Genomic DNA, 72,089 nt, shown 5'->3' with positions numbered 1-72,089 from the left:
AATCCTAAGAAATAATTTTAAGACTTAATTAGAGGTTTACTGAGGCACAAATGACATTAAAAATGCCAAAGAAAATTCAGGAGAATTTATTTATCGATACAGACCAAAAATAACCCGATAAGTCCAATGAAGGGCAGTATGGTCAAAACACCATCAGTGATGAATTTTGATCTGAATGTCAAGTGAAATGAGAGAAAATAAAATATTAAAAATCAGTTTAAATATGAATTATTAAATGGAAAAAGGGAAAAGAAAAGAAAAGAAACAAAATTAAAATGTAAATGAATTATTGCATAAGCATGACAACATGCATGACATCATTAAAATTAAAAAGCCAATTAAAATTAGACAACTTATATATGGATAAGAGATAAGATAATTGAAGAAAGGGAAAAAGTGGTCATCTTCCTCTCCATTTCAAGTGGCCGAACTCCATGAGAAACCTTCCACCATTTTTTTTTTCTTCTCGGTAAGCTTAAATTTCCATGCTTTCTTCACCTCAAAACCCTAGTTTGTCTTAACTAAAGTTAACCCTCACACCAAGAGGAAGCTTTTGATTTTCTTAAAGTGAAGAAATTCTAAGGTTTTGCACAAGTCCAAGAAGTGCCACTTAAAGGTTAGTGCTTAAACAAATCTCTTTCTTCTTTAATTAGCTTAGGCATGCTAACTTAAGTGTAAATGTTAAGAAATTAAAAGAAAACAACGGGTATGTAAATAACCAAATTTCGGCAGCCATGAAAAGAGTGGGAATTTGATGATTTTGATAGAATTAAATTGTTTATTAGAGTTATTAATGAGCTTATGTGATAGACAAATTGATTGGATATAAGTTTGATATGTGTTTACATGAATTTGAGAAATGTTAAATTAGGGTTTTGACCTAACTTTGAGAATTTTGTGTTGTGACTTGAAATTGATGATGTTGAGACCATTTGTTGACTAATTGAAGTGCCATAAATATGAATTGAAGTTTGGAAGTTTGGTGGAATTGAAAATTGGAAGTGTTGTTTCATGTGCAGGAATTCTGGACCTATGAGTCCAGCAAGATTAAACAGCCATAGGTAGAGTTATGTTGCTTCAGTTGGTGTAAGGACAATTGAAGATGAAACTTAGGACAATTTATCACATTTTTCTTGAAGAGAACATGCCCAATAACTGTCCCTAACCTGGCCAAAAATTGGCTTGAATCCGGGTAACCCTATTCAGGACTTGGAAAAATGACCAAATGAACAGTAAATGTTCAAATGGCCATAACTCACACTAGGAAGGTCAGAATGACCTAAATTTTATATCATTGGAAAGATTAGACATAGGACTACAACTTTCATTGAGAACACCAAGCCTAGAAATGCCTCTAACTGAATGAAATTGTTGACTCAAGTTAGGATACCAAACTGACCTGCACCATTCTGCCCAGAATTTCCTGGACTAAAGCTCACCTGACCAGTTTTGGCAAAATGGCCATAACTTGGTCTATAAAAATCCAAATCCAATGAAACCAGTGATAAATTTCCACAAGACATAGATCTACAACATTGATGATTTGACCAAAATCCAGAAACCTAGGGAACAAGGTCAATTGACTAGGTTAATTCAGTGTGTGAATTCTGGAAATTTCCTAAGTGACCATTTGACCCCAGAACACTCATTTAGTCATATCTACCACTAGAAAAACTCTAATTAGGATGAGCCATACTAATCTGGAACCCTAAGAAATAGGGCTCTAACTTTGTTTTAGACATGGTCTTCAAACTATGAACATAAGAACCCTAAAATGGAGGTCAAATCTATTGACCTGAACATGGACCCTGAAGATATAGGGTACATGAGTTTAGGCTAGTGATTTGGCTATAATTAATTCTACAAAACTTGAAAAATTGTAATAAAAATCTCAGAGTGACTATAAAACATAGGGTAACAACTTCTATGAAGAACCTTAGGCCTAAAAATGATTATAACATGACCAATTAATTAGACAAAGATAGACTCTAGAAACTGCAAAATTCTGGACCTTGAGAAAGGTTCATAAAATAACTTAGCATATGATATGAAATAAAATAGAAATACTTTGTTAAGCATAAAAATGACATGAATTAATGAAACTATAGGTATGAAATAACATTATTTTGCCCAAAGTACACCTAGACTCATTTATATAGCTTGGATCTATTGGTATACCAATTAGGGACTACATATTGCAGTACTGCCCACAGGGATAATCATTGACAGATAACATATGTCTAAGATGATTATTCTACTGGTTTTATGTCTGCCCAATGGCCATAGTACCAATTTTCATTATTACTGGCTTATGCCTGCCCGCTGGCCTTGTGCCTGATATGACCGTTGTATACTGGGTAGACATACGGATGTCTGACTAGTATACTCCCTTGTATTCAGACTTTATAGTCTGTCATAGGTTACTTGGGCACAGTTATGAGAAATAAAAATTTAAACTTAAACAAGTACATGAGAAACCATTAATATGAAGTATATAAGACCGAATATGAATTACATAAATAGAAAAATCTCGATTAACTTAATTGCTTTCAAAGTTTTATAAACATGTAAAAGACTCTAAATTCATATAATTGTATATTTCTTTATAATGATATACGTAGGATAATTATTTCAATTATTTCGATATTTTTATTTCAATTTATAAACTACTAAGTAATATGCTTAGCGCGTTGGTTCTTACCATGCGTAGGTACTGGAGAGCAGCAGCAGCAATAGAGCTTAGACTAGACTTGGACTAGATCTGCTATAGTGTGGGTTGTCATCTCATCAGATATTTTTGGTAGGGCTCATGTACATATTAGATTTTACATTTTGGTGTTGTATGTAATTAAATGATGTAAATAATTTTGGATTGTATATAAATTGTAAATTATTGTATATGTAAACTTTATATGAATGAAATGTAATTTATTTTCTTGAAATTGATATGAGCATGAGAAGTGATATGATGAATAAATAGATGAAATGGATATATATTATTTTAACAGGTAACATGAAATCCACCATGCACTAATAGAACAGAGGAGACTCTATCTGGGTCTCCATAAAAATGAAATGAGATAAAAAAAATTTTCTACAAGTGTGATAATAAAATTAAATGGATATTAAATTAATATTGTAAACAATAAGACAAGATAGGATGCTCCGGCACCGAATGTAGCACGCCTTCCTCGGCTACACTGTAGACGGGAGAGGGTTGTTATATTTATTGTCAACACATCCAGCTAGATCTGAATCTAAATATCCAATCACTTCTAAATGATTAGATATCCTGTAAGTGAGTACGAAATCTTTAGTTTATTGTAGGTACCATAAAACTTTATTTACAGCTTTCTAGTTATCAATGCCAGTATAAAGAATTGTACAGGTTTAAGCATACATCAAATTGTCCACAATTGAAGCATAAGGAATTGATTTCATTTCTTTACATTCCACATCATTCTTTGAACATTGATTGAGACTGAATTTATCCCCTTTTTGTATGGGAACAATTCCTGCTGAACATTTATGCATATTAAATCTCTCTAGAATTCTATCAATATAGGCTTTCTAAGACAATCCCAACAGTCATTGTGATCTATTACAAAATATTTCTATTCTAATTACAAAGGATGCCTCTCCCATATCTTTCATTTCAAAATTTATTGAGAGAAAATCTTTAGTCTCACGTAATATGCCCAAATCATTTGCAGCAAACATGATATATCAACATACAGAATTAAGAAAATAAACATACTCCCACTGATCTTAAGATAAATATACATCGATTAATGACCTTTTTCTTTAAATCAAAAGACTTTATGGTATCATTGAACCTAATATACCATTGGTGGGAAGCTTACTTAAGTATGTATATTGATTTCTTAAGTTTACACACCATATGGCCTTTTCCTTCAATTGAGAAATCTTTAGGTTGGTCCATATAAACTTCCTCTTCAAGTTCTTCATTTAGAAAGGCTGTTTTTACATCTATTTGGTGTAACTCTAAGTCATAATGAGCCACCAATGCTATGATAATTCTTAACGAGTCTTTCTTTGAGACTGGTGAAAATGTTTCTTTATAGTAAACACCATCCTTTTTAGTATAACCCTTGGTAATAAGTCTTGCTTTATATCGTTTGATTTTGCCATTCAAGTCACGCTTGGTCTTAAAGACCCATTTACACCCAACTCGTTTAGATCCTTTAGGCAATTCGATAAGATCCCATACTTTGTTTTGTTCCATAGATTTTAACTCATCTTTCATGGCATCTAACCACTTATCAGACTCATTACTTTCTATAGCTTGTGAAAAGGAAACTGGATCTTTATTAATTCCTTTGTCAAAATCTAACTTTTACAAGTAAATCACGTAATCATTAGCAATTGCTGATCTCCTTTCTCTTTAAGATCTTCTTAATGGCATTTCTTATGGTTTACCTTCATTAGCTCTTTATTGGTTAGCTTCTTTAGGATGTGTTTCATCATTATGTTGTGTAGCATTGTTAGGTCCTTCAACAACTGCTGGAACAATATGTGGAGCAGGAGTGGATATTGAAACTTTAATAGGCACATGAAAATCAACTTTATTTTCTTGTATATCCACATCCTGTCTCTCAACACTCCCACTAACTTTACCATTCTCAAGGAATCTTTCATTATCAGTTTCCACAATTCTTGGACTATGCTTTGGAACATAAAACTTATATCCTTTAGATTTCTCTAGATAACTAATAAAGTATTCACTTATCGTTTGAGAATCTAATTTCTTTTCATGTGGATTATAAATTCTTGCTTCTGCTTGGCAATCCCAAACATACAGGTGCCTTAAACTAGGTTTTCTTCTAGTCCACAATTCATAAGGTGTCTTTGAGACTGCCTTGCTAGGAACCCTATTTAACAAGTATACAGTGGTTTTAAGTGCATATATCCATAAAGATATAGGTAAAGAAGAGTTACTCATCAAACTTCAAACCATATCTATTAAAGTTTGATTTCAACTTTTTGCCACCTCATTTTATTAAGGAGCACTTGGCGTAGTATATTATGCACATATGCCAAACTTTCTGAGAACTTTACAAATGGACTAGGACATTGTCCCATTTCAATGTGTTTCCCATAGTATTCACTACTTCTATCTGGCCTTATTATTTTCACTTTTCTATCTAATTGCCTCTCAACCTCATTTCTGTACACTTCAAATGCATTTATTGATTGAGATTTTTTATTAAGCAAATAAATATGTTCATAACATGAAAAATCATTAATAAAGGTAATAAAATACTTTTATCTACTAATAGATGGGGTATCAAAAAGCCCACCTATATCAGTGTGTATAATTTCAAGAAGCTTACTACTTCTTGCGGCTTTTTTCTTATTGTGTTTGGTTTGCTTTCTCTTAATGCAATCCACACACATCAATATCAATAATATCTAAACTCGGTAGAATCTCATTCTTTATTGACCTTTCTAATCTTTCTTTGGATATGTGACCCAAACGTTTATGCCACAAGAAAACAGAATTGTCATTCAGTCTACTAGACTTAATTCCAATATTGCTAAAAGTGACAAGCAAGGATTCAGCAAAATTATCACTAAGGTTTCAGTATATATAGATCATCATTAAGAATTCCAAAAATAATAATAGAATTATCATTATTATTAAATAAACTAAAACATCCATGCCCAAACTTAACATTGAACCCAAATTCATCAAGTTTTAAAATAAAAATGACATTCCTAGAAATTGAAAGCACATAGAAGGTTTTTAATAGGTCTAGTTGATAACCATTATCTTAGACCAAATGGTAAGTCTCTATGCCTTCAATTAGAGCTTTCAATGGCTCCCCATAAATAGGAAGTCTTAATAGGGTTTTCTGTTTGGACCATAAGGAATTCTTTCATCACATTGGAGACATAAATAGTAGCATCAAAATCAAGCCATCAAATATTATTAGGAACTTCAAATAAGTTTGATTTGAAACATACATAAGCATAAAGATTACCTTTCTTTTCAAATTAAGCTTTATTTTTTAGGCAATTTTTTTAATAGTGTCATACTACCATTTATTCCTTTTCTTAGCTTAAGTAACATTTGAATATCCTTTCTTTTTCTTCTTAAACTTGTTGGCCTTTGGTTTAAGTCCTTTACCAGCTCCTTGACCCATAATGTTGATAGAATGAGTCCCTTGATTCTTTAGTCTCGTTTCCTCCTGAACTAGCTTACTGGCCAATTCATTAACATTCCACTTATCCTTAATAGTGTTATAATTGATTTGAAATGGCCCATATTCAAGAGGTAGTGAGTTCAGAATGAACTGCACCAAGAAGGAATCATCCACCGCCATCCCTATGGTCTTTAGCCTTGCTGCAATATCACTCATCTCTATAATGTGCTCATGCATACTCTTCGACCCATTGTACTTCATGGTCGTGAGTTGTGCCATTAGAGTACCAGCGAGTGACTTGTCTGTAGAACGAAACCATTTTTCCACAAAATTAAGGTATTCTTTTGTATTTTTAGTTTGTGGAATTGTTGTCTTGATGTTGTTAGCAATAGTCATTCGCAAAAATATAAGGCTTAATCTATTTGACCGTTCCCATTGCTTATGGTAGAACTTCTGTAACACACCCGTTTGCATAGCCTGGTAGATTTCACTGTTCCGGTGACCGGTGTCTGTCCGGACAATTAAGGGGATTAGAACCATACTTAAGACAACTAGAGAAACCATAAACACCAATAATTAGTAATTGCCAATTAGTTAAGTATAAATAAGAAAAACAGAACATAAGAAGTTAAACGAGCCGAGAGTCACGGCGATGGATGACCTCTTCGGGAATGACTGCGAAGTCATTTTAAACTCAAATTTCGAACCGTAAAATGTGACGCCGCGGTCCTTAGGACCCTTATGAACATAGTAAAAAAGAGAAAATCACGAAAAGGAACTGTTAAGCCAGTCAAATAATTAGGTCAGGGAGCCGGAAGAAATATTAGATTATTTGCAAACCGAGATGAACCGGCGAGGGGTAATTTGGTCAATTGACCCCTAGAGCTGACTCCTGACCTAACTGTCAAATAAAATCGGAGAAAAAAAAATTTCGGAATCGAGAATTAAATTAAAGAACTAATAGAAAAATAAAAAAAAAAAAAGAAAGAGGAAAATGAAAAAGTAAAAAGGGTGATGACATCATGCATGACCTCATGCATGATGTCATAAAAGAATTAATTAAATTATTTATTAAATGGGATTTTGTGGTCTTCCATCAACTAAAATAAATAAAAAAAAGAAATGAAAAAAATTCAATTTTGGTCTTCTTTTTGCTATTGTGCCGCCCACCTTTCCCTCACCTCTCCATTGAAGAACTCCATTAAAGCTTGAGTTAAGCTTTCTTCCAACTACTTCAATCCACTTTGACCTCAAAATAAACCATAAAAACTTGTTAGTTCAACTTGAAGAAGCTTTAGAAGAAGGAAAGAAAGGGAATAAGGGAGTGAAATTGAAGAATTGAAATTCAAGTGGAGGTAAGCAATTTACTTTGAAAATTTTAGTTTCTTATTTATGTGTTTAGCTCAAGTAACTTAGATATTAACTTAAAATTAAAAGAAAAAGATTGTGAGGGACCAAACTGAAATTTTGACCTGTTGAACGGAGTATGAATTGCATGAATTTAATGAGTTTGAATGAGTTTAAAAGCTTTGATTAGTTGAATGGTTAAGGTTAAGTGCACTAATTGTGATTAAATGCATGAGATGGATGAGTTAGGGTTTGAATGTTAGGGTTTGTGAACCAAATTTTGGAGAAATGCATAAATGATGACTTTGACCTATTGTGAGCTGAAAAATGGTCAATAATGACTAAAGGAGATGTGTGGGAATTATTGGAATAGAGGTCAAATTCGTAAGGTAACTTTGAAGGACTAAAACGGAAATTTTACAAGTCCAATTGATATGGAACCAATTGGGGATGAAAATAGACATAAAATGGCACAATTTTCATTGAGGAACCATGCCCAAAAACTGACCAAAACCTAGTGAACCAATTGACCAAAGTTGGATAAGTGCAGGCTGCCACTGCACAAACTGACCAAATGAACAATATTAGTTCATTTGGTCATAACTCGAGTTAGGCAGGTCAAAATGACCTGAAATTTTACCAGTAATTAGATAAGATATAGATCTAAAACTTTCATGAAGAACACCAACCCAAATTAGGCTATTAACCTAATCAAATTATTGGGCAAAGTTGAGTTACTGAACCTGTAAAACTGCAGATTTCCATTTGAACAGTAAAGTTCCAATGGTTATAACTCTCTCTAGAAAACTCCGATTTAGGCGATTCTTGAACCGATGGAAACTAAGACATAGTAGAACATTTCGTATGAAGGAAATTAGACCAAATTATGGACTTAACTTGATCAAATTACTGAACGAAGTAGGATCAAAAATCTGCCAGAACCAAAATAGCGATTTGAGCGATTGCGTGAGCGATGGTAATTGTATTTTGGCTATAACTTGAGCTACAAAACTCCAATTGGGGTGATCCAAAAATGAGAATACACTTAAGACAATAAGGAAAATTTTCTATGAAGGAAGGTTTGCCAAATTCTAATAGTAGATTGACCAATGGAATAGTGCAACTAAGAGCACCAAAACTAAAATTTGACAATTTTGCAAAAAGGACTTAAGCTTTGAGAAAATGACCAAAACCAACAAGTTTGGTGACCAAAGTGTGGTATGTGGGTGAAGTTGGAGTTTCCATACCTATTAAGCCTTAAAAAGTCAACAATTTGACTTGAATAGTGTAATGAATAGTAACCCGAAACACAAAAACTTCGAGAACGTCGAAATTAGTACATTAAAGCTAGGTAAAAATGAAGTGAAATTTATTTTTGGATTTATGCTAAGTTATGGTACTGAAACACTGTGAAACTGTGTGTTTCAGCTGAAAAAGACTTGGAAACTCAAAGAGACTGAGTCAAGGCTTCAAGGCGACTCCAGTCAGGTTTGTGCACAATAATAATTGTTTAAATATTTTAAATCTCAAAAATTTGACTTCTTTGATTAATTATGTATTGTGTTGCCATTTTATAATCGTAAATGTGACTTTGGAAAGTGATCAGATTTCTCATAAATTGTTTGCATAAATTGTTTTGAATGGATTTTATGTTCACACTTAGCATGACAGTACCACATTATTCCTCCTCCATTTATGGGGTTGAGATCGTTTATTTTCCTCCCTCTCTGGCTTGCCAGTTGAGGTTGTAGATCGGATGAGTACTCATTAGCTAGCTAGCCACCTCCCTCATTGATTTCGATTAATGGGGTTGAGATTGCTTTGTCGTGGTGTACAACGCGGCATTGATCGAAAATTTTGTGTCATGGCTTAAGTTGTGTATGACTTTGGCAACACTGTGTTTATGAAATTGTTTGACTAAACTGTGTTTAATAGATTATTTGAAAAAATTGTGTTATTATGAACTTTGATATTTGTGAAATATGATTGACAAATATTTAAATTGTGTTTGACAATGAATGATTTATTTATTGTATTTTAAATTTTTATTGTGCACCACTGAGTATTTTTATACTCAGCGATAGCTTATTTATTTATCATGAGATAAGAGCAAGAGAAAGCAAAGAGTGAGTCATTAAATCGAGGACTACTCGACCATTTTATGCAGGTATTATTTTATACCCTTGTAGATAATCTTGATGTAAATATAAAAATGTTGTATGTATCAATGTAGTTGAGCATTGTAAATAAATTGTAATAATATTATTTTGGATTCTCTTACAGAAATTTAATATTTGTACATATGAATTTTCTGCTTTATGCTTTGTGAATGGAGATATTAAATATTTTGAGATGAGAAATCTTGATTTGTATTGTGAAATTATTTTGAATTGCATTGAATTGAGATGATTGAGTTATTGAAGGTTGGGAGTTGTGAAATATTTTTGGAAGTGTTTTTTTAGGTATTTGAAGAACTGTTTTCTCAAGTTTCAAATGGAACTCTGTCAAAATTTTTATAAAATTTGCGGCAAAATTTAAAAGGACAAAAATTTTTACTAGTCTTTAAGCTTTGAATAAATGGTTTTTAATTCTCACTAAAATGCTCATCACTTCCAAAATGTAAGAAAATCATTTTAAAATCCCTTGTAGGGTACTTAATGAGTTATCGGTAGGTGAAGTTCGGTAGTTCATTAAGTATTCTACGAGATCATGTTATGCCTTACGGAGGGGTAAGGTGTGACATGTTTTAGTGGTATCAGAGCATGGTTTTTCAATAAATTTTGACTATGTGTATGAACATTTTATTGATAAGTACAACTGCTCAAGTGTCTTTAATTGATACATATGACGTATTTACATCATGAATATGCACTAACGGAGGTCAACCTCCTTGTGTTTGATCTCAGGAAGTAGAAAATTTGAGAAAACGGAATGGAAGGAGGAGATCATTCTGAAGAACAATCTGTTGAGGCTGAGGTTCAAGGGAAAGCCCCAGCACTCCAGAACGTGAGTGGGTCAGCCACTCCAGCTCCTGCTCTAGCACCGCAGTTTTCTGCTCAATTTGTACAGCAGATGGCTACGTTCTTCCAGCAAATGGCGGGTAATGTGCCACCCCAAGCTCAAATGCCAGTACCTGTAGCACAACCACAGCCCTCAGCTCAGCAATATGAAAAACTGATGAAATTTGGGGCCACTGAGTTTGAAGGCACTGTGGATCCACTGGAGGCAGAACAGTGGTTGGAAAGAATGGAACGAGTTCTGAAAGCTGCGATTATGCGGAAGAGATGAAGTTCGAGTATTCAGTTTCCTTGTTACAAGGGGATGCATATGGATGGTGGAAGACCATCCCCCACAGCCTGGTTGAGCCACCTGTGCTGACATGGACAGACTTCCTGAGGGAATTCAGGCAGAAATGGGTTCCTGATGCATATGTAGATAAGAAATTGCAAGAATTCCTGAGTTTGAAGCAAGGGGACCGAACCATAGCAGAGTATGAGAGAGACTTCTCAAGGCTAAGCCACTATGCTGGAAGCTTAGTCTCTACCCCCAGAGACAGATGCAAGAGGTTTGAGTCCGGGCTAAGGCCAAGTCTGAGGATGCAAGTTGTGGGTTTCAGACATCAGAATTTCGCTGAATTGATCTCACAGGCCCTGGAACTGGAAAGGATAGAATCAGAAGGGGCAGTGAAGAAGGGTCCTCAAAAGAAAACTGAAAAGACTACGGGGCAAGCATCTAAAAGTGGTTCTAGGAAGAGGAAACAGTTTGGGGGATCTAGCTCAGTAAATGCAGAGGCATTTTTACGGCCAAAGACCACCCGGTGCAGTCGGTAGGCAACAAGCTTCTCGAGGATCTCTATCGATGCAGCGATGTGAAACTTGTGGGAAAACTCATTGCGGGGTTTGTTTCAAAGCTACTGGCGCATGTTTTAACTGTGGAGGGAGCGGACATTTCGCGAAGGATTGCACTAGTCCGCGCGGCCTGGATCTTTGGCTACATCGGAAGGATCAGCCCAAGTCTCTGCACCTAGAGGGTCACCGTCAGTTGCTAGAGGTAGAGGCAGAGGTAGGGGTCCTGGTAGCACTCACGGTAGTCGAGCACATTAACCGGCCCGGTATCGATGGCGCACGATCGAGTGTATACTATGCGTTAGAGGAGGAAGTCAAACATCGGATGTTGTAGTGGTAATTTTTCCATCCTTGACCAAGATGTGTATGTGTTATTTGATCCGGCTCCACACATTCGTATGTTAGTGCTAGTGTGATGTGTTCTCTTGCTATTCGGTGTGTACCAATGGACTATGATGTGCTAGTAACTAGTCCATTAGGCGGGAGGTCGAGTAAATAGGCTATATAGGGATTGTCCTTTGGTGATCCAAGGACACACTTTTTTGTCTGATTTAATTGAAATGCCCTTCAGAGATTATGACATTATCTTGGACATGGATTGGTTAGCCAGGCATCATGCGATGATTGACTGTAGACTGAAGACAGTCACTTTTGGTCTTCCTCAGTATAGTGATGTAGTAATACATGGGGAGAGACAGTTGTTACTTTCGAACATCATTTCAGCTGCACTGGCTAGAAAAATGATTAGAAAAGGGTGTGAGGCGTACTTGGCACATGTGATATACACCCAAGTGGGAGTCCAAAGATCAAGGACATTCCTCAGTATGTGACTTTCCTGATGTATTTCTGAAGAATTGCGGGATTACCTCGAGAAGAGAAGTGCGATTTGAAATTGATGTTATGCACAGTGTGGACCCAATCTCCATAACACCATACAGAATGGCACTGCATAACTAAAAGAATTGAAAAATCTGATTGCAAGAGCTCCTTGAAAAGGGCTTTATCCGCCCTAGTGTGTCACCTTGGGGAGCGCCCGGTATTGTTTGTAAAGAAGAAAGATGGCACTCTCGGTTATGCATTGACTATCGGCGATTGAATAAGGTAACAATAAAGAAACGGATACCCATTGCCCCAATGATGATTTGTTTGATCGGTTGAGTGCAGTATTCTCCAAAATTGACTGAGATCGAGTTATTATCGGTGAAAGTACAAGAGCAGAGTATTCCTAAAACTGCCTTCAGAACCCGCTATGGCCATTATGAGTTCTTGGTCATGCCATTCGGGTTAACTAATGCTCCGACTGCTTTTATGGATCTGATGAACACTATCTTTAAACCATACCTCGACCAGTTTGTTGTGGTATTTATTGATGATATATTGGTCTATTCGAGGAATGCAGAAGAGCATGATAGACATCTGCGGATTGTACTACAGACCTTGAGGGAGAAACAGCTATACGCCAAATTGTCGAAATGTGAATTTTGGCTGAAGGACATATCCTTTTTGGGGCACATAGTATCAGCAGAGGGTATTAAGGTAGATCCTAGCAAGATTGAAGCTGTTCTTAATTGGAAGCCACCCAAAAATGTCACAGATTCAGATTTTAGGGTTAGCTGGATACTACCGTCGATTTGTGAAGGGATTCTCTATGTTGGCATCTCCATTGACCAAGCTACTTAGAAAGGATGTGAAATTTCAGTGGACGGACAAGTGCTAGCAAAGTTTTGATGAATTGAAGAGATGTTTGACTGAGGCTCCAGTCTTGACTTTACCTACACCGGGTAAAGAATATACAGTTTACAGCGATGCTTCTCACAATGGGTTAGGTTGTGTGTTGATGCAAGATCGAAATGTCATTGCCTATGCATCACGCCAGCTAAAACCACATGAGAGGAATTATACGACACATGATCTGGCGCTTGCAGCTATCGTGTTTGCTTTTAAGATCTGGAGACATTATTTGTATGGGGAGAAGTGTTACATCTATACAGATCATAAGAGTTTGAAGTATTTGGGCACCCAGAAAGAGCTTACTTTGAGACAGAGGAGATGGTTAGAGTTGATAAAAGACTATGATTGCCTGATAGACTATCAGCCAGGGAAAGCTAATGTTGTGGCTGACGCCCTAAGTCGCAAGACTATGGCAAGTCTACAGGTTACTCCTTTATCTTTGGTACATGAGTTGAGATCATTACGTGCTAGTTTAGAGATTAATGATGAGGGGCCGACAGCAGTTACATGGCATGTACAGCCAGTGTTAATTGATCAGATCAGAATGGCTGCTCAGAATGATGAAAAGTATCAGAAGCTGTTGGAAGAAGTCAGACAGGGCAAGAAACCAGAGTTCTCAATCAGAGATGATGGTCTATTGCTACACCAGGGTAGAATATGTGTTCCTAATGATGTTGATTTGAGGCAGATCATTTTGAAGGAAGCACATGACTCTCCTTTTGCCATGCACCCTGGTGGTACAAAAATGTATAGAGGGCTAAAGGAGCATTACTGGTGGATGGGTTTAAAAAGAGATGTGGCAGAGTTTGTATCCAAATGCCTAAGTTGTCAGCAAGTAAAGGCAGAGCATCAAGTACCAACTGGGTTGTTACATCCACTGTCAATGCCAGAATGGAAATGGGAAAGAATAACTATGGATTTTGTGATGGGACTTCCGAGAACACAGAAGAGTCATGATGCAGTATGGGTCATTGTCGATAGACTAACTAAGTCTGCTCATTTTCTGCCAGTCCGAATGGACTACAGTCTAGACAGATTGGCCAGGTTGTACATTGATGAGATTGTGAGACTTCATGGAGTGCCAGTATCCATTGTATTAGACAGAGATCCTAGGTTCACTTCTAGATTAGGGTAGTCTTGAGAGCCCTAGGAACTAGATTGAACTTCAAGATCGCATTCCACCCACGCAGACGGATGGCCATGCGAGAGGGTAATTCAGATCTTGGAGGACATGCTACGGGCTTGTGTGATTGACTTTGAGGGTAGTTGGGATACACACTTGCCTTTGATTGAGTTTGCTTACAATAATAGCTACCAATCAAGCATTGGGATGCCTCCATATGAAGCTTTGTATGGCAGAAAATGTAAAACCCCATTGTGTTGGGATGACGTGGGTGAAAGAAAAATGATTGGACCCAAAATAGTTCAACAGACTGAAGAGAAGATCAGGGTAATCAGAGATCGACTTAAAGTTGTATCAGACCGTCAGAAGTCCTATATTGATTTGAAAAGAAGGGATATTCAGTATGCAGTGGGTGAGAAAGTTTTCCTCAAGGTTTCTCCTTGAAAGAGGATTATGAGATTCGGCAGGAAGGGGAAACTAAGTCCTCGTTTTATCGAGCCATATGAGATATTGGAAAGAGTGGGTCCTTTGGCATATCGTTTGGCACTACCTCCAGAGTTGGAGAAGATACATAATGTCTTCCATGTGTCTATGTTGAGGAGGTATCGATCAGACCCATCTCATGTACTACCAGTAGAAGAAATTGAAGTAGATCCACACCTCTCATATGAAGAAAAACCCATAAAGATTCTGGCTTATGAGGTGAAGCAGCTACGAAACAAGCAGATACCATTGGTAAAAGTGCTGTGGAACCATCATTCAGGCCAAGAAGCTACTTGGGAACGAGAGGAGGACATGAGGAGACAACACCCGCAGCTGTTCTGAGATTGATACCAGGTAAAATTTCGAGACGAAATTTATTTTAAGGAGGGGAGAATTGTAACACCCCTGTTTGCATAGCCTGGTAAATTTCACTGTTCCGGTAACCGGTGTCGGTCCGAACAATTAAGGGGATTAGAACCATACTTAAGACAACTAGAGAAACCATAAACACCAATAATTAGTGATTGCCAATTAGTTAAGTATAAATAAGAAAAACAGAACATAAGAAGTTAAACGAGCCGAGAGTCACGGCGATGGGTGACCTCCTCGGGAACGACTGCAAAGTCGTTTTAAACTCAAATTTCAAACCGTAAAATGTGACGCCGCGGTCCTTAAGACCCTTATGAACACAGTGGAAAAGAGAAAATCATGAAAAGAAACTGTTAAGCCAGTCAAATAATTAGGTCAGAGAGCTGGAAGAAATATTGGATTATTTGCAAATCGGGATGAACCGGCGAGGGGCAATTTGGTCAATTGACCCCGAGAGCTGACTCCTGACCTAACTGTCAAAAGAAAAAGGAAAATGAAAAAGTAAAAAGGGTGATGACATCATGCATGACCTCATGCATGATGTCATAAAAGAATTAATTAAATTATTTATTAAATGGGATTTTGTGGTCTTCCATCAACTAAAATAAATAAAAAAAAGAAATGAAAAAATTCAATTTTGGTCTTCTTTTTCCTATTGTGCCGCCCACCTTTCCCTCACCTCTCCATTGAAGAACTCCATTAAAGCTTGAGTTAAGCTTTCTTCCAACTACTTCAATCCACTTTGACCTCAAAATAAACCATAAAAACTTGTTAGTTCAACTTGAAGAAGCTTTAGAAGAAGAAAAGAAAGGGAATAAGGGAGTGAAATTGAAGAATTGAAATTCAAGTGGAGGTAAGCAATTTACTTTGAAAATTTTAGTTTCTTATTTATGTGTTTAGCTCAAGTAACTTAGATATTAACTTAAAATTAAAAGAAAAAGATTGTGAGGGACCAAACTGAAATTTTGACCTGTTGAAGGGAGTATGAATTGCATGAATTGAATGATTTTGAATGAGTTTAAAAGCTTTGATTAGTTGAATGGTTAAGGTTAAGTGCACTAATTGTGATTAAATGCATGAGATGGATGAGTTAGGGTTTGAATGTTAGGGTTTGTGAACCAAAATTTGGAGAAATGCATAAATGATGACTTTGACCTATTGTGAGCTGAAAAATGGTCAATAATGACCAAAGGAGATGTGTGGGAATTATTGGAATGGAGGTCAAATTCGTAGGGTAAATGGTCATGCTGCTGGCAGCATGACCAAGCCAACTTTGAAGGACCAAAACAGAAATTTTACAAGTCCAATTGATATGGCACCAATTGGGGATGAAAATAGACATAAAATAGCACAATTTTCATTGAGGAACCATGCCCAAAAACTGAGCAAAACCTAGTGAACCAATTGACCAAAGTTGGATAAGTCCAGGCTGCCACTGCACAAACTGACCAAATGAACAGTATTAGTTCATTTGGTCATAACTCGAGTTAGGCAGGTCAAAATGACCTGAAATTTTACCAGTAATTAGATAAGATATAGATCTAAAACTTTCATGAAGAACACCAACCCAAATTAGGCCATTAACCTAATCAAATTATTGGGCAAAGTTGAGTTACTGAACCTGCAAAACTGCAGATTTCCATTTGAACAGTAAAGTTCCAATGGTTATAACTCTCTCTAGAAAACTCCGATTTAGGCGATTCTTGAACCGATGGAAACCTAAGACATAGTATAACATTTCGTATGAAGGAAATTAGACCAAATTATGGACTTAACTTGATCAAATTACTGAACGAAGTAGGATAAAAAATCTACCAGAACCAAAATAGCAGTATGAACAGTGCACGTGAACAGTAATTGTATTTTGGCTATAACTTGAGCTACAAAACTCCAATTGGGGTGATCCAAAAATGAGAATACACTTAAGACAATAAGGAACATTTTCTATGAAGGAAGGTTTGCCAAATTCTAACAGTAGATTGACCAATGGAATAGTGCAACTAAGAGCACCAAAACTAAAATTTGACAATTTTGCAAAAAGGACTTAAGCTTTGAGAAAATGACCAAAACCAACAAGTTTGGTGACCAAAGTGTGGTATGTGGGTGAAGTTGGAGTTCCCATACCTATTAAGCCTTAAAAAGTCAACAATTTGACTTGAATAGTGTAATAAATAGTAACCCGAAACACAAAAACTTCGAGAACGTCGAAATTAGTACATTAAAGCTAGGTAAAAATAAAGTGAAATTTATTTTTGGATTTATGCTAAGTTATGGTACTGAAACACTGTGAAACTGTGTGTTTCAGCTGAAAAAGACTTGGAAACTCAAAGAGACTGAGTCAAGGCTTCAAGGCGACTACAGTTGGGTTTGTGCACAATAATAATTGTTTAAATATTTTAAATCTCAAAAATTTGACTTCTTTGATTAATTATGTATTGTGTTGCCATTTTATAATCGTAAATGTGACTTTGGAAAGTGATCAGATTTCTCATAAATTGTTTGCATAAATTGTTTTGAATGGATTTTATGTTCACACTTAGCATGATGATTACCACATTATTCCTCCTCCATTTATGGGGTTGAGATCGTTTATTTTCCTCCCTCTCTGGCTTGCCAGTTGAGGTTGTAGATCGGATGAGTACTCATTAGCTAGCTAGCCACCTCCCTCATTGATTTCAATTAATAGGGTTGAGATTGCTTTGTCGTGGTGTACAACGCGGCATTGATAGAAAATTTTGTGTCATGGCTTAAGTTGTGTATGACTTTGGCAACACTGTGTTTATGAAATTGTTTGACTAAACTGTGTTTAATAGATTATTTGACAAAAATGGTGTTATTATGAACTTTGATATTTGTGAAATATGATTGACAAATATTTAAATTGTGTTTGACAATGAATGATTTATTTATTGTATTTTAAATTTTTATTGTGCACCACTGAGTATTTTTATACTCAGCGATAGCTTATTTCGCTGTCGCAGATAAGAGCAAGGAGAAAGCAGAGTGAGTCATTAAATCGAGGACTACTCGACCATTTTATGTACGGGTATTATTTTATACCCTTGTAGATAATCTTGATGTAAATATAAAAATGTTGTATGTATCAATGTAGTTGAGCAGTTGTAAATAAATTGTAATAATATTATTTTGGATTCTCTTCTGTAAATTTAATATTTGTACATATGAATTTTCTGCTTTATGCTTTGTGAATGGAGATATTAAATATTTTGAAATGAGAAATCTTGATTTGTATTGTGAAATTATTATGAAGTGCATTGAATTGAGATGATTGAGTTATTGAAGGTTGGGAGTTGTGAAATATTTTTGGAAGTGTTTTTTTAGGTATTTGAAGAACTGTTTTCTCCAGTTTCAAACGGAACTCTGTCAAAATTTTTATAAAATTTGAGGCAAATTTTAAATGGACAAAAATTTTTACTAGTCTTTAAGCTTTGAATAAATGGTTTTTAATTCTCACTAAAATGCTCATCACTTCTAAAATGTAAGAAAATCATTTTAAAATCCCTTGTAGGGTACTTAATGAGTTATCGGTAGGTGAAGTTCGGTAGTTCATTAAGTATTCTACGGGATCATGTTATGCCTTACGGAGGGGTAAGGTGTGACAACTTCTCATTCTTCACTACTTGTATCTATAATAGCAGTTGGTTTGTCTTCCAATAATGCTAAGTCAAGTTTCAAGACACCTAAATGGAACTTGACTTGCTCACACCATTCAGAGAAGTTTAGCCCATTCAATACAATAACAGATGAAGCTTGCGAATGAAGAGTAATAGCTGTAAAATATTTTATACATACTCAAATTAAAATAGATTCAGACAATTCAAATAATTAGAGTATACTACAGTTCTCCTTTGGGTAGATACTATAACATACTTTCCTAAATTAAATGCTTTTAAACTTGATTGGACAATAATTAACTTACATCAAATATATATGTTATCTTTGGACATCCAATATATATTTGATAAATATTATTGTCCTCATAATTCTCACTATCACAGAATAATTGATTTATTTTTGAGTAAAATCCTTAAATTCTAATGACTAATGGGTATCAATTAATTCATTTTTCATCATAGGCATCTATTGGTTTGGATAATTGACAAGTTTTATATGCAGGTAAACATCATTCATAGTTCGGCCACTTTGGTGACTAACAAACTATTAATTTTATTTTATTTTAATTTGGTCACTTTGGTGACTAACAAACTAAAACAAATATCATAAGGCATGCATATAAATTATGTATCTTAATAAACCTAATATTTATTTATTCATTAGGTTTAATTATAAATCTTAATTAGATCAGGTAGAAAATATATATTTTTTTTAATTCCTTTCTTTTGAGAAAACATGATCTCAAACTTAAATCTCTTCATAACACAATTTTTTTTTTATCGTGTTAATAATACTCATGCCCAAAACTTAATTGGGTAAAATTTTAATAATAACATTATTATAATTATTTTAATCATTAACAATAATCTTAAAACTTTCACGATCTACATTTTAATTCTATCCATATCTAATAACAAGTAAGAACTTCAACATTATGTTCATCATCATAAATTTAATAGAAAAATTTAATTGTTCAAAACCTAAGACTCTGATACTACATGTAAAATAATTCTTAATAGATTATAACAATCATAAACATAATGTGAATCATAAAAGTAAGATTCAACTATTACCCTAATAATAGATCTTGAATGAATAAATTCTCACAGATCTAGAAAGCGTACCTGATGCGGAGTTTTACTTGAGTCATGGCAATAATTGAGAGAGACCCTTTGATTCAATAAATTGATTTCTCCCTCTTGACCCTTCTTGATTTACACACAAGACTTTAGCGATGAAAGACTTTATTGAGATAACCCTGATATCTTTGACTTTATGAAAGAAAATGTGTGTAACCTTATGGGTAGAGAGAGGACCAACTTATCTAATTAAAGTAAATCATAATTCTAATTGTACAAGAATACTTGATGGACGTATCAGATTAAATATTATATATATATATATATATATATATATATATATATATATATATATATATATATATATATTTAATCTGATACGTCCATCAAGTATTCTTGTACAATTAGAATTATGATTTACTTTAATTAGAGTAATCCTTGTACAATTATCATTTATATTAATTAAAACAAATATCAATTAATATTGGGCCATAGTAAAAGAATTAATTTTGATCCATATATAATATTAATTACTGGACAAAATCTTACAAAAGCTTGATGATTCAGAGTTAGAGCTTGAGAATAAATAAGTTATATATCTGAGCTCATAAGTTTGCTAAACAAGTAAATACAAATCAAGCTCACAAGATTGATAAAACAATAAGGTGAATACGAGTTGAACTCGAGTTTAATAAAAATTAAATAAGTTGAAATCGAATTCAAATTTAAGCATAATATGAAAATCTTTGAGACTCGATTTAATTTATTTTATTTATACATTTGGACTGCTTAAATAAATTTGTTTTTTAATTTTCTTTTTCAAGTATTATACTCATTTTTGTGCTATAGTATTTCGTTTTCTTTAGAATTTGATCTTGAATACTTTGATTTTCAAAATATATATATATGTGAAAATTCAACTTGGCAGCAAGAATTTTTTTTTTTTGGGGGGTTAATTGATTTTTAGATGAATTTCATAACTTTATAATTTTAAAAAATCAAACTTTTAATCTCTCACAATACAAAATAGGTTCGATATCAACAGAATCATTTGTAATCTGTCTAGAAATTACCGAGCTCAATATGATTCAATTCTGAGTTTGTTTCTTCTTTCCATTTTGAAGCCATCAAGGTTAGTTTTTATGTAGTGTACGTATTTAATTTATACCATTATTCTCCCAATATCTCTCCCCACCCCCTCCATCTTGGTCAGGTTATCAGATTGAGGATTTCATGCGCTGGATTCAACATCTTGAAAAAGGGGAGTATTAATTATGCAGATTACTGAACTTTTAATTTGTGCTTTACAGATTGTTGACAGTGATGGTAGACCCTTAATAGACTATATGTATGGGGCTATTCAATCATAGAGCTAGACAAGAAACGATATGGAGACTTCATTTCAACTGTGCTGTTCTATTTTGTGGTGCGTGCTTCTGTTTTGTGCTGCCTTGTCCCGTTTTCTAAAGCCTTGTTCTTGGAGATTTTTTTTTTCAGTTCTGTTAGTATCATTTTGATGCTGGTTTACTGGTTTGTATTGATTGTTGCTGTTTATATACTTTGATATTTGTTTTTGTCAAGTATTTTCACTTACCTTTTCTTGCTCTAGGTTGAGTTTTCAGGGCAGGCTTATCGGTCAGGATTTAGTTAAACATTTTAAACTAAGTTTTTCCTGACTCATTTTAATTTAATAAAATTACCTGCTTATAAAAAAATTAAAAAAAAAAAAAAGAGTTGATCCTTTCATGAAAGTCATTAAAGCTCGATGGGATAGTCAGTTGCATAAAAATCTTCACGTTGCTAGATATTGATTAAAGAACCCTTGCTATTAATAAAAATGGAAGAACATAGATAAACTATTTCAGTACTATTGGATGTTACAGCAAAGTATTCAAATGGAAATTCAAGTTTGATACGAAACTTAACAAATGAGATAAAGTTATTTAGAAACGTAGAATGAGACTTTGGGCATGTGTCTGCGATAGATAGCCATAATCTTGTGCCTTTTAGTTCAAGTTTTATAGTTTTCTTTATACTTATATCTTTTATAGGTTGCACTTTCTTTATCTTTTGAATATATGAATGGTGATTGCATTGCGGAAATAATGCACCAAATTTTCAAAAGTTAGTAATTAAAGTCAAAAGTGTAGTGCTTCAGATTGTGAGGGGAATCGAAGTATCTTTGAACATTTATATTCTAAATAAGCACTAAAAGCTAAACATAATATAAGGCGTTTCACAAAAAATAACTTATATATGAAAAATATTTTTTATTTTTTATAAAAATATTTTTAATTATTTAGTTATAATATTAAATTAATAATATAATTTATTTATATATGTATAATGTGTTCATATTTTAATAAAATTACCAAAGTTTAGAAAATGAAAAATGATTTCATCTTTTGAGAAGTGAAAGTCATTTTCTTTAAAAATGACTTAGTTTTTCCTTGACCAAAAAAATATTTTTCATTAATTAATTTTTCTGAATGTTCCAAACATCAAAAAATATAAAAAATATTTTTCGTAAGAAAAACAGAGTCTAAATCTTCGGTATATATATTCAGCTTCTAATGATTCTGTAAGTTTCTTACATTCTTTGTATGGAACTCTCTCTTTTTGGTTTATACCTTCAAATAATATTTGATAAGAATAAATTATATGCAAAAAATTGTTATAAAGGCCAAAACTATATATAACCCTATTAATTTCGAAAAGTTTAATGCTAATGGAACTTGGACTTTAGAAGAAAGAGCCATCAAATTTAACAAGTGAAGAACTAGAGACTTTATATGTCATGAATTGGCTTCCTCCAATATTCAAAACAATCAAATTATTGTTAATTATTTTTTTTTTATAATTTATTTCAATTAAGACTTAAATTTGAAATCTCATTATCATACAGATAATTTCAATACCACTGAACTAAAGTTTATTGATAATTATTTATTTTATTTTTCACTAATTTAATGAGAGACTTTTTTATGGTTAATCCAATATAGTTTAGTATAAATACTTGCTTTTAGTACGGTAATGCATCAATTTCAGATGACGTAAACATGTAAGATTTTGAGGTTGATGATGATGAAAATGGTGAAAATGAGAGTGAAGCTAGCCCAAGAGACTATAAGTCCAAGAGACTTTCGGCCCACACATGGAAGCTAGCCAACAAAATCTAACCTAAACTGAAGCCCCTGCTCACCTAAGGCATTTTGGCCCAATATTTTAGAAGAGGACTTTGAAACATATTAGGTTTTGATAAGTGCATAATTTATTAATTTTACTCTCATTACATTTAGTGTTTTTAATATATTTTTATATTTAATTCAGTTGATTAAGTATAGTTATTTATTAGGCATATGTTTAGAGAGTTATTGAAATAATTGTGTTAAATGAAGAAATTTGACTCTTGCTGTATTTTTCAGGGTTTTAGTGAAATTCCAGAGCAATATAGTGTGAAAAAAAGCTTAGAAAGGTCGAAGGATTGAGAAGTGTGGTTGATACAAAGTACACGGGCCGTGTAACTTGACCCGTGTAAATCTTGGAGACCCGTGTAACATTCTGCCAAAAGAAATCCAGAGAATCGAGGAAGAAACAAAGTACACAGGCCGTACAACTTGACCCATGTAAATCCTGGAGACCCGTGTAACTTTCTTTGCCCATGCGAAACAAACCCACTCAGCTCTAGTAGGTTACACAGCCCAGATACACGGGCTGTGTATCCGTCGACAGTCAATTTCCTAATTTCGCTCCAGTTGCAGTTTTTGACAGAAATTCTAAAACAAAACCTAACCCTAGATCATTTATTATAAATAGAAGAGACAACAGCCGCACAAAAAAAAAAAATAGAGAGCCGCTCTCGACATCAGAAAGACTTTCATTCTCCATTCACGCTTTAGATTTCTTTTCTTTATTTTTCTGTAAGCCATGAACATGAGTGGCTAAGTTTTTAATTCAATTCAAGCGATTCAAGTTCTTTTGCTAGATTTGTGAGACTAGGTTCTTAATTAATTTATGTCTTTTTGAATATTTATTATTTTCTGATTTATTTGTCTTTGATCTATTGAATGATTTGCTACAAATGCCTATTAGTTGATTGTTTGATGAGATCAATTGCTAGTTCATCTACATAATCCGTAATTGTTGTGTAAAATTAAACATAAGTAGCAATTAGGTTTTATTGATTATGATCCCAGTTTTCAATAATAACCTAAAAAAACAATAGGATGGATTAAATGATTTATGCTTCATAAATTGTTGTTTAGCTTAATTACTTCCTTTTCTTAAAGCAGTTATTAATTTGATGAGGATTACTTAATACCAACTCAGTTAATAATTAGAGTCTATAAGAGTACTGGGCCCGAATTGATGAGTATAGGGAAGTAAGGAGTTTACCTCGCTGTTTGGTAAATCTACGTTAAGTATTCAATAAGAGATAATTGTATTTCTTTTGTCTATGATCAAATCAATGCATTGGAATGAGAATCACCTTAGACTGAAGTTTGTTTAAATTGAGATTTTCGTATTTAGTTCTTGAATTTCTGATTTCTTCTGATTTTGTGTTACAAAACCCCCCCAACCTTTGTTTCTTTTCCATTACACAAGCGTACGAAATTTAATAATTCAGTCTCTAGGGTTTGACCTGGATTCATCACTTACTGCAGAAAATATTTCATACTTGGTGATTTCAGTTAATTTAATTTCTTGTGGATTCGACACCCATCAAGAATTTTGGCACCATTACCGGGGACTGAAATTTATTTGAATTTGTGTTTTCGGTGTTAGGATAATTTGTTATTAATTCTGTTTGTGCTATTTTTAGGTTTTTGAAAAAAGAAAAAAATTTTTACGGTGTTATTATTCATTAAGAATTTTGGTTGAATTTGGAGAGCGGCCCATACCTATTTTGAAGGAAACGACGCTCTGATCAAGACCAATCAATCCATAGGATTCTTTGGCCCCAGCCTCTTGAGGCCAAATTCAATTGTTTTCTAGGGTTTTGAAGCATTTTTCTGTTTTTACTTTGATTTCTTTTGTTTATGACAAGAACTTCTCAATTTGGTGAGTTGTTCTTTGATCCAAAAGTAGAAAAAATAGCTAAGCAGTTGAGAAAATTGGCTAAGCAAGCTAAGCAGATTTCGAGTACATCTGAAGGAGTCCAATCTCCAAGGGAGTTAAGTTCGAATTCGGATTTAGATTCAAATTCCGAAAACAAAACCATGGCTGCTAGAACTCTGAAAGAGTTGGCTGCTCCTGATCTAAACCAACAGCCTTTGTGTATTCAATACCCTGTTTTAAATGTTGCTTTTGAGTTGAAATCTGGACTAATCCATGTGTTGCCTAAGTTTCATGGTCTTGCAGGTAAGGATCCACATAAGCATTTAAAAGAATTTCATGTTGTGTGTTCCAGCATGAAACCTCAAGGAGTTTCAAAGGATCAGATCAAGCTTCGGGCTTTCCCTTTTTCACTGGAGGGCACAGCTAAGGATTGGCTGTATTACCTTCCTTCCAGATCTGTCAACTCATGGAATGGAATGAAGCAGATATTTCTAGAGAAGTATTTTCTTGCTTCTCGTGCTGCCAATATAAGAAAAGAAATTTGTAGCATCCGGTAGTACAAAATTTAATAATTCAGTCTCTAGGGTTCGACCTGGATTTAAAATATTTCATACTTGGTTATTTCAGTTAATTTAATTTCTGGTGGATTCGACACCCATCAGATTCACAATCAAGTGGAAAACGAACCATGTTACTAAGCCCAAAATATAAAGATAAGAACTCAAGAAGACCCAAACTAAGCCCAACTTGTTGCATTGTACATTGTCTTTTACGTTCATGGCAAAGAATTATTGAGGAGAAAAGGTCTTATAAATGTACATTCATGATTTGTGAGGTCAGGTTCTTAATTAATTTATGTCTTTTTGAATATCTATTGTTTTCTTATTTATTTGTCTTTGATCTATTGAATGATTTGCTAAAAAGTCCTATTAGTTGATTGTTTGATGAGATCAATTGCTAGTTCATCTTCATAATCCGTAATTGTTGTGTAAGATTGAACATAAGTAGCAATTAGGTTTTATTGATTATGATTCCAGTTTTCGATAATAACCTAAGAAAACAATAGGGTGGATTAAATGATTTATGCTTCATAAATTGTTGTTGAGCTTAACTACTTCCTTTTCTTAAAGCAGTTATTAATTTGATGAAGATTGCTTAATACCAACTCATTTAATAATTAGAATAAATAAGAGTGCTGGGCTCGAATTGATGAGTATAGGGAAGTAAGGGGTTTACCTCGCTGTTTGGTAAATCTACGTTAAGTATTCAATAAGAGATAATTGTATTTCTTTTGTCTATAATCAAATCAATGCATTGGAATGAGAATTATCTTGGACTGAAGTTTGTTTAAATTGAGATTTTCGTATTTAGTTCATGAATTTCTGATTTCTTCTGATTTTGTATTACAAACCCTCCCCCCCCCCCCCCCCAACCTTTGTTTCTTTTCCATTACACAAGCGCACAAAATTTAATAATTCAGTCTCTAGGGTTCGACCTGGATTTAAAATATTTCATACTTGGTTATTTCAGTTAATTTAATTTCTGGTGGATTCGACACCCATCAGATTCACAATCAAGTGGAAAACGAACCATGTTACTAAGCCCAAAATATAAAGATAAGAACTCAAGAAGACCCAAACTAAGCCCAACTTGTTGCATTGTACATTGTCTTTTACGTTCATGGCAAAGAATTATTGAGGAGAAAAGGTCTTATAAATGTACATTCATGATTTTCTTTTGGTGCTACCGTTATTTCTTGAGTTTCACAAACCTTGTATATGCATAATTCACTTATAATAAAAACGAGTTTTATGAGCGAGATTCTATTAAAAGACTATACTTGATCATTAGTTCAGAATTCACCTGCAATTTTATTGGAGTTAGAAAGGAATTTTCCCTTTCTCAAGAGGCTTGTTCTGGAATGAGTAACAACTAGTGCTCTTTTCTTTAGCCTCGTAGCCAATCCCTGATTAAGCTTGGAATTTTAAATTTCCAAAACCCAAAACCAACTTGGTACGTAGCTTTTTTTAATTTATTTAATGAAAGTTAAATACAACCAGTAAATTTAATGGAGGCCTAATTTAGTTCATGAATTTCTGATTTCTTCTGATTTTGTATTACAAACCCCCCCCCCCAACCTTTGTTTCTTTTCCATTACACAAGCGCACAAAATTTAATAATTCAGTCTCTAGGGTTCGACCTGGATTTAAAATATTTCATACTTGGTTATTTCAGTTAATTTAATTTCTGGTGGATTCGACACCCATCAGATTCACAATCAAGTGGAAAACGAACCATGTTACTAAGCCCAAAATATAAAGATAAGAACTCAAGAAGACCCAAACTAAGCCCAACTTGTTGCATTGTACATTGTCTTTTACGTTCATGGCAAAGAATTATTGAGGAGAAAAGGTCTTATAAATGTACATTCATGATTTGTGAGGTCAGGTTCTTAATTAATTTATGTCTTTTTGAATATCTATTGTTTTCTTATTTATTTGTCTTTGATCTATTGAATGATTTGCTAAAAAGTCCTATTAGTTGATTGTTTGATGAGATCAATTGCTAGTTCATCTTCATAATCCGTAATTGTTGTGTAAGATTGAACATAAGTAGCAATTAGGTTTTATTGATTATGATTCCAGTTTTCGATAATAACCTAAGAAAACAATAGGGTGGATTAAATGATTTATGCTTCATAAATTGTTGTTCAGCTTAACTACTTCCTTTTCTTAAAGCAGTTATTAATTTGATGAAGATTGCTTAATACCAACTCATTTAATAATTAGAGTAAATAAGAGTGCTGGGCTCGAATTGATGAGTATAGGGAAGTAAGGGGTTTACCTCGCTGTTTGGTAAATCTACGTTAAGTATTCAATAAGAGATAATTGTATTTCTTTTGTCTATAATCAAATCAATGCATTGGAATGAGAATTATCTTGGACTGAAGTTTGTTTAAATTGAGATTTTCGTATTTAGTTCATGAATTTCTGATTTCTTCTGATTTTGTATTACAAACCCCCCCCCCTACCTTTGTTTCTTTTCCATTACACAAGCGCACAAAATTTAATAATTCAGTCTCTAGGGTTCGACCTGGATTTAAAATATTTCATACTTGGTTATTTCAGTTAATTTAATTTCCGGTGGATTCGACACCCATCAGATTCACAATCAAGTGGAAAACGAACCATGTTACTAAGCCCAAAATATAAAGATAAGAACTCAAGAAGACCCAAACTAAGCCCAACTTGTTGCATTGTACATTGTCTTTTACGTTCATGGCAAAGAATTATTGAGGAGAAAAGGTCTTATAAATGTACATTCATGATTTGCTTTTGGTGCTACCGTTCATTCTTTGAGTTTCACAAACCTTGTATATGCATAATTCACTTATAATAAAGAACAGTTTTTATGAGCAGCATTCTATTAAAAGACTATACTTGATCATTAGTTCAGGAATTCACCTGCAATTTTATTGGAGTTAGAAAAAGGAATTTTCCCTTTCTGGCGAGGCTTGTTCCTGGAATGAGTAACAACTAGTGCTCTTTTCTTTAGCCTCGGGTAGCCAATCCCTGATTAAGCTTGGAATTTTAAATTTCCAAAACCCAAAACCAACTTGGTACGTAGCTTTTTTTAATTTATTTAATGAAAGTTAAATACAACCAGTAAATTTAATGGAGGCCTAATTTAGTTCATGAATTTCTGATTTCTTCTGATTTTGTATTACAAACCCCCCCCCCCAACCTTTGTTTCTTTTCCATTACACAAGCGCACAAAATTTAATAATTCAGTCTCTAGGGTTCGACCTGGATTTAAAATATTTCATACTTGGTTATTTCAGTTAATTTAATTTCTGGTGGATTCGACACCCATCAGATTCACAATCAAGTGGAAAACGAACCATGTTACTAAGCCCAAAATATAAAGATAAGAACTCAAGAAGACCCAAACTAAGCCCAACTTGTTGCATTGTACATTGTCTTTTACGTTCATGGCAAAGAATTATTGAGGAGAAAAGGTCTTATAAATGTACATTCATGATTTGTGAGGTCAGGTTCTTAATTAATTTATGTCTTTTTGAATATCTATTGTTTTCTTATTTATTTGTCTTTGATCTATTGAATGATTTGCTAAAAAGTCCTATTAGTTGATTGTTTGATGAGATCAATTGCTAGTTCATCTTCATAATCCGTAATTGTTGTGTAAGATTGAACATAAGTAGCAATTAGGTTTTATTGATTATGATTCCAGTTTTCGATAATAACCTAAGAAAACAATAGGGTGGATTAAATGATTTATGCTTCATAAAGTGTTGTTCAGCTTAACTACTTCCTTTTCTTAAAGCAGTTATTAATTTGATGAAGATTGCTTAATACCAACTCATTTAATAATTAGAGTAAATAAGAGTGCTGGGCTCGAATTGATGAGTATAGGGAAGTAAGGGGTTTACCTCGCTGTTTGGTAAATCTACGTTAAGTATTCAATAAGAGATAATTGTATTTCTTTTGTCTATAATCAAATCAATGCATTGGAATGAGAATTATCTTGGACTGAAATTTGTTTAAATTGAGATTTTCGTATTTAGTTCATGAATTTCTGATTTCTTCTGATTTTGTATTACAAACCCCCCCCCCCCCACCTTTGTTTCTTTTCCATTACACAAGCGCACAAAATTTAATAATTCAGTCTCTAGGGTTCGACCTGGAAAAATATTTCATACTTGGTTATTTTAGTTAATTTAATTTCTGGTGGATTCGACACCCATCAGATTCACAATCAAGTGGAAAACGAACCATGTTACTAAGCCCAAAATATAAAGATAAGAACTCAAGAAGACCCAAACTAAGCCCAACTTGTTGCATTGTACATTGTCTTTTACGTTCATGGCAAAGAATTATTGAGGAGAAAAGGTCTTATAAATGTACATTCATGATTTGCTTTTGGTGCTACCGTTCTGTTGCTGAGTTTCTGTCAAACCTTGTATATGCATAATTCACTTATAATAAAGAACAGTTTTTATGAGCAGCATTCTATTAAAAGACTATACTTGATCATTAGTTCAGGAATTCACCTGCAATTTTATTGGAGTTGGAAAAAGGAATTTTCCCTTTCTGGCGAGGCTTGTTCCTGGAATGAGTAACAACTAGTGCTCTTTTCTTTAGCCTCGGGTAGCCAATCCCTGATTAAGCTTGGAATTTTAAATTTCCAAAACCCAAAACCAACTTGGTACGTAGCTTTTTTTAATTTATTTAATGAAAGTTAAATACAACCAGTAAATTTAATGGAGGCCTAATAGCACTAGTAAATTTCACCATAAAAATGATAATTTTTAAAATGGATAAATATGGAATTCGAAGTAAGAAAAATTTCACTTCATACATTTTTAAATACGAAAGAAGTTCAGCTAAATTAACTTAGGGGCTTCAACTTCTTCCTCTTCTTTTCCCTTTTTTTTCCTTTTAGGGTTTAGCTTTTGGTGCCTGTCATTCTGTCAGCCTTCCTCTCTGCTCCTCCAAATGGGTGAGGTCAATTTTCCTGCTGCCCGATAATAGATTCAGTCTCCCCACTACCAGGTATGCGTAAATAACTCTTTTATTGAGGGCTTTCGGCATATTAGTGATATAAAGAGAGAATTTCCTTATTTGATCTACTTTGTTGGTTATTGGATATATGTGTGGGTTGGTTTTCAATATAAATGGTTCAAGTTTTTTCCTCCTACATGTGTTGTTTGGATAGACAGAGGCGTTGGGGTTGTTTTCTATTGTTGGTCTAGAGAGAGGTATGGCATGAGTAGGACACTGATGTTCCTTGTTCTTCGCTAGTGCGGCTGTTGGTTCTTTTGGCCCTATGGCCTCTGGCCTATTCTAAGTCCCATGGCTTGGTTCAAAATTTAGTTGTGCGCTTCTCTAGCTTACGACTCTGTTGTTGGTCTGAGGATGGTCTCTCTCGACTTTGCATGTTGTCAATCTTGGTGCGTACCAATTGCACGAACGTGTAATATTTGATAAAAGACACCACAAATATCATCTAACAAGAAATTATTGAAACAAACTAGTGAATCCGCAAAATTATGCCTACCCAACAGAAGAGAACTCCCTAGATGAGCTAACCAATCTGCACACGTATTACTTTCTTTATACACATGCTTAATTTCAACCACCCAATTCTTGCTTAACATCTCTTTATACTCCATAATAAACTATAGCAAAGCTTTTATTACTGCACAAAATAGTTTTTTTTTTTTTTTTCCTATGAAGATGGAGATGTTCATTGGATTAAAGGAGGCGCTAAAGCCCAGATACAGATGCTTAAACAAAATCTAAACTTGCAATGTCCATGGCCTAAAACAAAGGCCCCTAAAACTACCCTGCAACGCTAGCATCAAAGTCCAAGTCCAGCAGCCAACAAACCCTAATATTGAGAACCGGGTCTTCAACCCATTCAAGATCCGACAGTAGGTACACATATATTTACGTATGAAAGAAGACCAACTAAAATATCTTAATAGCACTCATGTAGTTTTGAGTAATAAAAATCATCCAGCTCGATATATTTGTTTTAAAGCTACGGTTACCAATTGAATGCATTGATAAAAATTGGTGTTTGGCTAAACAGACCTAGGGATGGCAACGGATAGGATACTCACGAAAATAATCCTACTCAAACTCGAATCCGATTAATATTATCAAAACTCAAACACGTTCTAAATTCTATTAAAATTTATTTTCAGCTATCCGAACTCGTGCTAAATCCTATTATTATTACCTGAAAAAAATCCGAATCTGATTATTTTTATATATTTTAATTAATATTTTTTATAAAAAATTATTTTGATTAATAATTTATATTTTAAAATTTTAATAATTTCATAAAATATTTAAATTCTATTTTATATAAAATAAAATATATAAAAATTTATAAATATTATTAAAAATATATATATTTTATATTTAATTAATTATTTATATAAACGGGTTTGGGTAACGGATCCTAATATGTAAAACCCGAACCCGATCTGAATCCATCACGAGTATTATTTTTTAAACTCGAACCCATTCCAAACTCAATTATATAATACCCAAACTCACCCTATTAGGGTTTAATCGGATCGGATACCCGTAAAAGCCTGACCTATTGTAATCCCTAAACAGACCCTAGGTGCTTTTTGTAACTAATAAAATCTCCAAATTACCCATCGAATCAATCATTGACTAAATGCCAGTTTGACATTATTGTTGAAACTGCTGTTGATAAAATCATTTTTTTTTTAAATATATTAGATACCAAGATATACCGGGAGCCCTTACCATACATATAATGTACTCATGCTATGCCTATTCCCTCTCCATAGGTACTTACTGGCTGTGCCCTTTTGTACATTATACATATGATAACGGGACCGTCGCACCTAAATACCAAAACAAAGATATTTCTGATACACAGGATCCTCTTAGAGAGACAAGTGTAGAGCATACGTATCTCTGATTATAAGAGTATGATACATGTTCAAGGGTTTTTAGAGAGAAAGAGAAAGGTTTAGAAAGCCATAGAAGAGAACTTCAGAGAATATTATTGAAAGGAAAACTCAGTCTGATTACAATTGAAGAGAGTAACTCCTTATATAGACTTGGAGGCTCTTAAGATTACAGGCAACCGGTTGGAAACTGGCTACCGACACTCTTAAAGTAAATAAAGCAAAGACAAACAAGGACACTTTATTACATAATTGACTGATAGACTTTAACTTTTACGGAGTGGTGGACAGGTTAAGAGTATCAAAATCTGAGTCGTCAGAATCGATGCCAAAGAAGTCCTTTGGCCACTGTCGGTGCACAGGTGATGGTGGGTCAGCATTCTGGATAGCATCTCGTGACTCAGTGTCCATTAGATCCTGGGAATCTTGCCACATGGGATGGGTCCAATCAATAGGCTCGTCAGTGAAAGACCGGATGGGGCCAAGTGATGTGCAATTCACATTGGGAGGCACCAGGCAATGATATACCGGGAGCCCTTACCATACACATAATGTACTTATGCTATGCCTATTCCCTCTCCATAAGTACTTACTGGTTGTGCCCTTTTGTACATTATACATATGATAACGGGACCGTCGCACCTAAATACCAAAACAAAGATATTTCTTATACACAGGATCCTCTTAGAGAGGCAAGTGTAGAGCATACGTATCTCTGATTATAAAAGTATGATACATGTTCAAGGGTTTTCAGAGAGAAAGAGAAAGGTTTAGAAAGTCATAGAAGAGAACTTCAGAGAATATTATTGAAAGGAAAACTCAATCTGATTACAACTGAAGAGAGCAACTCCTTATATAGACTTGGAGGCTCTTAAGATTACAGGCAACCGGTTGGAAACTGGCTACCGACACTCTTAAAGTAAATAAAGCAAAGACAAACAAGGACACTTTATTACATTATTGACTGACAGACTTTAACTTTTACGGAGTGGTGGACAGGTTAAGAGTATCAAAATCTGAGTCGTTAGAATCGATGCCAAAGAAGTCCTTTGGCCACTGTCGGTGCACAGGTGATGGTGGGTCAGCGTTCTGGATAGCATCTCGTGACTCAGTGTCCATTGGATTCTGGGAATCTTGCCACATGGGATGGGTCCAATCAATAGGCTCGTCAGTGAGAGACCGGATGGGGCCAAGTGATGTGCAATTCACATGGGGAGGCACCAGGCAATGATAGCAGTTAATTTCACAGAGATATTCAGCTAGCTGTTTCCTCATGGGCCCCATGGCGTCCTTTTCAATAATTGTTCCCACATAAGTCCTCCACTCGTACTCAGTGTTCTTGGATCAGAGAAGTCCATCGGGCCTTCTAGAGACGGGCCTGTGGAACATGAACATGGTCCTGATGTTGGGCTGAGCACTGATGGGCCTGTCTTCAATTCCATGTGTGTCTGTGATTCGCTTTAGTCCATATAGCCATGCTGAAATGGGCTTGAACCATTCCAGGAACCTGGACAGGAGAGTCCTGTTGGTGTTACACATAACATACTGGTACAGGGCCATGAGCGGGAATTCTATCCCTATGGAGTAGAGAGTAACCATACACCAGAGGAGCCATAATTCTTCTAGGATGAGTTCTCTTCTATGGCTTTCTAAACTTTTCTCTTTCTCTTTGAAAACCCTTGAACTTGTATCATACTCTTATAATCAGAGATACGTATGCTCTACACTTGCCTCTCTAAGAGGATCCTGTGTATCAGAAATATCTTTGTTTTGGTATTTAGGTGCGACGGTCCCGTTATCATATGTATAATGTACAAAAGCTGGAAAGGATATCCTGCCCAGTCAGCGCACCAAATTCCTCATAAGATCGGTCCCCCAGTACTGACCCACCACGCTACGCTAGCGCGCAGACTTACAACGCAGGCATTCGAACCCGAGACCTCAAGGGCAAACCCAGGCCATTACGAGGCTCTGATACCACTTGAGCTGGAAAGGATATCCTGCCCAGTCAGCACACCAAATTCCTCATAAGGTCGGTCCCCCAGTACTGACCCTTACCATACATATAATGTACTCATGCTATGCCTATTTCCTCTCCATAGGTACTTACTGGCTGTGCCCTTTTGTACATTATACATATGATAACGGGACCGTCGCACCTAAATACCAAAACAAAGATATTTCTGATACACAAGATCCTCTTAGAGAGGCAAGTGTAGAGCATACGTATCTCTGATTATAAGAATATGATACATGTTCAAGGGTTTTTAGAGAGAAAGAGAAAGGTTTAGAAAGCCATAGAAGAGAACTTCAGAGAATATTATTGAAAGAAAAACTCAGTCTGATTACAACTGAAGAGAGTAACTCCATATATAGACTTGGAGGCTCTTAAGATTACAGGCAACCGGTTGGAAACTGGCTACCGACACTCTTAAAGTAAATAAAGCAAAGACAAATAAGGACACTTTATTACATTATTGACTGACAGACTTTAACTTTTACGGAGTGGTGGACAGGTTAAGAGTATCAAAATCTGAGTCGTCAGAATCGATGCCAAAGAAGTCCTTTGGCTACTGTCGGTGCACAGGTGATGGTGGGTCAGCGTTCTGGATAGCATCTCGTGACTCAGTGTCCATTGGATCTTGGGAATCTTGCCACATGGGATGGGTCCAATCAATAGGCTCGTTAGTGAGAGACCGGATGGGGCTAAGTGATGTGCAATTCACATGGGGAGGCACCAGGCAATGATAGCTGTTAATTTCACAGAGATATTCAGCTAGCTGTTTCCTCATGGGCCCCATGGCGTCCTTTTCAATAATTGTTCCCACATAAGTCCTCCACTCGTACTCAGTGTTCTGGGACCAGAGAAGTCCGTCGGGCCTTCTAGAGAAGGGCCTGTGGAAAATGAACATGGTCCTGATGTTGGGCTGAGCACTGATGGGCCTGTCTTCAATTCCATGTGTGTCTATGATTCGCTTTAGTCCATATCGCCATGCTGAAATGGGCTTGAACCATTCTAGGAACCTGGACAGGAGAGTCCTGTTGGTGTTACACATAACATTCTGGTACCGGGCCATGAGCGGGAATTCTATCCCTGTGGAGTAGAGAGTAACCATACACCAGAAGAGCCATAATTCTTCTAGGATGAGTTCTCTGTCAGGGTGGATACTGAAGCAGGTGAGGAAAGGGTTGTCAGGGATGAAAATAGAGGAGGACGGGAGCAACCCCCTGAGAGTGTTTTTGGCACTCAGATAGTGAAACAGATGATCCCTCGCAAACTTGGCTATTTTCGGGATAGGTTGGTTAGGTGAGCAGCCTGGGGGAAAACTGTCTGCAGTTGGAACCAGGAAATTGTGCATTGGAGGAGGAGTTTGTGGAGAGGACGATGATGATGCCATAAGGATCAAAGGGAGTGTAGAGAAAGACTGAATAAGGTAGAGGTTATTGGGTCTGGATAGAAGATCAGGAACCAAGTTATGTTTCCCTTTGATATGCTGAACTGTGAATTTATACTTGGTGAATCAGTCCTTTAGCCTCAGTAATTGTGGTTCAGGAAGAGACTTGTTTTTGAAGTCTAGAACTTTTGGGAATGATGAGCTATCCATAACCACAGTAAAGTGGTGACCAATAAGATGGAATTCGAATCTCTTTATCCCATTTTTGACAGCTAATATCTCCTTATAGACTGAATGATAATGTTTTTGAGGCTCAGGAAATTCTCCACTAGCATGTCCGCAGATATGCTTTTCCCCTTGTATCTCCTCGATGAGGACTGCACCTAAGTGGGTGTCACTTGCATCAGTCTGAAGAACTCGATGCTCGATGCTGGGAATCTTCAGAGGTGGCAGATTTAGAGCCACTTCTTTTAATGCTTTCACCGCACGGGTTTGTTCTTCTTTCCATGGTGGAGCATTCTTCTTAAGCATCTTTGACAGCTGACAGGTGTGGGTAGCCACATGCGGGATAAACTTCCTTATGTAATTGATAATACCAAGGAACTGCTGTATTTGTTTTACTGTCAAATTCTTGTCAGGGAACTTCAATAATTCTTCAGCAATGTGGGGTCCCGGTTGGTATTTTCCATCCTTGAACTTCATTCCAAGGAAGTCGATGTCAGTTTGGGCCAATGAACTCTTCTTTTCTGAAAGCATAATTCCATAGGAGTCCACCAATTGTTGAAAAGTTGAGAGAAGTGTCCTATGAGCTGTAACATCTTTAGAGAAAAGAAGGATATCGTCTATGTAAATGAGAGCACTGTGGAGGATGGGCTCAAATATTCTTGTCATGGCCTTTTGGAAAACTGATGGGGCTGTCTTAAGGCCGAATGGAAGGACTGTCCACTAGTATTGGGCCGTAGGGATACAGAAAGTAGTTTTAGGCCTATCGGCGGGGTTAATACCCAATTGCCAAAATCCAGCCTTTAGATCAAACTTGGAGAAGACATGGGCCTCGTGAAGTTGAGTGAACAAGGCTTCTGGCTTCAGTAATGGAAATTTGTCATCTTGAAGGAAGTGGTTGAGGGGCTTGTAATCAATGACAAGCCGTTTCTTTCCCCTTAGTCTTTCATATCTTTTCTCAACATAAAAGGCCTGGCAGGCCCACTGAGAGGAAGTGGGTTCTATGAGTCCTTGTTGGAGAAGCTGCTTGCACTCTTCTTGGGCTAAAGCCAAGTCTGTAGGATTCATACCCGGGTGTGATGCCTTTGTCGGGTTAATATCTTCATTGAGTTTGAATGGGAGATTAACAAAGAAATATGGGTTCTTCCACAGGGGGTGATGATGGTGAAAATGTGCATGGGAATCAGCACTGGATTTTAAGAGGAGCTCTTTGTGTTCTTGAAATTCAGCTGAAGCATCAGCCAAAGAATATAACCTTGGGACAGAGATGAATGGCTGAAAATTCCTCTTATAATTTAATCCTGTGGGGAGGATCTTCAAATGCTTCGCCTGTTGATACAAGTCAAAGCCTATTAGCAAATCCTTGTCAGGAAGATCTGACCCGATGACCCTGGTCCAGAGGATACAGGTAGGGAAGAACTGAATTCCAATGGGATGCTTGGTGATGAGGCTAGTCTTGAAAACATTCCCATCTGCTGCCTTGAAGTATTCTTCATGGGGAACCCAGTATTCTGAAGGTAAGATGGCTGGGTTCATCATGCTTTTGTGAGCTCCGGTATCTAGGAAACCAATGACACTAATGGGCCGTTCATATTTGCTGGGAAGAATATGAAGCGGAACTAAGGGAATTGGAATAGTGTTTGGGCCGTAAGTTGATTGGGAGGATTGGATATGTTGGGCTAGGTAAGACGGGTAATGGGCTTTAGTATCTGAACTAGATTCTTCTAAAGAGAAAGAGTGGTCTTCCTCTGAGCCAGTATCTACTCCAAGGGCAAAGACTGTACCTTCATCTGGTTCATCTTGTTAAGAGAACAGTGATTCAACATCATCATGCTCCAGAGAGATGTGAGAAGCCTGCTGTATATGTTGTAAAAGCTTGACTGCCTTATTGGGGTTCTTAGGGCAGTTCTTGGTATAGTGACCTCGATTGCCACAGATGTAACACCTATCAGATTTCTTTGTACCAGTTCTTTTCTTTCGAAAGTATCTGATTGGTCTTCTTCCTTTCTTCTGCTTGAAAGGGGGTTTGAAACCAGAGGAATGGTTCTTGTAATGCCCTTTCTTCTTTGTCTTGCACTCACAGTTCTTTTCCTTGCATTTGATGGCAAGGTGGGACTTCTGACAGACATTCTTTAAGGCCTTGCTATTGTCAATGATGTCTTTGAACAACTTCTGTTGTTCACACATCTTGTCTAGGCAGGCCAAAGTCATTTGATGAATTTCTCCGATAGTGATAGCATTCATTGCTCTTCTGGTAGCAGCAATGCTTCTGTGGAGTTCTGGTTGCAATGCTTCTGGCAGGGAGGCAATGTAGGCATGCCTGAGGTTGACATCATTATAACCATTAAGTAGGTAATAACGCTGAGTCATGCGCTGGTAGTGCTTTTCAATGTCTGATCTCTTTAGAGAACAGCAGCGCATATCAAAGAACTTTTGCCTTAACTGCTTGCTGTATAAGGATGCATCTCCGAGGAATTCAGCGAAGAGAGCATTGACAGCCTGTAAGATAGTCAAGTGGCAGAACTGGGCTTCCGAAGAAGATGGACTCTTTGGCTCATATCTGGTAGGTGTAGGATTAGGTCTGAACAAAGGAGATGGGTGATATGTGGTTGGAGGTGGTTCATATGAGTAGTTAAAAGGACCAAAAGGGGAATATGCAAGTTCAGGAGTAGGAAGGAAAGGATTATGGGCCATTGGAGTGGAAAATGGGCTGTAAAAAACAGGAGCCTCTGTTGGCTTACGCAGGTCTGCTTCAACTTGGGCTAACTGTTTTCTTAACCGTCTGATTTCCTGTTCCTTCTGGGTAAACTCTGCGCCAAACCTCCTTTGTTGGATTGAGGATCTCAAATCCTTGTCAAGCTGGGCAATTCTGCCTTGCAAATCTTTATACATATTCTGGGCAAATGTAGTGAAAGAATCAACCTTCTGATCATTATGGTGAGTCCTGGTAAGGACTTGATCAATCTTGGAGTCAATTCGTTGTAATGTTTTGTTTTGAACAGCTGCGTTATTCGTCTGCCAATTCAGAACTTCTTCAGCTTGAGTGATCAGGGTTATCTGACCTTCACTATCAACCTTAGTTGAGTGGATGAAAGGTCTGGTGGAGATTTTGGTCTGCTGGTCTATCTGTTGTGCTAATGGGGGGAAATCTGCTTCATAAGAAGTGGGTGAGAACATCATACAAGGTTGCACCAAAGGAAGTGCAGGAGGAGGGGAAGAAACCGGTTTAAGAGGGGGCAGTTTCTTTCCTTCTTTTCTGATGATCTCAAGGGCAAGCTCATAGATGGAAAGAGGCTTCTTCTGCTTGGTTTCTTCATGGATACCAATCCATGGGCTATTATCTGGGTAGTCTCTCTGAGGACTTGTTGAGGCTTGCAAGAGGCTCTCCTTGTTTGTTTGGTAAGCTTCCTCCAGTTTTTATCAGACAAAGGATGGTCATATTCGTTTTTCCAGTAATTATCACAACAGTCACAGTCTTCATCGCACATTCCAGATCCTGGGAGATCCCAGGGACAGTGACCATCTATTTTTTGAGGATAGATGTAATGGTTGTCAGGTGTGACTGCTCCAATGGGAAAATCTTCCTGCTCCTTTTCTAATGGCTGGACCATCATGGTTTGGAATACAGGCAAAGATCCTGTAGAATGCCGTGGTGGCTCGAAGGAAGTCTGTACTGTTCCATCAGAATTTCTTCTGAAAGAAGATTCTGTGATTTGGATTGGTTGAGAGGTTGAATGGAGTCTTTCATAGTTGGTTAACCAATCCTTTGGAATGAGCTGTTCAAGCTCATTTCTAGGCAGTTGCCTAGGTATCTGAACGATTGTTGGAGTAGTCTCAGTGTCTGCTAACACAAGCAGAGCGTCATTTGATACAGATGGCTGAGATAGATCTACTGCATGATCTTGCAGCCTATAGATAATCTGATGGTGTAACGTGGCCATCATGGAGGATGTGACTTGTGCTGCACCAGTGAGTTGGATTTGGACTTTTAAGGCGGTGCTGAAATGTGGATCTCTGAGTGAGAGATTGTAGTTTGGGAAGAACGTTAGTACCACACTTCCAGCATGCAAAGTGGTAAGGCGTGTTCCTATCACTGCATGTTCATACTGTAGGAATCTCGTGTCCAAGAGTGATACTCTTGCTGTTACTGGAAGCCCTCGCCTTCCATGTAGACTGAGGATAAGTCTAACAGCTCCAAAGTGAAGGTGGGAAAATCCTTCTTGTCTCCATCTGGGAATGAGCTGAGGAGGGATTTCTAAGGTCACATACTGTTCAGCAGATAAACTCTAAAGAGAGCATTGGTCCATCTTAGAAGCCTGAACGTATTCTTTTGATAAAGACCTTCTGGAAGAGATGATAGATCTGATAGATCTGGTTAAAGATCCAGATCGTCTGTAAATGTTGTAAGGACTGAGAAGAGGTAAGAGAGATTCTCCAACCTGAGCATCTTCAGTTAGAGTAGATATTTCCACGAGATTGTCAATTCTGGAGGATAGTGTTCTTCGAAGTGGTGAAGAGAAAGACAGAGAAGAGGTGAGATTAACAATTTCAGAGGGAGAAGGGGTCTGGAATATACAAAAGGGCACAGCCAGTAAGTACTATGGAGAGGGAATAGGCATAGCATTAAAAAATAATTAAAAATTAAATTTGATAAGTTTTAATCATAAGAACACTAAAATAACAAAATTATTTTTTTAAATTATTTTTTTTAATAATATCTAAAATATTACTTTTATTTAAAAAAGTATTTAACTGTTAAAACTCAATACCAAATAAAGAAGCAATCAGAGCATCATGGACGCGAGAAATCCAACAAACAAGAGTCCAATGCATGCTCAATTATAGCATAACAGATCACCCTTGACCGACAAAGCCTCATCTGCTCTAGCAAGAAAGTTCCTGTGAATATAATATTATATGCAACGTGGTTTTGCCAAATATTGATTTTAGGTCATGCGTTGCTATAAAAGAAGTTAAAAGAATTGACATCCCTTTCAGAATTAAGGGAACTCCACCTTAACATGAAGGGATACTTGCGTGCTAGAGTTGGTTTCTGTCCTTATCACCTGAAAGTGGCATATCATGGAGATACCATTTTCTCACACCTTCCTTCCTGATGTTGCGCATTATTATCATCACTAATATTTTTAACTTTTTCTTTACATAAAATGATTGTGCCAGATGTCTAACCTTAAGAAGGGTTGTTGGAATCCAATTCATAATAATATAATAATATTTATTACGAGTGTGTATGTTTCTTGATTCTGGGGAGCTATACCAATGAACCAGATGAGAGCTGCCAAGTTCTCTTGGCTGCCTAACCTGATGTGGTGGTGGTGTCTGGTGTGTTGGATAGGCCCAGTTATAATGGCTCGAGTGTTCTTTGTCAGGGCTTGTATGTTTTTCTTTCTGCTACCATTATTTATGGCTGGTCTAGGCTAATTCTGCTTGTAGTTGGACTCTCAATTTTGTTTCTAGTAATAACAATAATAATAATAATAATAATAATATGCTTTGTAGATCAAATTGATCTGTATTTATTGTAAATTAATGAGAATAATTATGTAATTTTATTATAGAAAAATTAAGTATTTTACAGTATTACTCTTTTAATTAATTATTATAATCAAGATAAAAATTTAAAAAATAATAAATCATCTTATTAATTTTCATATTATTAATCACAATAAATAGGGATCAACATGATCCCTATAGTATTATTCGTAGTAATAATAATAATAATAATAATTCATGATCCACCCACAAAAGTTGACCTCCAACCAGTGGAATTCAGGACAATGGTTAGTTGGCTTGCAATGTATGCTCATTGGACTCTTGTTGATCAATGGCTACCCAGTTGCTACCTTTGTAGAGTTTTTGTTGCACTTAATTGATGATGCAGTTGTACTTTCTTTTAACAAACAACAATGCCATTTGCTCTTCACATCCAATTGGCAATAACTCCTATAACTGAAAGCTATGGGCATAACTCCCATTACTGAATGCTTTCAGAATATAATTCTTTCGGATAGGATAGCCTTTAGACAAGGAAGGCCTTGTGATTCAAAAACATTAACTATCCTTCCATTTTCAAACACAAATACAAGGAAACAATTTCATATCTGACAAAGTCCTTAGCAGTGCCCCTTCAACAAATCCCTCATTTACACAATCAAAACCATTTGCAATGATATTTAACATTACAGAACATTCAGCCCATTGCCTAAAACCAAAAGGGTTAAAAGAATATACAAGTATATTAAGTTTAGGACAATGCTATCTACAATATTAGACTTCTGGTTTGATGATTTTATAATTTTGTTTTTTTGCTAATAATTAACCAAACCTAACTTGTAGCTACATGGCCTTCTAGTTGGTGGCAGTTGCCTTCACCTTGCCAACTCCAAACTATGTCTTTCAGGGCAGGCCTAACATCCGCTTCACAAAACTTGGTGTACTCAAGAGTATCGCCGGATGACTTGGAGAACTCAACCACCGCCACTTCCGGTGCTACTTCGAACACCTCCGCTGTCACTGCCAGTTTTCCTTTCCTTCCTTCCACTTTCCCCTGCAATTTCACCTTAAATTCTGAGTCACTCACCACTCTAAAATTCAACTCCTTCGCTGCTGATTCCAACTTTGTTAGGATCACCGGCGCGGAACACTTTGAAGTGAACATTGAACCAGATTTCTTCTTGTTTTCGAACAAGCTTGACAGATCAAATCCGGACGACATGGCTGATATGAACTCAAATGCATTATAGAAAGGTGGAGAATGATTTGTTTCTGATAGTTTAATCATTTCTTCACCAATAACTTCGCGACCCTTCTCGCTTTCTTCTGAATCGTTACAAAGCGTGATGGGTATAGTGAGTCCCTTGCAAAACCAGGGATTTTGCCTTATATGAGGGACTGCGATTCTCCTCTCTGGATCAACAACGAGAAGCTTGGAAATCAATCTCCGGGCATCCGGTGAAATCCAGGGAGGGAACTCGTACTCCGCCTTGAAAATCTTCACATACATCTTCATCAAATTCGCGTTTTGAAATGGCAAGTACCCAGCAAGCAAAACAAAAAGAATAACGCCACAAGACCAGATATCAGCCTTCGCACCATCGTACCCTTTCTTCCTCAAAACCTCAGGGGCAACATACGCCGGAGTGCCACATTGTGTGTGTAGCAACCCATCGTTCCAGTGCTGCTCCGGAAGGGCGGAGAGGCCAAAATCGGAGACTTTCAAGTCACCATTCTCGTCCAAGAGAAGATTCTCAGGCTTTAAATCACGGTGAGAAACTCCACGGCTATGGCAATAATCAACCGCGCTAATTAATTGTTGAAAATATTTTCTGGCCAAATCTTCCATGAGCTTTCCCTTCTCGATTTTGGCAAACAACTCACCGCCTCTCACAAATTCCATGACGAAGAAAACCTTTGATTTGGTGGCCATGACCTCCTTCAACTCGACAATATTTGGGTGCTTGACGAGATGCATCACAGAGATCTCTCGCTTTATTTGGTCCATTAATCCTTTCTTCTTTACATGGTCCTTATGGATGACTTTAATGGCAACACTCTCCTGGGTAGCCAAGTTTTTCCCTTTATAGACCTTGGCGAAGGTCCCTTGACCTAAGAGCTTCCCCATCTCGTACTTCCCAAACAGAACGTGCCTTGTTCCATTGACATGGCAATCTTGGTGAGCTACCCGCTCTGTTTCGACCTCCATATCAGAACAAGAAAAGCTGATAACTTTCCAAGTCTATATATGATTCAAGAGAAATGGAAAGCAGAGATGGTTATTGGACTTCACAAAAGCAAAGGGATTTTTCCCTTAAAATTTTGCAAGATCCAAGAAACATGTTGTTAATCGGATCAAATGCAAGAAATAAGATTTTCCGAGGAAAATTGGAGGGGTGACAGGGAAAGTGAGGGATTTGGGAGAAGAATGATTAGAAGAAGATGGTGGGAATTGGTGTGGAAAGTTTGGCGTGTGGTAGGGAGAAAAAGAAGGGAAGTTAAGCTGCTGAAGTGGGTTGTTCTGTAGCCATTGGTGGATATGGTTTATGGGGTGTGCAAAAAACAGGAGCTGCAGGCACATAGAAAAAAAAAAAAAAAAACAAAAGGCACATAGAAAGGAATAAAATATCATTTCAAGGGAAAATAATAATTTGGAAATTTTTATTTTATTTATTTTTTTATTTTGGGCCAATGGGAGGAGGGACACTTGCAGGTTTTGTGGGCCAGTCTGTTAGACACCTTTCTTGTTTTCGAGGAAAATTTGCCTGCTTGCTTTATCTGGCTCTAATGAATCAGGATGAAGCATCTGGTTTGGGCTTATTTGAATTTTATTTTAATAATTATTTTTTTGGTAATATTAAATTGTGTGGGTGAATTTGCAAAATAACTGACAAAACGGAGTTTATGATTCTGACATGTTTTTGAGCACTTTCGCACAATTTGTACTGATCTTCTCTTTTTTGGGAAAATTAGATCCTTCTTTCTATAATTCTTATAAATTTTTATTTCCCACTATAAGCATTTTTTTCTTTTCTCTTATTATTTTTGTTTTATTATGATATTAAAAAAAATAATCAATTTGTTATTAAATTTTAATAAATTAAAATATTCTCTATATTATAATTCATAAATATTTTTAAAATTTGTGATTATCTTTTTTAATCATATCTTATTTAATGATGAAATTTCAAATTTTTTTAGAAGCATAATAAGCCTCTTGTTATTGTACTTAATACATATTTTTCATTCATTTTAAAAAATATAAAATATAAAAATTTGAATTGAAATTTTTATTTTTTAATTATAAAATTAAATATTTTATGATTAAATTTACTTTTTTTAAGTTGATTAAAACTTACTTTTTACTATGCAGTTTAGTACTTATTATTTAATTTATTAAATTATTTTAAATAAAAAACAATTTCTTTTTTTTTTTAAATGGAAGATCAAAAATTAAATATTCTATTGATACAAAATTGAATGCTCCACAATTTTTTAGAAAAAGGGCATGTGTCAATTCCAAAATTAAGCATTTAGAAGAGGACATGTGTACATTCCAGAATGACCTTTTTCTGTATTATTTAGAGAATAAAAGGAAAAGGAAAGTGATGAAAGTACGTATGATGTGTTAAGATTTTATGTGAAAAAAAAATAACATATAATTTGATTTAGGGGTTATTTAGTTGAAATGAATTTTATAAAATTTAATTAAATGTCATAAATTATGTATTTATTTGTAAAAATTTTAAAATTAAATTTTAAAATTTAAATTATATAAAATTCATTATAATTAAAATCAATTTTTATTAAATTTAATGAAATTTAAATTAAATTTTATAAATTTAAAATAATAAAATTTTTTGTATTAGAATACTTGTATATTCGTCACAAATAAATGCCCTCTCTCTCCCTCTCTCTCTCTCCCTCATAGCTTCATCTACTATTATGCACTCAGACAGTGATATTACTTATGTTGTTAAATGGACCTCCCATATACATTATTAATCGATCTATATAATTATGATTATAAATTTAAAATATAAGATATATGATGAAATTTATCTATTATATATATGTGTATATAATTTAATTCAACTCAATTAAATTAAAATTTTATCTCAAAAATTTAAAATTATATGCATGTGTATCATATATTTATATTTTGAAATGATCGAGTTTAAATAAAAATTTATCTTTTATTTTATTTATAATCATGTAATTAATAAGAAATATTACAAAATTTAATAGGTTAATCAAATAATTGATACATTTATATTATAATCCTATATAATATTATATATTCATGTCCTTGTAGAGCTTAAACTAACACCTGGTACCCTAGATTCTTTCTAGTGGAATCAACGTCTGTAACGTAGCATATGACATCAACAAAGATACTAGGGAGCCAATGAGAAGCCTACTAGTAACCCATATACCCAGTGCAACCTTTGATCATTACTTAATGAGGATTAATTAAGTTGATTTTTTTTTACTGGGCATTTAGTTATTAGAATCACTCGAAATAGATAAAAAAAAATATATAGTGGTCATAACTTCACTTTGTTTTCAATTTCTTATCATTTAATTAATACAATAATTATATGTTTCAACAAAATAGAAATTATAATTAAAGTTGGTAATATTATTTTTTTTTATAAATTTATTTTTTTTTAAGTGAATTATTGCAGATAAAAATTAAATGTTAAATTTTTACAATTTAAGTCGACCCAATTCATTCAACATAAACTAATCCATTGTGCATTATGAATTACAAGGCCTGAAATGGACAAGACAAGTGGTTAAATTTCAGGATGTTGGGCAATGGATAAAGTAGAATTTAGGATATTCCAAGATTACCATATGAATCTTATAAGATGCAGTCGATAAGGTTGCGTGTCAGGCTTATTAGTCCAAATCCTAATAATGACAAGAGCTTTAATGAAGAGAGCAAAAAATTCCCACCAATCAAATTATGACAATAATGACATCAAGTCCCTTATTTTATTAGCAACATTTATATAAAAGTTGTTCAATATTGACCACAACATTGAAAGTAGTCTTGAAATTATTAAATCATTCAATTAGATATACTATTTAATGGGATGGGATGGGATGGGTGTGTTTCGTTTCCTTTCTGATATTTCTTAAGAGTAAGTCTCACTTACACTTGACGATATACACCCAATTAATTAGTAATTATTATTTTATTTAAAATTATAATAAATTTTATTTAAAAATAAATAAAAATAATTTTTTATTAATCAGGTGTTTATACATCATATAAGTAAATTATATATATATATATATATATATAGCCTAAGTAATCTATTTTACCCTCCTTAAGTTGAATGTCTTTACAGTGCAAATTTATGTTTTGTCGTCCCTTAACACTTGGAACTTGAAGTTCATTCAAGGTTTATCTTTTAGTCACTGTTAGAAGCAATTGCAATTCTTGAGGAATTTAGGTGAAATGCACATAATTTCTTATGCTCAATAGCCAATGTTGCAAGCTTTTATATAAATGCTTAACCAATAACGGAGCATTGTTGGAATATTAATAAACCTTTCGCAAGAAAAGATTCAAATTCCATTTATATATCGCACAATTAAGTTTTAATTTTTTTTAAATTAAAATCATAAAAAAAATTAAGAAAATTCACAAATTATGTGAGGGACAAAAAAAATTTAATTAAATTTTCTTGAACGATAACAATTTTCATGAACAGATTGCCTAAAAGAGACCTTAATTTGCAACTGTCGAAAAAAGAAAAATTCCATGCCAGTTGTTTTTGAGTCGACACTCGACTTCTTTGCCTTGGAGAATTCTCTCCACAGCGTCAGGAGGAAGGCCAGTCATGTCCAAATTCAATGAGCCCTCGCTGTGAAAGGAAGGAGCGGAGCGCTGTGCTAAGTTTATAAGTCCGTCTCTGTCGATTCAGTTGCAGTTATTCGCCTTTCTTGCGAGCCAAAAGTTGTAGTTGTTCTCGAGGACTAAAGGGGAAACATGGAATGGCTTGTTGAGCAACTTTCACCATTTGAGGAGGACTCTTCCATGGGAAACACATCCCACACTGGTACCAGCTTCAAGAGGCAGGTTTTTCTGCAGGATGCTACTAAACATGACCTGCGCAAGCTTACTCTTTGAATATGCCTTTGAACTATTATATTTCAGCTTCTTCTGGGTGGAATTCAGGTCATTGGTGTCAACATAGCCCATGGAATACAGAATAGAATTCCCATTAACAATCCGGCTTGGAGAGCCTTTTAGGAGAGATGGTAGAAGCAATATAGAAAGCAATGCGGGAGCAAAATGGTTAACCTGCATATGTGCATCATACCCATATTTTGAAAATTTCTGTGGCTCTTTTATTGATAATATTTCGGAGTTATTGACAAGAACTTGCAGAGCAGGTTTCGAACGCGAATTCCATTGCTCGGCAAATTTCACCACAGAGTTGAGGGAGAGCAGATTCAGCCCCATTGCGTCAACTTTGAGTTGGCCTGTTCAATTCAATTCGTCCTGCCTTTCATCCTGGATCAAATCATAGGCTATAGTTATGTTCCTTAAAGCCATAATCACACGTGCCCCCGGAGAAAGCCAATTGCCCGGCTATTTCAAGTCCAATACCACAGGTTGACCCAGTTATGATACAGGTGAAATCATTGAGAGGAGGCTTTGATCATTAATCACTGAAAGGACCTGGCTAGTTTATAAGCTACTTGGCTCTTCTTGTAATTTGAAGGACCCTTCATTGCTATGATCATTAATTGCTTATTTTCACTCCCAGCTGATAATGATTTCTCATTTACAATCACATCTGATGATTCCATTTCTTTAGCATCTCCAGTAAAAAAATATATATATTTTTAATTTTTAATTTTTACTATCATAATAATAATGATAAAAATTAATAGAGAGGTCCTTCTCTTCTCAAAGAAAATTAATAGATAGGAATTCACCAATCTTTTGCTGTATCCAAGAAATAATATATTCCAAATTTACCAAGAAAAGAATCTTTTGCCTTCAACATACATATCAAAGAAAATAATAGATTTACCAAAGTTTTGCATTTTATAAATAATTTCATTCATCACAAGAAAAGAATATATTCGAGATTAATCTTATTCTTTGCTTTGTGAGATGATGACAAGTTGCAAAGATACTCAAAACGAAAGCAGAACCTATAAAATAGATGATGAGATATATTGAGGAAAAATCCAACCCTTAATTCATGTATGCATATTGCTAGTTTTTTTTTTCTTTTTAAAAAAATTATTAGAATTTAAGCTCATGATTTTCTATACTGCAATACTTATTTAAAATCATTCATTTCTATTATATGGAGGATATTTATCTTAATTACTTACTTTTAATTTAAAATATATTTTTTAATTTATAAATTAATTTAAAAATAAGTAATTAATTATTTCATAAAATTATTTAAAATTAACTTTTAAATAATTTAAATATTTAATTAAAAAGTATTTAAAAAAATTAATTTATCAAAATAACTAAAAAAGATATACTGTGGTTGTAAAAATATAATAATATTAATATTTTTGAAAATTATAAGAAAAATATAAATTTTTTTACTTGTTAAAAAATAATTTTAAAATAAATAAAAAATTATATTTTAAATAATTTTTTAATTTATTAATCAAATAAATATCCACCTACTTATAATTTTATATTTATAAATAAATTTAATGAATTTATAAACCAAATTAAATACATTCATAAACCATCCTATGACTTTACGTTAAAATTTTCGTTTTATTATTAAATAAAATAAAATACAAAACAGCAAATTGACGAGACAACAAAAGATTGGGCCTTTTAACAATTCAAATTGTGCTCAGACGCATACGTTGACATGACAGACATGCGCAGGGATGGTGTTGTTGTGGTAGACATTCCGCTAAGGTTTACATCAATAATTGGCGTACATCAATAATTTAACGTAATTATTTATTTTAATATCTATTGAAAATACAAATTTTAACGATATCATCATCATTTTAAAAATTATTTCTTTAAATAATTAGTCTCACAAAAGAAATTACCTACCATGCAAAATAAATTCATTAAATATACATTTTTTGGAGGAAATAGGCAATCTTAATTATATAAATTAAAAGTTTAAATTCCCTCATCTACTTATTATCAGTAATGCGAGGTATCCATTGACCTGATTGAGATATATGACTACAAGTGGTAGCACCCAAAGTGTGATCCGAAGTTAAGACGGAATCGGATGCAGATGCGGAGGCGAAAGAGCACACGAAAGATTATGTTCCTCTGGAAAGGAATACTCGGGTGGGTTTCTTTTTTTCTGAGAATGGAGGCCACTTATTCCACAAATCATTTTCCGATGAAGCGAGGGCCTTTAAACAATTCAAATTGGGCTTCGACTCAACCAGAAATGAAAGGCGTGGGTTTAAGTAAGGATTTTTTTTTTTTTTTCCATTTTAGAGATGCAATGATGGAAGGAAATAGAGTGAATTTATTTCCTTTATGTTGACAAAAGTCACATACAATCAGAATTTCATTGTTAATAGTAACATTAGATATGGTAATTTTTTTTATTAATTGTTAGATTTGTTTGTCCCAAAATCATTTGTAATTCCATTTAAAATGATTAAAATATAAATGACCTGTAAAATTAAAAATTAGTGCAATCATTTAATAATTAATTAACTTTTAATTCAAAATTAAATGTAAATTATTTTTTAAAATTAAAATTTTAATTGAAAACGATTGACAACCTATAAATCAATTTGAAATTATTATTATATAGTAATTTAATAAAAAAAACTTTTATATTAATTTAAAATTTAAAATATTTTTATTTAAATTCATTTCAAAAGGATAATCGACTTTAAATTTGGAAATTGAAAATCCACTGAGCTTACCCATTTATCAATTTAGTTGGATTGGTGTATATATATAAGAATATTTATAGGTGAAAATTATAAATGTAAGCTTCACGCCTATGCCTATTCAAACCTATTTCCTAATTAACACATGAACTGATAGGAGCGTGACCGTAACCTTTTCTCCCACTAAAACCTCTCCCTTCTCTTTTTCTTTTTTTTTTTTTAAGTCAGTTTTCATATGGGGAGGTTCAGCCTCATGGCCGATAACCCTTCCCCCTCCACTTTCTCTTTCCACCTGGTTTTGATAGATTTAACTGGTTTTATTTTGTTATTTAGTCTAGTATACAGTGAGAGCTTGTCTCTCTTTAGTGAGGGAGTTTTTCTTCCTCTTTTTGTAGTTTCTCTTTGTTTTTAGTCTCTTCCTCACCAACCAAAAAATGATGTAATTAGTACTTTAGAGGCTGTCTTCAATGAGCTTCCCCAGATAGCCGGCAACTCAAGGGAGGTAATGGGTCCAAATGAGATAGGGGTCATGCCATACAAGAATGAGATGTCAGAGCTTTGCCATGTTGGTCCCGATCAACTGGCATAACCATGGTTGCTTGTTTCTATCCTCATAGTCGCTTGACCCTAACTTGCATGTTGTCCAAGGAATAAGATGAGTATAAAAGTTGATTTGGTTGAGCAGTATTAGCTTTTATTATTCCCTGAGTCCTTTATGCTTCTAGAATATGTGCAGTTTCCGTGGGCATAAGATCTCCCAGTGCTAAGGCGGTGGGGCCCGTCCGTTCTCTTTTGCTGAGTTGAGTTGCTGGCTTCGGGTATGTACTATTGTACTAGCATGCAGCTTTGTTTTTAGGATCTGGATCCATCTTTTGATGGGCTTGGGTTTTGTTTATTTGTTGATTGTTTAAATTAAAATAATTATTATTATATTTTATATAATTAATTTATATTAAATATTTTTATAAAAAATTATAATAATATAAAATTTTATATTTTCATATTTATATTTTATCTTCGTTTAATGAAAGTTTTAATTTTATTTTCTAAAAAGAAAAAAAACAAATGTAACGTCCAAAACTTACATTAAAAGAAAAATCCTTAATTAGGTACATCCGTACCATGGCAATATCGGTTTATAATTATATGATTGAGTCAGGAAAAAATAAATACAAAACTTAAAATAAATATTCCGCCATAATTAATTAAATTGAAATTAAAACGTGGCATACTTATGGCTCCAGTGTGAAAATTGCTCATAAATTCATCAGTCACTAGTAGAGCATTAGCAATTGTCAAATAGACAAAAATTGATCTCCAGCACTGCTTCTGGCTCTGCATTTTACACTGTTCCAATTTCGGCTGGGTTTTTATATATTATTATAACCTATATAAATAGGTATTATAACCTTGTTAAGGAGGCTTGTCAGCTGCCTGGGATTTAGCTGAGAGGTGTAAGCTAAGTTTTTCTTGACATTCTATTAATAAAATCCATCTATTGCTTATTTAAAAAAAATAATAATAATAAAGAATACTTTTTTAAAAATATTTTAGAATTTATATTTGAATTATATCCATTTATGAGTTTAAAAAATTTGTGTCCATTAGTAATTTGATGGGTTTCATAAGGTGAATCTTAATTACAATTTCCAAATACATAAATTTACATTCATATCATTTTATGTTTAAATTATCGATATTATTATATTAATTCTTTTATTTTGAAAAATATTAAAAAAATAAAGCAATGAACTCTGATGATTTAAATTGATTCTTGACTTTTTTTTTATTACGATGCAATTATATAATTAAGCATTAAATCACTGACTATTAACTCAATAACATCATATTAATTCTTGAAAAGAGAAATAAATAATATTACCGCAGGAATTAATTTGTAAATACAAAAGTTTTAGTAATGTAATTTGAGGTGTTGGAAGAAAAAGGTAAGATTGCTTTTGCTTAACTAGTGGATAAGTTTCCTCTTTTAAAAACAAAGAAAATTTTGCGTTTGCAATGGGTGTAGAAGGAAACTTTTAAGATATTAAACAATAAGTATTAAGCTCATTGAAAAAAAAAGAAATTATTAGACTAGTAAAGCTGTAACACCTTGTATGACAATAGATGTCAAAATGATGGATTAGACGGCAAGCTAATAAAGGTTATTTATATTCTAGTAAAGGCAATTTTGTTATATGTTAATTCTACATTTTAGGAATAGTTTTCAAACTTTTTATGTTCTATTTTATATTATAACTGGCATAATATTCATATTATGCGTGTGTAATTTATAATTTTTATTTTTTAATTTAATTTTTAATTATATTTTAAATAAAATAAATTATTATTATTAAATTAATTTTAAATTAAAATTTTTTTATTTAATTTAATTTAATAAATTTTTACCATTTATAATAATAAATTTTTAATTAATTTGTGATGTAATTAATTAAAATATTTATTTAATTTTTTATATATATAGTAATAATAGTTTTAATGATTATTTCGTTTGAGACGTAATAAAAATGCTTTATTCAAAAATAATTTAAATTTCATGAAATTTAAATTATTTTAACTCATAATTTATATAAATCAATATTTATCTTTCGTAAATTACAGAAAATATATTAAATTAATGAAAAAATAATATTATTTTAAAAATATATTAATATAATATTTTTTATTATTAATATAATAAAAAAATTAAATTACTAATAATGAATTAAATTATTTAATTTTAATAATAATGAAAATATATAACATTATTATTAATTAAAAATAATATTCTATTATATTATTTTTTAAATACTATATCTTAGTGTAAATTTTTTTATTATTTTGATATATTTTTATAAAATAATTCTTTGACAAAGTGATTATCACTTTACATAAATTTATAATATAAAATAAATAAATTTCATAAAAATTAAAATTTTAAAATATTATCATTTTCTATTGATATAATAAATATTAAAAGTATATACTATTTTTCAAAAGATAAATTTCATAATTTTAATACTATAACTTTAATCATTTTTATTTACAGCTAAATTTTTTATACAACTATATTTACAATTTATCTTTAAAATTCTACTTATATATAAAAAAAAATAGTTGAGAGATAATTAATGCATAAAAATATAAATATTTAATCAAAATTTAAATATAATTTTGTTGAAAATTAATAATAATAAAATATAGATAATCAAAATATTAGTTATCATTGCATTCAATATATAATTATAATAAAATAAAATATTTAAAAGTTTACAAAATATTAAATAAATAATAATAATAATTAAATAAATTTTAATTAAATATATTGAAATAAATAAATTTTGAGAATAATAACTAATAACTTTTGATAGAAATAATAAAAGAAGTGTAAATTTGTTAAGAAAATAGTGCTTCATGTGTATTAAATATCCCATATGACATACTATATATAAATAAATAAATATTAATTTATAATTAAATATTATTTAATTGAAAAACAATAATAAAATGATTTAAATTCAATTTGTATAGCAGTAAAATGTTTCCTATTTACTTTGCTATTTTAATTAAATTGTCATACATTGGCCATAATAATAATTATAATAAGCATTAATTAATTTTAAGAAAGTGAAATAAAATAAATATTAAATTATTAACATAAAAAAAATAATATATACTAATTATAAATAAATCAAATCTCTATAATTTATTTTTATAACTTTTATATAAACTATACTTTTTGTCTCTCAAATTTTATAATAAAAATAATAGAAAATATAAAAATATGTAATAAAAAAATTTATTAAAAATATAAAATAATTTAAGGTTGATCAAATTATAGATAGTTAATTATGAGACTATAAATTAATTATCAATTTTCTTGAAAATAATGGTTATCAATGACCTTTTTATTATTATTATTATTATTATTATTATTATTATTATTATTATTATTATAGAGGGTAACAAGTGGTAAAAAAAAATTTGCATAAATAAATTTATAAGAAAATAATATAAATAAATTTAAATATTATATTTAATCATAAAATGTCTTAATTTTTTAAATGTTAAATTTTAAAGAAAATAATAATTTAAATCATAAATATTAAAATAATTAAAAGAGAAATAAAAATTAAATAATAATTAGTATTTATAAAATAATATAAATAATTTTTAAATATTACATTAATTACAAAATATCTTAATTTTAAAAATTAAATTAAAAAAATAATTTAAATCATAAATACTAAAGTAGTATTATAAATAACAATGATAAATAAAAAAAGAAATAAAAAATAAATAATAATTAGTATAAAGAAGAATATTTATGATTGATTATGAGATCACAAATTAATGGACAATTTTCTTTAAACTAATAACTATCAATCACCATTATTTATTATTATTATTATTATTATAGAGGATAACATGTGACAAATAATATTTTTACATAAATAAATTAATAAAATAAATAATATAAATAATCTTTAAATATTACCTTTAATTATACAATGTCTTAATTTTTTAAAATCAAAATTTAAAGAAAATAATAATTTAAATAATAAATGTTAAATTAGTATTATAAATAATAATGATAATAAATAATAATTAGTATTTATAAAATAATATAAATAATTTTTAAATATTGTATTTAATTATAAAATATCTTAATTTTTAAAAATTAAATTAAAAAAATAATAATTTAAATCATAAATATTAAAGTAGAATTGTAAATAATAATGATAATTAAAAAGAAAATAAAAAAATAATAATATGTTAATTCTACATTTTAGGAATAGTTTTCAAACTTTTTATGTTCTATTTTATATTATAATTGGCATAATATTCATATTATGGGTGTGTAATTTATAATTTTTATTTTTTAATTTAATTTTTAATTATATTTTAAATAAAATAAAATAAAATTATTATTATTAAATTAATTTTAAATTAAAAAATTTCTTTTATTTAATTTAATTTAATTTAATAAATTTTACCACTTATAATAATAAATTTTTAATTAATTTATGATGTAATTAATTAAAATATCTATTTAATTTATATATATATATATAATAATAGTAATTTTCATTATTATTTCATTTAAAAATTAATAAAAATGCTTTATTCAAAAATAATTTAAATTTCATAAAATTTTTATATTTTAACTCATAATTTATATAAATTGATATTTATCTTTTGTAAATTACAGGAAATATATTAAATTAATAAGAAAATAATATTATTTTAAAAATATATTAATATAATATTTTTTGTTATTAATATAATAAAAAAATTAAATTACTAATAATGAATTAAATTATTTAATTTTAATAATAATGAAAATATATAAAATTATTATTAATTAAAAATAATATTCCATTATATTATTTTTTAAATACTATATCTTAGTATAAATTTTTTTATTATTTTGATATATTTTTATAAACTAATTCTTTGACAAAAGTGATTATCACTTTATATAAATTTATAATATAAAATAAATATATTTCATAAAAATTAAAATTTTAAAATATTATTATTTTCTATTGATATAATGAATATTAAAAGTACATACTATTTTTTAAAAGATAAATTTCATAATTTTAATACTGTAACTTTAATCATCTTTATTTATAGCTAAATTTTTGATACAAGCATATTTACAATTTATCTTTAAAATTCTACTTATATATAAAAAAATAGTTGAGAGATAATTAATGCATAAAAATGTAAATACTTAATCAAAATTTAAATATAATTCTGTTGAAAATTAATAATAATAAAATATAAATAATTAAAATATTAATTATCATTTCATCCAATATATAATTATAATGAAATAAAATATTTAAAACTTTAAAAAATATTAAATAAAAAATAATAATTAAATAAATATTAATTAAATATATTTAAACAAATAAATTTTGAGAATAATAACTAATAACTTTTGATAAAAATAATAAAAAAAGTGTAAATTTGTTAAAAGAATAGTACTTGATATGTATCAAATATCTCATATAATATAATATATTATATATAAATAAATAAATATTAATTTATAATTAAATATTATTTAATTAAAAAACAGTAACAAAAGGATTTAAATTCAATTTGTATAGGAGTATAATGTTTCCTATTTACTTAGCTATTTTAATTAAATAGTCATAAGTTGACCATAATAATAATTATAATAAGCATTAATTAATATTAGAAAAATAAAATAAAAAGAATATTAAATTATTAATATAAAAAAATAATACATACTAATTATAAATAAGTCAAATCTCTATAATTTATTTTTATAACTTTTATATAAACTATACTTTTTGTCTCTCAAATTTTTTAATAAAAATTTTATAATAAAAATAATAGAAAATATAACAATATGTAATAAAAATATTTATTAAAAATATAAAATAATTTAAGGTTGATCAAATTATATGATAGTTAATTATGAGATTATAAATTAATTGTCAATTTTCTTTAAAATAATGGTCATCAATGATATTTTATTATTATTATTATTATTATTATTATGGAGGGTAACGAGTGGCAAAAAATTTTTTTGCATAAATAAATTTATAAAAAAAATAATATAAATAAATTTAAGTATTGTATTTAATCATAAAATGTCTTAATTTTTTAAAAGTCAAATTTTAAAGAAAATAATAATTTAAATCATTAATGTTAAGATAATTAAAAGAGAAATAAAAAATTAAATAATAATTAGTATTTATAAAATAATATAAATAATTTTTAAATATTACATTTAATTACAAAATATCTTAATTTTTAAAAATTAAATTAAAAAAATAATTTAAATCATAAATACTAAGGTAGTATTATAAATAACAATGATAAATAAAAAATAAATAAATAATAAATAATAATTAGTATAAAGGATAATATTTATGATTGATTATGAGATCACAAATTAATGGATAATTTTCTTTAAACTAATAACTATCAATCACCATTTATTAATATTATTATTATTATAGAGGATAACATGTGACAAATAATATTTTTACATAAATAAATTGATAAAATAAATAATATAAATAATCTTTAAATATTACATTTAATTATAAAATGTCTTAATTTTTTAAAATCAAAATTTAAAGAAAATAATAATTTAAATAATAAATATTAAATTAGTATTATAAATAATAATAATGATAATTAAAAGAAATAAAAAATTAAATAATAATTAATATTTATAAAATAATAAAAATAATTTTTAAATATTACATTTAATTACAAAGGTTTTAATTTTTAAAAATTAAATTTTAAAGAAAATAATAATTTAAATTATAAATATTAAAGTAGTATTATACATAATAATAATTAAAAGAAAAATAAAAAATTAAATAATAATTAATGTAAATAAAAATATTTATAAAAGGTAACACTTGGTATGCTTTTAAAGAAAGTATCACGTATAATTTCTTTAAGAATATATCGCTGCTTTATATACATATATATAAATATCCTTGTATTAAGTTGTTTTCAATATTTTGAGGTCCTAAATTGAATATATGTAATATATATGCTTATTTAGGTGTGGTATGGACTTTTTTATTAAGTTTTTTCTAATTACTTAAAATTAATAAAATATATGATTCATAAAATAAAAAAAAAAAAGGGGTTGAACTATTCGATTATAGTGGTTAGGTGATTATTATGGTCCATGTTTTTTAAGCTCGGCCCAGTCAGTGATTGGTTCAGTTTAACCATGGGTAAACTCAACTTTGAATTTCTTTAAATCATTAGCTATTGAATATATTTCTGTTAAAAAGCTGAATTTCACTTGCGCTTATTTAAAAAGTTTAATTTAGTTTATTTTTTTATTTTTTTTATTTAAATTAATTTAAAAATTTTAATTTTAATTTAATTTAATTATTTTATAAGCAAAAGCCACTCATCCTTCTCTTTGCAACAAATGAAAGCTCCAAAAAACTTTTCTATAATACTTTTATTAATAGTGTTAACTCTTTTAATATTTATTTAATTAAAATTTTAACTTAATTTAGAAATAATATTATAATAAGAGCTCTACCTAGTATAGGAAATAAACCTCTATATTATTGAAGAATATTTTTTACTCAAATTAAAAAAAAATTTCATTCTAAATTTATTGAGATTTTGAGTCATAAATCTAACACTCACACGTAAATATTCTGAAGTTGACATGAGCTTTAACAACGAGCTATAATTCTTAAATGCCACGTATAAGAGCTACAAAAATTTATTAATGACATATTTGGATAAACAAAATTGAAATAATAAATTTATATTTAATTTTAGTGTAAATTGTGGATTTCAAATAATTATTTATTAAGAACTCCTTTAAAGTGGATTAAATAATGCATGTTTGGATTGGATAAAAAAATTTGAAATAATGAATTTAGATTTAATTTTAGTGTAAATTGTGGATTTCAAATAATTATTTATTGAGAACTTTTTTAATTTAACTCTTATGAATTTAGACTAAATACATTATTTGGATATTCTAAATAAACTTAATATCGGTGGTTTAATCAGGCTTTTGTAAAAGCCGCAGCCACACCTTCTGATGTTCTTGTCTTATAAACGCTTCAGCTAAGTCGTCAATTGACTCTTCAAGAGCACACTTAACATGAAGGTCAAAGTTGCATTGATAGCATTTGTAGCTAAAGGAGTTACCGTACTTATCACATCCGAAGCATTTATATTGAAAATTGAACCAGGATGGCATGATAACAAAATTCAAAGTGTGCTGATGTCTGCTTGAATTTTGAAGAATGGTTGGCAGCAGTCCACAATCGATGTGGGTTTGGAATAGGCAGTCAGGACAAGATCTGAAGAATTTTTCACAAAGGCTGCACTTGTGCTCCTCTGGAAAGGAATACTCGGTTGGGTTTATTTTTTTCAAGAATCGAGGACATTTATTCCACAAATCATGTAACAAGTCCGGTAACTCAGCACAAGCTTTGTGAAGGATGAACTCATCACATTCTAAGCATTTATAGGTTCCACCGGAAATGAATTTCTTGCAATTACTGCAAGGCAGCTTATCAAAACCAGCAATCTCTGGCTTTGCAATGAAGGAAAACTCATGCGCATGCCTATCAATGAAATTTCTCCCAACAATAGTATTATCACCTGATAATTGTTTTGCAGAGGATGATGATGCTTTCGACAGTTTATCAGCTTCTGCAACCTTTAGCATCTTAGGGACAAAATCCTCCATCGTAAACGCCTCTGTGATGTCAATGCTAAGTTTTGGCACCTTCCCAACGACACTGTACCATTCAGGGGCCAGAGCGTTTGGAGTTACACATTCAATGATGATAAGAGATGCCATTTTAGAACTTGCAAGTTGCATCAAATGGTGGAACTGGGTACTTTTAGAGAGGGGAGTATTGATGATACATGTGAGCTTCAAATCAAGCTGGGTTGAAGAGATTTGAGAGGCAATTTCGAAACCCAAGTCATTATTGATGTAAGAGCTTGGAATGGATTTTTGAATGCTTGGGATGATGTCATCTTCATCAATGAGATAACATTGAAGGGAAGCGGATAGTTTACGGGCTACTTCGCTCTTCTTGTTGCTTGAAGGGCCCGTCATTGCTAAGATCATTGGGATCTTTGATTCCATTTGGCTTGCCCTTCGTGATTTACTTTCTCTTCTATAGAGTAATTAAGAAGGACGATAATTGTACATCATCTCTTCATGTGTGCAACTCTTATATATTTGGGAGATTCATTAAATTAATTATAGACGATATTATACTCTTAGCATCTCTAATAAAAATATATATAATAATAATAATGGATAGGAATTTACCAATCTTTTTGCTGTATCAAAGAAAAGCATATTTTCCAAATTCACCAAGAAAAGAATATGTTGCCTTGAACATACATATCCAAGAAAAGAATAAATTTACCAAAGTTTTATACTCTATAATCAATTTCATTCATCACAAGAAAATAATATATTCCAAATTAACATTACCCCTTTGCTTTGTGAGATGATGCCAAGTTGCAAAGACACTCAAAATAAAAGCAAAACATATAAAATATAGATGATGAGATCGAGGACCCAAAAGAAAATCCAGCCCTTAACTCATATATATATATATATATATATATGAATTAAGTCATAACTTTGGTTGTTTAAAAAAAAAATTATAAAAACAGAAAATTGTCGAGACAACGAAAGATTGGGCCTTTTAACAAATCAAATTGGGCACCCAGGAATGAAAGGTGGTGGGAGTTAAGATTTTTTTTTTTTTTAAATGCAATTAGGGAAGGAAAGAAAGGGCATATACATTTCCTTTGTGTTGACGAAAAGGTCACCAATAATCTGAATTTTGGGGTTAATATTAAGGGTAAAATTGTACTTACAATAGATGTGGCAAATATTTTTTATCAGTTTAAATTTATCTGTCTCAAAATTATTTATTTCTCGATTAAAACATAAGTGACCTGTAAAATTACGAATTAATTTAATTATTTATACAATTCTATTAGAAATTAATTATTTAAATTAATATAAATAATTTAAAAATTAATTAAATTATTTCTTAAAATTTAACATTTTAATGTAAAACGATTCACAAACTGTAAATTGATTGAAAATTATTTTTATATGTTAATTTAATGAAAATTTGTATTAATTTATAAATTGAAATAGTTTAATTTAAATTGATTTCAAAAAGATAAAATATGAGATCACTTTAATTTTGAAAATTGCAATTCCTCCGACCTTACCCATTTAATTATCAACTTACATGCTTGGTTGGATTGGAAAAAAAAAAAAAAAACCAAAAGAAAAAAAAATTCCTTCCTTATTAATTAGGGCATCCATATCATCTGGCAATATTGTTTTATATGATTGAATTAGGAAAAAATAAATTAAAAACTTAAAATAAATATTCACCCATAATTAAATTGCAATAAAAACTTAGCATACTTATGGCTGCAGTGTGAAAATTGCACAAAAATTCATCACTCTTTAGTGGCCCATTTACACTCAATGGGATTCTTTAAATTTTATTAATTATTAATTTCACTATAATAATAATAATAATAATAATAATAATAATAACAATAATAATAGAGAGGTGCTTCCCAAAGAAAATTAATGGATAGGAATTTACCAATCTTTTGGTGTATCAAAGGATTCTTGAATATTTTCCAAATTCACCAAGAAAAGAAGAATCTTCTGTCTTTCCTATCCAAGAAAAGAATAGATTTACCAAAGTTTTATACTTTATAATTAATTTCATTCATCACAAGAAAATAATATATTCCAAATTAACATTATCCCTTTGCTTTGTTACATGATGCCAAGTTGCAACGACACTCAAAATAAAAGCAAAACATATAAAATATAGATGATGAGATTGAGGACCCAAAAGAAAAATCCAGCCCTTAATTCATATATATATATATATATATATATATATATATATATATATATATATATATATATATATATATATATATATGCCCATTTAACTCTTTTTTTTTTTTTAAATTTTTATACTACAATCCTAATTCAATATCGTTCTTATTGTTTTAAGAACTCAATATATAAAACTAAAATAAAATGAAAATTTAAATACCTTAATGTAGAGAATTTATTTATAAAACTTGTTTTACATTGACATATACAATAATTTTTTTCATTTTCTTAAAATTTTAATGAATTACTTAGTACTTTATTTACCTTGACAATATATTTTCTTTTATAATTGTTTTCTTAATTATATTTTTAAAGCATTAAATTTTGTAATATTGTAAATAATTTTAAAAAATTAACAATAGTTAATTAAATTTAATTTTTATTATTATAATACCAAATTACATAGCCATTTAATTTTTTTTTCATTGTCCTAATATCAAAAAAGGGTTAGTGTGTTTAATTTTATTGGAAAATATTTCAAAATTATTTATTTTAAATATATTAATTTGATGTGAGAAAATATATTTTTAAAATCACTTATTAAAAAAATTAATATCAATGCATGAAAATTGATCAAAAATACTTTAATCGTAAATATTAAAAAATAACATATTTTTTCATCACAAAAACTTTTCGAATAGATTAAAATATGAGCCATCACTCTTCATATTAGAGCAATGAAAATTAAAATAGTTTTAGAATATATATATAATTTTTGAGATTAAAATTTGTCAAAAAATATATATATTTGTCTTTATATCTCTTTAAAGACCAATAAATATTTGCTCTATTTACTGTTACTTTTAAATGTAATTAGTGACATATGTAAAAATAAATTTATATTTAATATTAATTTGTATTTCTTAAAAACAAATATATTTGTTTTCAAAATTAAGTTATAAGGATGAAAATTTTGTCCCTCTAAATATTTTTTTAACAAACGATGTTATTTTCTTTTAAAGTTATTTTAGAGACAATTTTTTTATTTTTAGATTTAAATTTTGAATCAAATAAATTTATCTTTAATAATATGCTTTAGAGGATTATTATTTTGCCATCATGTCACAAATTAAATATTAATAATATAATTAATATTAATTGTACAAAATTTAAATATTCTTATTTAAATTACAATAATAAAATTTAATTTTTTTAGAGAAATTAATAAAAATTAATTTAATAAAAAATAATTACTTGTTAACTCAGAAAGGAGCTCACTTATTAGAATTTTGAAATTACATGGAAGGAGGCCTCATTTTATTAAGGAAGCCTCTCCTCCCCAACTCTTCCATAACGATGTGCGACTTTGTTTCACAACGTTTTATTTATTTGCATATTATTATTTTTTTAATTAAATTTAAAATTTTCAATTTATGTATATAATTTATTATAATAAATACTTAATAACATATTGTAATATATAATTAAATTTTATTATATTTATTATAGTATTTATAAATTTTAAAAAATTAATTTAATTAAAAATAATTTCTGAAAATTTCAAAAACACGTGTTTATATATTTATATTTAAAATCATCAAAACACTTGTAGTTAAGTTTTTGAAGTGTCTTCATCAATTTTTTTTAAAATTATTTAGTCTTAAAAATTAATTTGTGATACAAATATAAAGTATTGTATGATAGAAATATATTAATTATTTTGATTGGTAACTAAAAATAATTTTTAAGATTTCAAAATTTATTATTATGTGTCTCGTTTAATGTAACTTTTGATTATTAACCCTTATTAGTCTAATAATTAAGAACAATACATTGATTAGGACCTTTAATCATGTATAAATTAGATTGAAAGAAAAATATAATTTCTTTATTTAAATATGCATACAAACATATTTTTTACATATAATTTCTTTATTTAATCATGTTAATAATCTATATACACGTAACATCTAATATAATTTATTTACATATAATTTAATTAATTGTTAAAATAATTTTTTTACATGAGAAAAAGGGGTTTTTTTTAATGACAAATTAAAAAAACAATTAAAACATTTATATAAATAAGATTAACCTTAATGAATTAGAAACAAATAATATAAAATTTATAGATATCTAAATATAAATTTCTACTATAAAAATATATTATTGTGCATGTTTTTATCTACTTCATTATTATTCTTACTACTTTTATTTATATATACTATGTGACCAGTAACTAAAGAGGTTTAAATCTTAAAATGAACAAAGGATATTAAAATTTATGTGGGAAACAAAGGAATGTAATTATAAATATGAATTGAAAATTAATTTAAGGCAATAAAAAAATATTGATTTTAGAAAAAAAAATTAATTTACCTTAAAAAAACTCATAGGAAATTATAAATCAAATAGGACTCTATAACTACTAAAATTCATTTAAATTATCAAATAGGAAATTATCAATTTTAAATTTATTTAAACTTAAAAAAAATAAAATTGAAATAATAAAAATTGTAAATCGTAAATAATATAAAAGATTAAGGACATTTTTAGCAAAAGAAATATTCCCGTTCGTTCATTTATATATATTATAGATATGGATTATAGATTATAGATTTTGTCTTTTCTTACTAATATTTAATTTTTAGAATTTTTAATATTATAATTTATCATAAAATTAGTAATTATGTAAAAAAAATAAAATTCTAAATTTTAATGGAATTATATGTTATTACAGCCTAAATACATATTTTATTATAAGAAAATAAATATACAATTTATTATATCATACAAAATTTTTAATTTCTAACGTACTAAAAAATGTTAAAATTTTAATAATACTATATTAGGGTTATAAGAAAGTTAAACATTGGTTTTTTTTTTCACATAATTTTTGTTCTTTTCCAAGTTAAAATAGAATTCTATTTATTATTAAACAAAAAATCATCATAAAATTCTCATATAAGTTAAATTATTGTTAAAAATATTTGTAATATTTTTAATAGAATTTAAATACAAATAAAACTACAAAAATTTTAAATTTATATAAATTTTAAAATTAATATAAATAATAAAAATTTAATATAAATTATTTTTTAATAGCGAATTAAATTTAATCTTTAATTGTCATTACAATAAATTTTCATGGGTATTTTTACCAATGTCAATGTTTCCTCCTTTCTCATATTTATATATTACTAGTTTTTTTAATTAACGTACTACACATACGTTATTTATAATCATTATTGGTATTTGTGATTTAATTTTATTTATATGTAATTTTTTTAATAATTTTTAATATATTGTATTATATTAACATCACTTAATTAAAAAAATAAATAGTTCATTGAATATAAAGATTTTTAAAACTATAGTATTTTATTAAATTTTATAATAAAAATAAAAAAATTTTAGTTAAAAACTTTAACAATTTTTAGTTAAACACTCTATCTCGTAATAATAACAATAATAATTTTATTTCTACACATTTTTAATTATTCTCTTTATAATTTGCATATAAATATGAAATGTTAAATTTCATTTTTTTTTTAAGTTATTGTTAATATTAATGTTAATTTAATTAATTTTATATATAAAAATTTTTATTAAATTAATATTGTATCTTTAATTAGATTATATTTTTATGAAAAGCTATATGTTATAATTAAATTTAATTTTCAAAGTGTAATAAGTAAGTAAAAATACTAATAATAACAATGTAATCTCAATTTAGAGAAATTATCAAACTGAAATAAAAATTCTAATATTATTGTAATTCTATGTCAATTTAGTTTCGTAATATATGCATAATTTATTTAATTTTTTTTTTATCATTAATGTGTATATTAAATTCTAAATTTTTAAAATTTAAAATTATAATTATATTAGAATTATAACTATAATTATAGTTATAAAGTTATAATTTTACTTATGAATATTTTGTTATTAATAATTTTTTGATCTAATTTTCAATCACAAATCAATCTAGCAAACAGATATAAAAATAATTATTATAAATAATTAATATTAAATAATAAATAAATATAATAATTATTATTATTATGAATAATCATTTAATTTGTATAATAATTAACTATATAAAGAATTTTAATTAGAGTTTGTTAAAAAAAATTATAAAATACTAATTGATTAAGTAAATTATGGCATAAAATAAATTAGAATTTAATATTTTTTATGCTTAGCTATGTACGTTGTGTTATTGTAAATAAAACTTATATATATATATATATATATATATATATATATATATATATATATATATTATAATTTAGAATTATGATTAATTGTATTAGAATTATTGAAAATATTAATAAAAAATTATAATAGTCAACTAAATTTAGTTTTCCATTGTAATAATATTAAGGGTATTTTAGCTAATCACAATATTCCCCCCTCCTTCTATCATATATTTATATATTATATAGTTATATAGATGTAGAAATTATATTATGGAGACAATGAAAGATTGGCCATTTTTAGCGGTTCAAACTGGGTTGAACGTAGGGATGGCAAAAGTTATAGAACTCGACTTGCCCCACGCTAAACTTGAACAATTATCCTTGATCCTGCCTTGACCCCAATTTGTGTGGGTGATGACGGGAAGACATTCTCTCTACCCTGAAATTCTGTAACCCGTTCCGTACAGTAATATATTATTATTTTTTATTAAAAAATAATTTATTTTTATATATCTATATATCTAAATATTATAATTTTAACAAAATATATAAATATATCATTAAAATAATGTGTAAAATTTATATTTCTAAATATATTTTATTTTTTTAATAAATAAATTTATATTATATACTAATAAATTAAAATGAAAAAAAAAAGAAAATTTCCTGTGGGGAAACCCACCCCGCCTTGCACCTTGGGCGGGAGTACCCTGCCTTGATCCCAAACTCTTGTGGGGTGAAGACGAGAGAAGCGATCCCTGCTGTAACACCCTAATTTTTTAAATTAATTATTTTATGGGTATATATTAATATTTTATTTTATTTAAATTTTAGGAAATTATTTGATATTTTTTGAATTTTTGAAATCGGGTTCGATTTTCCTAAAATATAAAACTTTGATGATTTTTAAAAATTTATTTAAAGACCACGTGGCAAAATTAAAAATATATTTAGGCACTACGAATTTTTTTGAGATTTCTGAAATTTTTTTCGAAATTTTTAGGCCTCGTTTTTAGTCCCAGGGTGAAGTAAAAATTCAAATTTGGATATCCTGAATTGGGTTAGCCAAATCGAACCGGACCGGGTTGGACCGATCGAATCGGACCGACCCTATTTCTCTTCTTCTTTTCTTCCTCCATGCGCCCGACTCCCTCTCCTTCCCTTTCCTTTTTCTCTCTCCTCTCTCCTCCCCTTGCCCCTCCCTCCCCAGCTCGCCAACGTGCCTCCAGGAACCCCCCCCCCACCACCGGCCGCTGCTCCAGTGGCCAGAAAAATGTGTGCGCAGTCCCCTCAACCCGCTGAGCAATGCTTCAGCTTCCCTGGCCAATTTCGGCCGATCCGATCACCGATTAGATCGGGTCTTATCTCAAAACACATCTACACCTCAAGAACTTTCCATAGACACAAAGAACACAAAATTTCATCTAGCGGTTTGTTCAATTTTTACTCGGGAAGTTTTAGCCCATTTTGATTTTTGGGCTTGATTTCTTGAAAACCGTAAACCCCACTAAAAATCAGAGAGTACCGGAGTGCTCCACTCGTCGAGAGCTTCGCGGCAATACCCATTTCAAATTTTTTCGACATAATTTTTTGGTGGGTCCCGCAAAACTTCGCAGTATTTTTCAGAGCATTAAATGAGTTTAAAAAATTTCGTAAAAATTATATACTAAACCCCGTGTTGTGGGCTTCGCGTAGGTACATTCAATTCGAGGAAATTCGACGATTGCTTGGGTCTGTAATTTCGGGCAGGGTAGACAGACTACCAAGAAAGCTTCAGAACCGAGTTGAGAGTATAGGCTACCCCACCATTTTTAGACGTCTCGGACTCATCTCCAGGATCAGAATTGGTATAGGTAAACCCGAACCCTACTTTTTCTTAATTATCTAGTGCCTGATTTCGATTAAAAATCTATAAAATATTCGTGATAAGTTAGAAAAATATGATTCCTTTTGCATTAGCTTAATAATATTGTTAAGGACCGCGGGGTAAAGTTTTAGAATTTTTAGAGCTTATTTGGACAGTTTTGCAAAAAGGGATAATTGTAGGGACTAAATTATAATTTTTCAAATTGTGGTTGTTGACTGTTGGATGGGCCCAGGAGGGGCCATGTGATGTGATTGAGTTGTGGATGTGTGACTTGTGGATATAGAAGTGCATTTTGAACCCTTTTGCAAGTTGGGTAGGTTCTAGGTGTAGGGGAGACTCTGTCAGATTTTCGGTATTACTTAGGGTGTCTTTGGTCTTTTTCAAACTTGCATTGAGTTAAATATATTAAATAATTATAATAAAATTTGTCAGGTGAGTCGAGACAGCCTTTCTCCTCCACCCAGCCGCCACAGTGACCTCAGTTTAAGTCTGTGAGTAAAATATTAATTTTAATTATAATTTCAATATTATTATATTTTCAAGCATGCCCATGCATCACTTATAAATAAGTATCTATGTAGTTAAATACTAGGCACGTTTTATAATGCATTCTTAATTGATGAAGTGTCATGGTTGTTGTTTATGGTAATTTGAAGCAATGTGCATGAATTAGCATGCGTGTGGTGTGTGGTATTGGGTATGGATAGGCCGGGTAGACGCGGCTTGAGAGACATTCACTGAGAACCGGTCCTTTATGGATAAGTCGAGGTAGGCACGGCTTGAGAGACACTCGCTGACCCCCGCATTTGGTTTATTAAGCGAAAGTCCGGCTTGAGAGACCCTCACTAGCAGATGTTGGATTAAGAGAACTGCATAGGGAATCAGTTTCCATATATGTACTGTTTGAACATTATTAGGTGTGTGAGTGCTCCAAATTATCTTTTTACTGTTATAATGTGATTTGTATGAAATTTATGATGATGTTACATTACACTCCTTAGAATGCATTAGTTTAGATATGTAACACCCCCGTTGTATAGCCTGGTATATTTCACTGTTCCGGTGACCGGTGTCGGTCCGGATAATTAATGGGATTAGGGCCACACTTAAGACAATTTGAGAAGCCATAAACACAAATAATTAGTAATGTTTAATTAGTTAACTATAAATAAGAAAAACAGAACATAAGAGGTTAAACGAGCCGAGAGTCACAGCGATGAGTGACCTTCTCGGGAATGACTGCGAAGTCATTCTAAACTCAAATTTCGAACCGTAAAAAGTGACGCTGCGGTCCTTAGGACCCTTATGAACACAGTGGAAAAGAGAAAACCACGAAAAAGAACTGTTAAGCCAGTCAAATAATTAGGTCAGGGAGCCGGAAGAAATATTGGATTATTTGCAAACCGGGATGAACCGGCGAGGGGCAATTTGGTCAATTGACCCCGAGAGCTGACTCCTGACCTAACTGTCAAATAAAATTGGAGAAAAGAAAATTTCGGAATCGACAATTAAATTAAAGAACTAATAGAGAAATAAATAGAAAAAAAAAAGGAAAAGGAAAGAGGTTGGAAAAGTCAAAGTTGATGACATCATTAATGATGTCATAAACAAATTTATTAAATATTTATTAAATTTGATATTTATGGTCTTCCATAGCAAAATAAATAAAAGAAACAAAAGAAAAAAAAAATTAAATTCATCATCTTCAAAAGGAAAAACGTGACTCACTCTTCCCTCTCACTTATTTCATCTTCCACCATGGATAAGTCTAACCAAGCTTTTGAAACCCTAAATTAAACATGCTTTCCCTAAAATTCTCCACATGAATTTCATTATTGCATCTTGAAGAGTATAGAAGAAGCATAAGAAAGCAAGAAGAAGAAGGAAGAAGAAGAACAAAAAGTGAAGATTTAAGGTTCACCTAAGGTTAGTATGCTAAACTCTTCATTTATCCATTCAAATGCACATGTGATGGTTGAAAGTGAGCTTAGAACTTGATTTAAATGAAACAAATATGGGGGAAGAATTAAACTGAAATTTTGGGTAGCTTGAGAGGAATATGATTTGCATGGATATGATACATTTGAATGAGTTTAGAAACCTTTCTTGGTTGAATGATTAGTATTAAAACCATTAAGTGAGATTAATTGCAACAAAGTAGTGAAATTGATGAGTTAGGGTTTTAAATGCTAGGGTTGTGAACCAAATTTTGGGAAAAATGCATAAATGGCATGTTGGACTTATTGTGAAGTGAAATAATGGTCAATTATGACCAAATAAGTTGTGTGGGAATTGTTGGAATAAAAATCAAATTCGTAGGTCAATGGTCATGCTGCTGGCAGCATGACCAAACCCACTTTGAAGGACTAAAACTCAAATTTTACAAGTCCAATTGATATGCCACCAATTGGAGATGAAAATAGACATAAAAGAGCACAATTTTCATTAAGGAACCATGGCAAAAAACTGACCAAAACTTGGTGAAACAATTGACCAAAGTGGATTGATTGCAGGCTGCCACTGCACCAAACTGACCAAATGAACAGTAACTGTTCATTTGGTCATAACTCGAGCTAGGTAGGCCAAATTGACCTGAAATTTTACCAGCAATTAGATATGATATAGACCTAAAACTTTCATGAAGAACACCAACCCAAATTATGCCATTAACTCATTCAAATCATTGAGCAAAGTTAAAATTTATGTACTGAAATTCTGCAGATTTTTAGTTGAGCAGCAATGTTTGGATAGCTATAACTCCCTCTAGAAAACTCGGATTTAGGCGATTCTTGAACCGATGGAAACCTAAGACATAGTACAACATTTCATATGAAGAAAGTGAGACCAAATTATGAACTTAACTTGATCAAACAATTGACCAAAGTTGGACCAAAAATCTGCCAGCACCTAAATTGCAGTATGAACAGTGCATGTGAACAGTAAAATTATTTTGGCCATAACTTGAGCTACAAAACTCCGATTGAGGTGATCCAAAAATGAGAATACACTTAAGACAATAAGGAACATTTTCTATGAAGGAAGTTTTGTCAAATTCCAACAGTAGATCGACCAATATAATAGTACAACTTCGGAGAACCAAAATCGAAAATTGGCAATTTTGCCAAAATGACCTAAGCTTTAAACAAATGACCAAAACCAACAAGTTTGGTGACCAAAATGTGGTATGTGGGTGAAGTTGGAGTTCCCATACCCATTAAGCCTTAGAAAGTCAATAATTTGACTTGAATAGTGCAGTGAATAGTAACCCGAAACACAAAATTTCGAGAACGTCGAATTTAACACGTTAGAGCTAGGTAAATGTGAAGTTAAGTTTATTTTGGATTTATTTTAAGTTTTAGTACTGAAACATTGAAAAATTTCGTGTTTCAGTGGAAAAGAATACCGGGACAGAACCCGAGGAGTCGAGTCAAGGCCAACAGGCGACTCGTTTGAGGTTTGTGCACAACATATACCTTTATAATCATCTTTTGCATATCGTTTTGAATAATGTGAAATATTGAATTATGGCATTCTTATGATGTTTGATTTAAATTGTGAAAGTTATTGTGTATATTTGAAATGAAAATGTTTAGCAAGTTGTTAAGATAAGTTTTGAAACCACAGTATCATGACCATATATTTGAACACCTCACTAGCACGACTAGTGAAGGTAATTAGTTTCGAATTTTGATTCCTTCTCTGGAGAAGTGTTGAGGTGTGCCAGTAGAAGAGGATGTGAATGGATATCCATATATTTGAGCTAGCTAGCCTTGTGATATGATTTCTCTTTAGCTTCTGGCTATTGAGATTCATGTGATTTCTCTTTAGCCTCTGGCTATTAAGATTCTATTTGTTTCGAATGGCGTGATCTAGCTGTGGGTTTTATGAAATGTGTTTTGATACTTTGAAACGAACTTGGTTTACATGTAAAACCTTACAATGCATGATTGTATTTAATTTTCATGTTTAGCCAAATTTTTGAATGAATGTGCTTTAAGTTTTGCATAAAGATTATTTTAGTATATTGTGCACCACTGAATCCTAGTACTCAGCGATAGCTCTTATTCTTTGTCAGATCTGAGAGACTAGAGGAGCAGCAGATGAGTTCTTTGAGGTGTGAGAAGCTACCACCTAAAGTTTTGGGTATAATTTATACCCTAATCAGTAAATATTTCTTTTGATGTATATATTGCACATAAATGTATGGACATGTACATGGGTCTTGGCGGCTTGTACAAAGTTTGTATAAAAGTTGTAATAAATTTTAATTTGAACTTTTTGAATGTAAATTTTAGTATGATGAAT

At 31.4% G+C, this 72,089-nt stretch overlaps 3 protein-coding genes across 3 annotated transcripts; all 3 read right to left on the bottom strand.

Annotated features, from left to right (window-relative positions):
- Positions 1–6,083: 6,083 nt before the first annotated feature.
- Positions 6,084–6,563, bottom strand: LOC131180675 (uncharacterized). Its single transcript, XM_058148032.1, has one exon. It carries the CDS (start codon positions 6,561–6,563, stop codon positions 6,084–6,086), a length of 480 nt encoding a protein of 159 aa, XP_058004015.1.
- A 35,428-nt stretch (positions 6,564–41,991) lies between these two features.
- LOC110649664 (CBL-interacting serine/threonine-protein kinase 5) lies at positions 41,992–44,017 on the bottom strand. Its single transcript, XM_058148731.1, has one exon. The coding sequence runs from the start codon at positions 43,650–43,652 to the stop codon at positions 42,276–42,278; it is 1,377 nt and encodes a 458-aa protein (XP_058004714.1). The 5' UTR covers positions 43,653–44,017; the 3' UTR covers positions 41,992–42,275.
- Positions 44,018–47,117: 3,100 nt separating this feature from the next.
- On the bottom strand, positions 47,118–48,280 carry LOC110649663 (dehydrogenase/reductase SDR family member FEY-like). The gene has a single exon (XM_058148730.1). The coding sequence runs from the start codon at positions 47,922–47,924 to the stop codon at positions 47,472–47,474; it is 453 nt and encodes a 150-aa protein (XP_058004713.1). The 5' UTR covers positions 47,925–48,280; the 3' UTR covers positions 47,118–47,471.
- Positions 48,281–72,089: the final 23,809 nt, after the last annotated feature.

The sequence above is a fragment of the Hevea brasiliensis genome, chromosome 6 (genome assembly GCF_030052815.1).
Source record: "Hevea brasiliensis isolate MT/VB/25A 57/8 chromosome 6, ASM3005281v1, whole genome shotgun sequence".
Taxonomy (NCBI): Eukaryota; Viridiplantae; Streptophyta; class Magnoliopsida; order Malpighiales; family Euphorbiaceae; genus Hevea; species Hevea brasiliensis.
The sequence above is the reverse complement of the archived record's forward strand: the minus strand, read 5'-3'. Positions and strand labels throughout refer to the sequence as shown.

Excerpts from the sequence above, each read along its gene's own strand:
- LOC110649663 (XM_058148730.1), bottom strand. The coding sequence starts at position 47,924 with ATGGGGCTGAATCTGCTCTCCCTCAACTCTGTGGTGAAATTTGCCGAG.
- LOC110649664 (XM_058148731.1), bottom strand. The coding sequence starts at position 43,652 with ATGGAGGTCGAAACAGAGCGGGTAGCTCACCAAGATTGCCATGTCAAT.
- LOC131180675 (XM_058148032.1), bottom strand. The coding sequence starts at position 6,563 with ATGACTATTGCTAACAACATCAAGACAACAATTCCACAAACTAAAAAT.